The sequence below is a fragment of the Gallinula chloropus genome (genome assembly GCF_964237585.1).
Source record: "Gallinula chloropus genome assembly, chromosome: 9".
NCBI lineage: Eukaryota > Metazoa > Chordata > Aves > Gruiformes > Rallidae > Gallinula > Gallinula chloropus.
This window is the reverse complement of record NC_140094.1, coordinates 22,888,065-22,949,012: the sequence shown is the minus strand read 5'-3', so window position 1 is coordinate 22,949,012 and position 60,948 is coordinate 22,888,065. Positions and strand designations below refer to the sequence as shown.

Genomic DNA, 60,948 nt, shown 5'->3' with positions numbered 1-60,948 from the left:
ACCAGCGGGACGGCAGCTGTTCCACTTTAGCAGGCAAAACCCTCAACTAACCTTTCACAGATAGAGTTACGGGTCGGGTATGGAAGAGAAAGGCTGTGTTGTTCTGCACACAGTGTGACATACAGTACATCCTCCTGATAGTCTTCTCAATTTATTTCTTACAATCAATCATTTGTGCTAAACATAACTACAGTAATGCTCCAAGAAGCCAGGATTTTAGAAGTACTTTTAATAAGCAGCAGCCAGTAGTGTGTTTAAAACCACCCAAGTTAGCCACATGATCAAGACCTCTATTGTCAGCTGAGATGTTTGCTTTTGCCCCCAACAGCTTGCACATGACAAACCTCTACTGGGGCGCCCAGCTGCTTCAGTTCGCTTAGCCAGACCATCTGCTTGTGGGACAGGCGGTCGTTGGGACCTTTCACTTCCACCAGCTAGAAAGAGAAGTGGAGGATTAGTTCAGGGATGAACTGAAAGATCATTAGCACCCCTAGACTAATGCAAGTGTGTTCTTTTAGGGCAGTTATTTGCAACAAAAATAATACAGTGGAATGGAAGGCCCAGTGGGTGCAAAGTTACTAATCTAAAATTTGAAGAGGATGAAATTTTATATATAGAAAATACCCACCAAAACACAAGAGGCGAAAAAATCATCATCTGCAACCTCACCTGTTTGGCAGATACTGACAGCCAGTAACCCGGCGTTCTAGAGGCCCAAGGCTGCTCTTAGCTGTGTTTGATCAATGTGTAACAAGTTGCTCCAGCAGCCGAGAGCTGGCCAGTAACTATTCCATTGCCATGCAAGAACCAAACAGTGGGGTTTTGTTTTTTTTCCCTCAATTTCTGTAAGCTGTGACAGCCATCCCCTGCTGACAGCAGTCAGAATGGCTGTGACTGACCAGTAGCAGTTGCTTTAGAGTCATTTTAACCAAAGCCCAGTTCTACAGCCATACCTAGCCACTGCTTGTGTTCCTTGTTACGCCTGATAAAGTGACAGCAAAATGTCATGAAAAAGCAAATAAACACAGCCCAGGACTTGCTGGGCAGATGAGCAGCAGGTTTAACTCCACCACCACAGGAAGATACATTTTGCATGGGGTGACAGCTGGAGGGTTTTCTAGCTAAAGGTAAGATCAGCTTTGCACTGAGTGTTTCTGTGCTCGCCCAACATACCTTAAAGTCGTTAGTGTGAGCACGCCACACAACCAGGTCGGGAAGGCCCCCTCTGCAGTGGCGCAGATCTTTGGAAAGCCGCCTGAAAACACCGCTCAGAAACATTCCTCCCAGGCACGACACAAGGCTCTGCAAGAGAAGGTTTGGTGGCTGACTTTTTGTTTAAAAAAATTCCCTGTACAGCCACTGCCCGTTCTCACAAGGACACTCTATGGCCCAGCTCTGCTTTTTGTCTTTAGGCACTGTAACAAAAAAAACTAAAGTAGATGTTACTACAGCAATTCCCCTGCAGTGTTCCCAACTACTGCTGCAGGAAAAGTGACATCAGAAGAGAGGAACAGTACTTGGGATTAGGGAGAACTGTGCTGCAGTCTGCGTTAAGGTCCTCACTCCCACCACTTGCTCGGCCCAAACTGTGAGTCTTAACTCAGCCCAAACTGTGAGCACACTCCAGCCGCGCATGACGGAATGCCAAGCCCATTCAGATGGCTCATTCTGGACAGCGGTTACTTACCTGAACTTGCTGGAGGGCAGTAAAACGCCCCCAGCTAACTAATGCGGCTGCTTTCCCCTCCTGAGCGGTCCAGATGTCAGCAACCCACTTTGCCAGTGTCTCTGAGGAAGCTGTATGAAGCTGCTGGAGTCTGGCCTCGATCACATCCCTCCTGTTCTCATAGAAGCTGTCAGTGTATAAATCCAGGGGGGATGTCTGTACACAAAGGTAAATACAGCTCTGAGGAGCTGCCTGCAAAGCAGCAAGTCCAAAGATGACAGTGCCCGCCATACTTCTCTTTCTTATCTCAACTACACATTCAAACACTGAGTCAATTTAACTTGAACATGTTCACCACATAAACCTTTATTAAACAGGAAAAGCATTGCATGCATTTTAGCACTGGATGCCAGTGCAACACATGCTGGCCACAGCCTAGTCTGACTGTTGGCTTTTGACCTCCAGACAGAGGTCAGTACCTGCTCACCTACTGCTCCCAAGCAGTGCGATTCTAGGCAGGATTTGCAATCAGTATCAAGACTGCTCAGTGTGAGGTGGGATGCCCAAAGCAGTGGTAAGACCAGGGAGGGCGTATCACTCAGAGCGCGTTATGCACGGTGCTGAGCGCGTTACTGCCTCATGTCACTGCGGACTTTGACCACATCTGAAAAGGGCAGTAGCCAAGTAAGTGCTTCTCTGGCTTTTCAACAATCCAACACAGACTGCTTAGCCAATGGCACATTTCAGCCCTACACAACCTGCTGCCACAGCTGGTCCCACCAACGTACAGCCTGGCTGTGCCTGAATCAGGTGGGCCTTTTGGTGCCAATGAGCTGTAAATCCCAGACGTGTTACAAACACACATAGTTTTGTGGTGTCTTGGGCTTTTTTTAAAGTGGGTGTCAGCTGCTTATTAGAGAGCAGAAAGTGCATATTCAGACATGTGAGAACTTCATAAAGGGCGGTTTGCACTTGCTAAGCCTATCGGTTTGTTGCCGCTCACACAGTCACGGCCTCTCACATGAAGAGCAGTTATGGCACAGGGAGAGGTACTTGTATGAATTCCATTTATTTGCCGAGCCTCTGGCCCTAGGGCAAGCACCTTCCTGGCCTGTCAATGAGCCTGCAAGTACCTTCATGTCATGTCCCACCTCAGCATCCCAAAGTAAGAGACACCCATAGTGCAGTTCTCTCTGCAAACAGTAAGTGCTCAGACAAGCTCAGGACTCAGGTAGTGAAAGCTGTCTCAAAGACCAGCCTGTACTTTCACCAAGTGGCTTGCCAAGGGCATGACCAAGTGCATGCATAGAAACATTAAGTGCTCATGGGTTAAGCAATTATTTCAAGCCATGGCTGTACAAAGACTCACAATGCCTATCAATCAACATAAAATAAAAAAAACTAGTTAAACTTCAGCTTAGTGGGCAGACCATCACTCGTATTCTTGAGCTTAGTCCTACTGGCCTAATACAGTAACTGTCTGATTCTCTACATTTTTACATTCTTTGATTAAGGGGCTATGTAAGGATTACCTTGAGGGAACATCTCTCCCTCTCTGCCAATTAAAAAGAGGTATTTGTAATGTTCATTAATTAGGGACACAGGCATCTCCAAAACACCAAGTGATATTTAACTCAGCTGCAAGGATTTCTACTTCATAGTAGTTAAAACAACAAAGGGGGCAATGACACAAGAAAATCTGCATGTTTCACCTCTAAAATGAGAAGACATTTCAACCTAAGAGATCTGAAATTGACATAGACCTTTTAATATCTTACAGTACAAATAAACCCAGTTAAGAGGACAGCACTGGCTGATCTAGCTCTTGGTCAGAGTTCCAACTAGAAGCAATGTCTTAAGGTGGAAGAAACAAGACAATTGTCTGGCCTTCTTCAGTTCTTCAGCAGCGGAGATGGCTTTTTAGGGTCTTCTCAGCAAATGTGATAAAAGTTTTCTAATCACAATTATTAAAACTGTTTCTAGCTGTAATGTGTAGGACGCGGGACATTTAGCTAAAAGCCACAAGTTCACCTGAAATCATTTGTCTTGGGGTGTGGCAGGGAGTTGTTGCTGCAGGGGGAGCATAGCATTGTTTGCTTCCTTCTTTGACAGGAAGGAAGGATGATCCCAAAAGCATCAACATGTTGTGGTGGAGGTGGTAAGAAACCTGAGTTTAAAAATGTAACTTCCCTTTAAAGGCTACTGAAAAGAAACAGCCTTTTCTTAATGGAAGGCATCATCTCCCAGTGAGCCGACCAATGTGCTGCTGTCGCAGTGTTCTTCCTATGAAGGACACTTTGACCAGTGAGTTCAACTACAGGCCATGCACATTCAGCCAGGTGAACCCCACCCGAGCTGACAGCGGACACACTACTTACCCAGGAGCCCGTTAGTAGCAAGCCCAATATAACAAATAGTAGAGCAAAGCAAACACCAAGCTCTAGCTGGAAAGCCCCTCCCAAATAAAATCTGACATGGCTACAGAGTCTCAGCAAGGGGTGAGGACCGGAACCAACGCAAGCCTTTGGAACCCACCTGGTAGGAGTTTCTGAACACGTCGGGGATGCCATCCATGAAGATGATGTCCCACATCAGAATGCCATACAGCGTGATGAACGTGGAGCCTTCCCCATGAATACCTACAAGAAAAAATGTAATGAAACCAAACATCAATGTCTCCAGCAATCTCCTATGAAGAGGTACTAACTCATTGCAATCCAATCCAGAAACATGCCATGTTCAGGTTCCTACACAGCTGAGGTGCAGCAGCAGCTGGAAATGCAGTTTATTCCACAGTTTGCTAGTGCTTTGCTTTCCAGGCCCGGTGGCCTTCACTTACAGTGCAGGGGTCAATGACTGTGCCCTGGCACAGATGAGATTTACTGTTCTAACTGTCGCAATGATAAATACGTCACAGTGTTGTCTATTATAAATATTAGATATGCTTTTTATTTTTTTACCAAAAAAGTGAATGTACTAATAACAAACTGTTACATAAAAGGTTTTCTATTATACATACACACATACCTGTATGCATACACACACATACATGGAGCTATAAATATATACATATATATATATATATATATAATGTGTGCTGCAAAAAGCAATCACTCACCACTAGCAGACTAATGCCCCCAGACTAAAGATGTAACACATTAATAACAAAGTGTTTGTGTATATGAAAACTTTTTCTATGACATGTACATCATACATTTGCATATGCACATTCATGTAATAGAAACCAAGGGGGTTTTTACACACACACAAAGAAATAAAAATTCCTTTTGAGTGGCTGTTTTTCCATCCCCTCCCCCAGCCCTGTAACATTAAATTGTCTTTCTAGCAGCCCATGGCAGTTGTTGGGCTTTTATCATAGAAAAGGACAATATGTATGCATACCCCCATATGAGTGCATATGTATATATACACATATAGTCTGCAAACACATATATGCAGATATGCATGCATGTACACATGCATACATCTGTACACAGACCATGTGTATATACATGTGCATACACCCATACACACACATGCATGCACACCTGTCTTTTGGTATATTTAAAATCCAATCCACTCAGTCACTTGCTGACCCCCCCTCCGCTCCTGCCCCAGTGGGCTGCAGGGGACAACTGGAAGGGTAAAATTGAGGAAGAAGAAAGGATCAAACCCACCACCCTCGGGGCATAGATAAAGGCAATTTAATAAGTGATGGGGGGAAAAAGACAAAAACATAAAGGAAGGTGTTGCAGGTGAGCACTGTGCAACCACTCCACAGCATCCATGTGCCAGCAACGCTGCTCTGGTCACTAATCTAAGCCACAGCAGCATACAGGCTACCAGGATGAAAATTAACTCTATCTAGTCAAAACCAGTAGAGGAATGTATGTATCACTAATGCTATATGTACTACAAATACAAATGTATTTACTATATGTCACAGACAGTAATAAGAATAGGTAGTATGTAACATATAGTATAGAATACTATACAGTTTACTGTAATAATACAACTGTTTAAGATTTCATATGTAGCTATAAATATATACTTGTCTATATTTATAGCATATAACAGCATGGTAGTTTATATAAATTTACATATGTCCCATATATATGTGTGTATATATATATGTCCTATATATACATATATAAATTAGTGGGTTATACTCATTATATCTCATATAGCCTGTATATGACACATTATATATTGCCTGCATTGTTATAATCTACATTTGATATATAATATATATTGTTATAATATTATAATTTATAATTGTCAACATTGTGTGCATATATTTATGGTATATAATTACCTCCTGCCTGTGGCATAATGCATACTGTTACACAGACAATGCTGTTGTGTTTTATCTGCCGTGTTTCTTTGTCTGTATTGTGGGAGCACTAATAACAACTGCCTGCATAACAGGTGACATGTTCTGGCCATGTGTACACATGGCATGCATTATGTCACGTACGTGCACGTATGTAGCTGCGCAGGGCAACAGGCGCACAGGGGTGTGTGTGTGCACACGGTTGTACCGCGGTGCCAGCGCTCACTCGGCCAGCCCGGGGGCCGCGCGGCAGACCGGGCTGTGCGGGGAGGGTCCCCACACCCGGGCACCCCGCGCGCGGCTCCTGCGCCCCGCAGGAAGGGGACCAGCCAGATAAAGAGACAGCTGGTAGGGAAATGACTCCTGAGGGTGTGTTCCCTAGGACAAGACCCCTTAAGCATACAATCAAAACAGGCTCTGCTAAAACAAAAAGACAGGTCATTGTTTTAGGTGATTCCCTTTTGGAGGGGACTGAGGGCCCGATCTGTAGGCCGGACCCTCTGCACAAGGAAGTCTGCTGCCTTAAGGGAGCTTCAGTTAGGGACTTAGCAAAGAGACTCCCAACCTTGGTCAGGCACACGGACTATTACCCACTTTTAATTTTCCAAATTGGCAGTAATGAAATATAAAAGAAAACTGAGGACCCTTAAGAAAGATTTAAGGGCCCTGGGAAGCACGGTACGAGGATCTGGAGCACAGGTAGTGTTTTCCTCCATCATTCCTACTACAGGGAATGGGGAGGGATGGAAGGAGAAGAGCCAGGAAGTTAATACCTGGCTCAGAGCATGGTGTGAGAAACAGAACCTTGGGTTCTTTGACAATGGGCTAGCTCAAGACTCACCAGCCTTGCTTTCCGGGGATGGGAAGAACTTATCCCCAAGAGGCAGAAGGATACTGTCAAAGAAGCTAGCGGGGCTCATTAATAGAGCTTTAAGCTAGATAAAAAGGGGGAGGGGGACAGGGCCAGGCTCGATGGAAAAAAATCTGGTTGTGGTGGTCAAGTTATCGGTGAACGGTGTGCTGGTAATGACCTCTGGTCAGCCACCCTAGTTAATCTGGGGGGTAGTGTGATAATTCAGAGTAGAAATGTCACTACTACCAATGGGCTAGGTAACTTAATCAGCTGTCACTTGGGAAACAAGGCTTCCCTGAGGAGCATAATCTCATGGCTGAAAAATTGAGACTTTTCAAAAGATGTTGCTATGGTTATATACTGTTTCCATGTACCAAAAATCAATGAAAGCCTACCTTTTCTTAATGACTCATTAAATGACACTGCTAGCATTTTACCCCTAACAAATAAACCAGTTGTTCACTGATAAGAAAGGCAAAGTAAACAAGAAACATTAGGATTTTTCCTAAAACATTTCAAAGCCCCTTAACGAAGGCAGCAAATAATTAAAAACCAGGAAGCAAGTCAGGTAGAAAATATGTATATGAGCATTTTTGTAAGGAAATTACGTATTAGAGCCAGCTTGGGAAGGAAGCAGAATCATACTAAAAACTCAATCAGCTAAAACTGCTCTATTAACTAGAAGGTTGGTTCTCTACTCTCAGTTATTCTACAGTGCAAAAACAAGCAAACGTTAGTTACCCTGATCAAAACCATTCTGCCTGTAATGAGTTAACGCCAGCTCCTCAACTGAGCACATGACTGTGGATACACTGAGGTCTTCACCACCTTCTTCATCACCAGTATCCTCCATTAGAAATACCGATTTTCCCATTCCCATCTGAGGACACAGCTTTCCTTTGATTGTAACCTGAACATATTAAAAGAACTAGTTAATTTCCAGCATCATATTTAAAAGGCTTTAGCCTAGGTATTTGAGTCTATCCTAAAACACACATTACTCCTTTTCAGTTTTCTTAAAACCAGGACTGATTTCCAAAAATCATCTAAATAAAATTGAACCTGCCATTCTCTTGAAATAATTTTCTTTAGCTTTCATAAACTGGCAATCTTTTCAGGAAAAAGAAAAGAGTCTTGCAAAAATGCTGTGCAAATGGGAATGCAGTCTTTCTATAGGCAGGACCAGGCAGAAAGAATACAGATGACTGAGGAGAGTGATTCTGGACCAAGTAAAAGGAGGACTGTAGGGAGACACACAGTGACAAGGCTGGGAAAGTGAGCCTCTGCTCTGACTCTGCCCAGATACAGTTACCTTTGCAACAGCAGGGAAAAGAACGAGCTAGAAAAAAATAAAATCCATTCCGATCTGATACGGGTGCATCATATTGCATGTCTGGACAGCACGTGTTTAGTATGCATAACTCCCAAAGTTCCTCTAAGAACCTTGCACTGGCTGAGCCGTTACCATAATGCTGCCAACACACGCAGGGTGCCAGTACTTACTCCTGACACAGAACGCTTGGCCTGAAGGCACCGGAGGCAAGGCACTGATCTGATCACACCCTTCAGACAGGAAGGGCCTGAGAGTGCTGCTGGCAAATCAGCAGAGTTAACAGCTGAGCAGGTTCCTAACACGTACTCAGTAACACACACCAAGATAAAACAGCGCATGCTGGCTAAGTCAGCTAAGCAGCTGACCATTCATTAAATAAAAATACACCTTTACAATGGACTTCTGTTTTAGAAACATACTTTTCCTGCAGCACCTCGTGAGTTGTTATTTCTCATGAACTGCGAGCAGCTTTACTCACATGTGTCACATCCTCCACAGTTAGGACTGGCAGATTATGAAAGAGGCATCTGAACTGCTTGCAGCTTGGCGAGTCTCTGATGCGTACGGCCCGCTGGTAGAGAGAGAGACGGTGCCCAGTGCGTACAAAGGGGTCTGCCAGCCCACTTCTAATGCAGTCAATGGCCTAGTGAAGAGCAAGGTAACAAGCAATAATTCAGAAAGACCTATGCACATCTGCCTGTTCTTACTAAGCCCAAAAGACCAACTGATTTAGGGAGCACACAAGTGTGAATGTAAGATAGAGCATGTATGACAGGGACACCTTTCTTACTGAGGTACTGTTGCTCTAACTATTATGTAGTACAGTACTTTGCACTTGTGGGCTTCTGGATTCAAACTTGCACTGGTACAGTAAGAAGGAAGTACTCTCCATTTATACTGATCAATACAGGGTTAAGAAAGCTGTAGATTCTACACAAGTGACCAGAAAAAAGGGCTGGTTCTAGGGTAAATCTGTTTAGTATTTTAAGCCAGTTTCTTACTGCAAGTAATATGGAAACAGGACCAGATCAGCTGTGCAAGAATGTACCTAGAGAACAAGTTTTAGACTGATGTGCTACTGCACTGAAGAACACCCAGGCTTAAATATGAATGGCAAAAATTAATTCGTGGTTCTGCTGTGGTTCTGACACTCTCTTTCCATGACTTGAGGAAGACACTTTGTCCTAATCAAAAAAATAAGGATCTGAGACTAACTCTTCCTTTGTACAATTTCCAATTCCAAATCTGGATAAACATTTATATAGGGTTATAGGATGCGAAAGAGACAACTACAGATGCATGACAGCCTGTGATAGTATTTCCATTTAACAGAGAATTAAAATGCAACAGAAGCACAAGCTTTTTAATCCCAATTCTCAATAGCCTTAGCGAGGCAAGGAAGGAACACAAAGGGGAAAAAAAAAAAAGCAATTCTGCTTATTTTAAATAACTACAACTGCTAATGTTCCTGGACTTTTTGCCCATTTTTCATTGCCAAGTTAGTCAGGTGTCGTAGGTGTCCACCTTCTCTGACTTTTAGTTAAAAGTTGATGTTCACTGACCTAAACAGTCCTACAGAGTCCATTTTCAATGAGTGACAGTGTTTCTCCTTTGTATGGAACAGAAAGGAAAATAGACACAATCTTGTGTACTCAGAAATCCTCAGACCAGCAGCTGATACAACTAGCACCTGCTGCTTCTAGCACTGAAAACTCATGGAACTGCAGCTAAGCCCTAGAATGAGTTAGTGGCTTCTATGCCTTGTAACTCTTGAAAAAAAAGTCTGTCAAACGCTGGTGCTGATTCACAAGGAATTCAAATGCACAGCCTGTACTGCAGCTCGCAGTTTTCTTTGGTTCCTTTATGTTCTGCTGCAGAAATTTTCCAGAGGTGCCAGAAAGTTCTGTAGAGATTTACAATAATCCTTGCAGGCAATCCTTGCCATTCCCATGTGGTTATTTTTCTCTCATTTGGCTACATGCCATCTTATCACTTAGGAAACCCTACAGACTGCTCACCATGTACATGCATTCCTAAAACTGTGAACAGCATCTTTCAGACCTGAGACTGGCAATTTTACCCACTGCACAAGGATGAATATAGCCTGTAATACATGCTATCTAAAACCATTTATGTTATTCTCTACCAGTCTGAGGGTGGTCAGTTATGGTTTCTCCTGTAGGACCACTGGAACAGTTTAAATTTGCAGTTAAAGGTTGACAACCCAGCCCGAACTGTGTACAAGTTACAGATTAGAAATGGGGTTGCCTGCAGCTCACCCCCTTACAGCAGAAACCCCACCCCAAAACTGGTCCAGATATATCAGACAACTTCCTCCTCACTGGCAAGTTACCCAGGGACTTCATTCTCTTAATCTTTTCTTTAAGAACATTCAAAAAAAACCCGATCATGTTTGGTTTTTCTGTTCCAAATATGGCCTCATCACAATTCAGGTTCAGAAACATAAGTGTTCACTACAAGAAATTTCTCTGCTTCTCACACATTAGGAAAACTGATACTGCAGAACAGCAAGGAAACCACTGCCTGATCACTACATACAACCCTGCATGCCACACAGTGTTCTTCTGTGCAACAGAAAAAAGCAGGCCAACTGAGAATGAGGGTACACTCGACAGTGAGTTTCTTAGGAGAAACTGGGTGCCTGACCTTGGGACTCCTACCAATATCTGTATTTTTAGGGCAGCCTACCTCACTGCTCTGTTCAAATGACGTATTTTTTTTAGTGTTGTCAGACAATGACTGCAATGTTTCCAGTTTGCCAGCATGTAGTTGTGAAAATACCTTCGTGGTGTTTTTCAAGTGCTGATGTAAATTCAGAGCTAGGCGATCCCACCATCGCCCTCTGCTGCCAGTGCAATACACATCCTGAGCCAGAAGAGTCTGCAGCTCCTGAACCGCTTCCTGTAGCAAGAGGATTGTATCTTTTATTAATTGAGTTTCATTACATAATTAACTTGTCACTTTCCCCTCTAATTACTGGGTGCTATAAAAGTTTGTCTCTGCACAATTCAAACCACATTTTTATTCCTGCACCTATGTATTCAGGTGCATGGGTATGTCTTAAAACTGCTACACAATAGGTACTTTTATGTAAACTTAAAGGTTACTTGTATTCCTGTATTCCTTACTGTCTATGAAACAGACCTGAATATTACTTGCTGCCTTTCTGCAGAGGTTAAGTCTTTTACAGAGCAGTCTGGTTTGCGTTAACATCTAAGTCGGAGGCTTTTGGAGATGTTCGCTCTGAAGGTGAAGAGGCAGAGATTTTATAGCAGACTATTCCTCTAAGATTTTATGGTTTAAAAGCAATAACTAAATCTAGGGTAACACAGATGTTTTTAAATAACAAAACAACAATGTATCAGCAACAGTTTTATGGCAGATTACATATGCTTAATCTCAAAAATATTACACAGAAATCAAAACAATTTATAGCTTTCTAAAGCAGCAAGGGAAAAAAGGCTTTTTTCCTTAAAATGAATGTGTTAGGAGAACTGCAGGAAGTCCTGGAAAACATTATCACCATTTTCCAGACACATCAGAAACATAAATTGATGTACAATGTTTATTAGACATGCATTCCTATTCACTTCACCACTTTACCTCATACATGTGAAGTCTCTGCAGAATTTCAACACCGTGAGAAAGGATTCGTGTATACACCCAGCCAACTGTGAAACGGCGCAGATACTCGGGTAGGACTTTGTGATAGCTGAAAGGTAAGAGCAGCTCAGATCAATTTAATGAAGACAATTTAAATTCTTATAATTCTCTTAATAAGAATACTTATACCTAAAGCTATTGCAAAAATCAAATGCCTAAAATCTGAACTGAAGTGAGTATGCCTGCTGCAAAGTCAGGAGCCCAAAGGTAAGAAAATAGTTTAGATGAGGCAGCAGGTACCAAGTTGCATTTGCACAGCCTGTTCTGGTTTCAATAGTAGTAGAATTATTAGTCAGTAAGTTTTACATCAGATGCAAACCAATAATTTATTACATCGTGCTTCATTACTGTCAACTTGTTATTTTAAGTCAGAAGGTGACCTTCAGAAACACAGCTGAACAAGGCTAGAAGGGGTATTTCCTGCCATGAAAGAAAGCTAATGTCAGCACCTCTACTTTTCAAGACAGTCTTTTCAATGTCTTATTGAAACCAAAATAGATTTTTCCACTGTCTTCAGTGTGAAATGGAACAGACCTCTAAATGACCCTATATGAGCAGTATTTTAAATCATTCGCCGTGAAAATGAATATAATGCTACACATGAGACTTCTAACTTTTGATGTATCATTAAGCCAGAAAACAAAATAACTGAAAGAAAAACTGATGAAGGATTCCTTCAAAAACAATACACATTATTTCAGTTCTCAGACCTTCACTAACATTTCCTGAACGACTCCCACTTGGCAGTTTGAAGAGATGAATAACCCAGTATGTTTTCCCATAACATCTGCAACATTCCTTTGTTCACAGTGAATTTAAAATGCTGCTTATTGCTATTTGTCTAAAAGCCATAAAACCAAACTATTACAAGAGAAAAATAAGGCTCTTGTTCTCTTGCATTGGCACACAGAACAGAAATGGTTTAGTGCTTTATCCATGCCTACCAATTCATTCCCAAGGTTTTATAAAAAAGGCCTTTTCATATAATCACTTAAAAGCTAAACAAACAACCAGGGAGTTCAAAGCTTTCAAGAACATTAAGGCTTCTAAATTTATCAAGCTTGAATAATATCACTAGTGTATAAGCCTCTCTGAAAAGTATCACAAAAAAGATAACGCACTTAATAGTTCTGTATGAACAGAGTTTACAGCTTCCAGTTTACTACCTCAAAGAGGGGTGATTTTTCACTTCATTCCAGGTTTCTTTAGCACACGTATATAGATGATTAGCTTCTTCCCAGTTCCCATTTACCATCGCAGTGGCTATATCATTTGACAGATGAGCAGCAGTTGCATACCTAAAAGAATAAAACATAATAGGTCTATTAGGTTCAAAAAGCATTTATAGTTAAAAGAAATCAATTCCTCCATGCAATAACTTTTAAATCCCTTCCAGTCTTCAAAGACATCGAGCAATACAGCCAACTTTATTCTTGATCTTGTAGGATCAGCAGAGTTTAAACCACCAAGGTACATTAGGTTTAAAATTACTTTGAACAAAACAAAAAATACATTCTCTGGTTTAGAGTCCATTCTAATAATCATCACAGCAAAGAAACAACTTTCATCAGCAGATGATCACAAAGCAAGTGAATATGCTATTTTGGTTCAAAATGCCAGCCACTGTGAATGACAAGTCCTACCTGGATACAAAAATGCTGTTAAAATCACTGCAGCAGTGTACTTCTACCTGTTTACATCTCAAGTTCTACATGATGAATTATTTGCCTACCAGAGTACTGTCATAAAGCTTTTCAGGACATCAAGAGATTCCCAACCTGCCAAAGCTCCTCCTACCTGATAAGATCATCTCTGTCCTGGAAGACCTGCGTTCTCCTGTTCACAGTGTAACTGGGGAATACCATACGCCCCATGTTTACCATGAGGACTGTGAAGAGCTGGCCTTGACCAGCACTACCAGCTTCATCATCCTCCATGGACTCAGACAGAGAAAACAGCAGCAGAACTCGAGAAAAGACAGCCCGAGGGCCTTTACAGACCCTGACACATTTTCCAGCCAGCTCCTTCACTCTGAAAGGTCAAATAGAATAATTAAAACAAATGGTTTTTACCATCACTTATAAAAAATTAAATACATGGAATGAAGTATGAGAAATTTTTTTTCCAAGCCAATCAATGTGTAAACTTGATTATCCTTGAAAGAAGCACCTTGAGAAACTATATAGTGCATGTAACTCCTAGTGAAAAGCCAAAGAAATGCATTAACTGATAAAAAGTTTAAGGGCAAAACTTCAAGCAAAGTAAAATTGGAACTAACTGTCCTTCGGGTACAGCCACTCCTGTTGCTAGGCCAGGAAGTACCAACAAGCAACAGGATATGGTTTGCTGCTGGGGCAACATTAACAGCCCACAGTATGAGATCCCTTGTTTTCGGGTATCTCCATCAGCACATCTTCATCCAGCTTTGTCATCCAAGACAAGGTTTCTGTTTCTTGCACACAGGAAAGCACAGATTTAAAAAAGGACTTGCTCTGATCTCATGGGGTAACTAGGATTTCAGCTGTCACCTAAAGCAAAGAGCATTATGCTCCCAAAGTTGATGTGGTCGAGCAAGTAACTGTCAGTGACTTTTTCTTGCAGTACAAGCACCAGGGCCTTCTTTGGAATGTCACTTATTTTCCCAGGTTCTTTTCCATTTCCCAAACACATTTTTTTCCCAATATTCTGAAAACAACTTTATTTGTTAGATATTTATACAAATTATAGATCATGCATCACCATGTAGTTCAAATATTTAGTAATGAAATCTCAAGTGATACTGAGTATTTTCATACTGAAGTTTTCTGTACCTGGATTAGAATGAGGAAACAACCACAACTCCTCAACTGAAAACATTCTTTACTTATCACAAAGTCCCAACATCCTCTAACGCAAGAGGCTGTGGCTGTAATTCCCCTCTTTGTGTGGGACCATATGAAGTGCAGTGCTGCTGCAGATGCAGTGTTTAACAGAACGGGCACACCCAGAGGTCCTGCTGTATTTTGCAAAGAAAGATCCTATCGATCTACTTTAAGGAAGCCAACCACACTACGCAAACGTCCTAGCTGTGAAGCTCTACGCTAGCATTAGGCCTCTGTTTTGGCATAAGAACACTTTACTAACTCATAATAATTCTTCATGGAAGGGTGATTTTAAAGTTGTTCATTAATTCACTAAATGCATTCCTCTCTTCAAGAGGCATCTAGATTTAGTCCTTTGAAGTGTAATTCCATTCACCTGCAAAATTAAACTCCAGAGTTACCTTTTTAAAATCACTGTCCTAATACCAGTCTGACTCCTGCTGAAGACTGAACGCTGTTTTGCCAACCTCAGAAGATCATCCACAAGTTGCTGTTTCTGACCATTTGGGTTTGGCAAATGAAAGATCTTTGCCAGTGCTTTTAGCTCAGGGACTGCAAGCAAGTCCAACCCTTCACACAGGTCTTCCAGTTCAGATTCTAAAAGTAAAATAATCCACATATATTCATTATGAACTACATGTATACACTCAAGCAACAGCTCAAAGTATAGTACATTCACATAACCTAGTACTAATCTAATGATTTGATTCCTCAGACATATATTATCAGTGCTAGCTACTTCAGCTTGACATCTGCAGCAAGTGTTGGAGGTCCAGCCAGCCAGGGACAGACAAGGCCATGAACAGGGTGCCTGCAAGCCAGCTCAGGGCAGTACTCACAGGTACTGGACCAATGTGCGGAGGCTGCGCAGGTCAGCGTCCGAGATAAGGCTGGTGAGGACAAGTAAGGCCTACTGTTGCACTTACAGCCCTGACATGTATTTAGCCCTCCCTATTACCTAATTTGCACTAACTGCGTTCATTTTTAATGCAACAGAACGTAACTCATCTACCTTGAAACCTTTATTCTGCTCCTAATTCTCTTCTCAAGGCAGAGGCAAGCATCTAGTGCATTGAACTCCAACACGACCCAACCAAAGCTTTCAGCTGTAATATCTTTAACATCTATTAACAATGGCCATACCTGTTTGCAGAAATCTGGCTCCAGCCAGTTCTTCAATTATTGGTGACAAATCTGTACTTATCTCTCCATACTCAAGTTTGTTGACCTTTAACCAGTTCAGCTTGCGTTGAAAAAGTCTCACATATAACTTCTGCCCACCAACTGCAAATTGCATTTAAAGCAGGAAATGATAAGAAGAAAATTAAACTCTAAAACATAGGACTATACATAATGACAACTTTACCTGGAAAAAAAATCACTTTGATGTGGATATCCTCTAAACCACATCTTAAATCTGCCCATGTTCTGGGAGCAGACTTGGATACCAGAACTTAGCATTCCAAGTAAGCATCGCTAATTAGACTCTTTTAAGGTTTGTACGTAGAAAATCATTACAACGCATTTTGTTGGTAATGAACATTTCTCAAAGGCATTTTGGATGTGCTTACCCTTTGAGAAATAATTTTTTTTTCTAGGAAAAGACAAATTCATTTTTCAAACTCTGCATGTTGTGATGTTACACAGATCTTTTTGCTTTCTTGAACAGTCATTTAATAACCTACTATTTCACACTCGGGAACAAAAGTAGCTGTAGTCTGACAGAATGATTTCACAATCACAGAATGTGTAATGGGTCTCCAGATTCCTATTTTTCAAAGATAAGCTTCATTTTACTAATGTATCTACTGAAAATGAAGGGGAAAACCCTCCTGTTTATTTGATTTTTATCAGGGAAGTGGTCTCCTACAGTATCTTTCACAAATACTTCTAAAATTCTAACAATGCTGAAATTCAACAAAATGGCTTATTAAATGTTATCTGAAAATAGTCTAGCTAGTTCAGCAGCTTTCTGAATATTTAATTCATCCCCCATTAACGTCTTCACCCCTGTTTTTATTCAGTTTTATTAACTATTTTATCCCTATCTGCTGCTGCTGAACTCAAACTGATCATTAATAAAAACAGCCTTATCTCTTAAAGGATTTGAATGACAAATAGAAGAATAAAAATGTATTCTGCAAGTAATCAGTTGCTTTTTAAGCATCCTGTTCTGCAGTACATTACCTTTGAAGGTTTGGGGCTTTTTTTTTACTTTTGCAGGTTTTAAGAAAGTTTCAGGTGTATCACTGAAATATTTTTTTTTCTAAGTACAAATATCAGCAAAAAGATGCAGAAGATCTTAGAAAAAAATCAGCCTCTATGATTCATTAAAATCCAACAGAAAACAATTCCACTATTTTTTTCTTATTCTGTTTTCTGTATTTTAGTTGCACTGATGACTTTAAATCAATGTCTCTTGGAAAGAGAATTTCACAAAGCCTATTAAGGAGTGTCACTAGAACTGTGTGCTTGCATTCAAATTCTCCCACCTGCAACATGCAGCGGAATTGAACAAGGGGAGTACACAGAGTATTTTTGTAATGCTACACCTCAGTTGGGACAGATGACTTTGCACTGCTCACTACTCATTACACCTGCTTTCCCCTACCATGACTTGCTGCTTCCAGTATTTTAAAAATTGACAGCGCTCTAAATCCAATACAAAGGACATCAACTTTTGAGAAAACTGGACTGGAAGGAAGGAAGGACGGCTTCAAATGGAATCCTTTTAAAATATAATTCCTTTTACAATAAGCATTAGAGATAACTCACTGAAGAATGGTAGGTTTTTTAGCATAAAATAATGAAATCCTGGACAATACCTTTGTTCAAGCAACTTTATGGTATTACGTGGGTGTGAGGGTGTTGTTGTGGTACTGTAACTGAAAAACAACACTGGCTTGGGTAGAAACTTCTCATGGGGAGCAGATAACCCATCTACCTGAACTTCTAAAGTGTTCTAAGATTTCTTGGGCAAAAGCATCCATCCGTCACTTGGCCAGAATTCATCTAACGGCTTTGTGCTGTCTGATCGTGCTGGTGTTCCCACCCTGCATGCTTTACTTGTGGCTCCAGCAGTTAGTGCAGACGTGGATTTATCAGCACCACTCTGCAATAATTCTTTCCGCATTGTGAGGTCTGTGAGAGGGCAGTGCTGAAATCACACTACTGAAAGAGAAACAAGCAATTTGTTTATTTAACAGAACAAGTTACTATCACCCAGCAGTGTTGTGGTCTTCCAGAGGAAGGAGAGTGGAAATAAGGAAGCTGTATCCTGAATGTCTCCTTTAATGTTTCTCAAAGTAGCCAAAATCTGTATCCACTAATGACCTAACTGAAAACTTATTCCTACATCTTCTGTGAATGTAGATGACATGCATCCATTTCTTGCCTCAGAAAGCAAATAACAAGAGTTTTGTTGCTTATATTTCATTCTTTCTTTATATATATTCCCTTTTTAACCACCACAACATAAACAAGGCATTTCCAAGGTGTCACTATACATGCATTTAGACAAGAGAAACTTAACTTTTAATATTCTTATGGCCTTGAGTGCACCAACAAGCTCTACAACCTCATCCCAGCCCCCACAGGTTTGTCTGCTTGTGTTCAAGGTCAGCTCTGATGCAGTGCAGCTGTGAAGCTGGGCTCAGGTTGCTGGGAATTGCTGTGGGAGGCTTTGTCAGGGCTTTCCCCCACTTCCTCCAGACCAGTACTTAAGCTCAGGCTGGTAGCTTGCACTCTTGGCTGAGCTCTGCCTTAGTGTGTCTATGCCCAGTCAGATGCCTTCCTGGCATGGCTGTACCTCACACCTGCCTGGTCACTACGGCGTTGCCTGAAGACCTGCCACCACTGCAGCATGGCTGACTGCAGTGCTGGATCCACTCTGCTCTTCTTTGGGCAATGTGGGCTTGTGCCCCTTGTAGGTAAGGTAAGGATGTGGCCCCTGTCTGCCCCCTTTGGCTCCTGGCTCATCTTCTCATGCGGAGTACTCTGCTCTTGCTGCTCCCTGACAAATACAGCCCTATGTTAGGATCTCATCTTACAGTACTTTAATTATGTTAGTATTGTTATTTTGGTTTTAAAATGCTTGGCATTACTGCATAGTTGTAATTACTACACTATAATCTGTAAGAGCTTAACTGTGACCAGGTAACCACTGCAGCAATACCTGTAAATGCAGAGCTCTGTGTCCTTCTCAAGAGTATCTTTACCTTTTCAGAATTTCTTTCTTAGATCAGCTCAGCTGACTTTTCCACTGAGACAAATGAAGAATGATTGTATGGTCCTTGCAAGCTACTAAACTTAGCAAGAAGATCTTCAAAGATGACTTTCTGAGATTGTCCCAACACAGTTTAGGTACTTCCCAGAGAAACAAATAGGTGCTGACACAATTTCAAGGAACTGAGATTGGAGCTCCTTAAGGGCTATATTTCTTCCTAAAAAGCTTAAGCAAACACTTCTTACTTTTTTTACTCAATTATCTTCTGTCCCATGGTGTCAATCCACAGTATCATCTGGAACTTCACAGTAGCAAACATTAGGAGACTAAGTGGTCTGAACAGCTTTGTTCCACTTTGCAATGGCGCAACAGCCTAAAGACTGTTGTACGCTAGTGCAGAAAAAAGGGTATCATCTGCAGAGAGGAAAAGGACTATAACAAGTCTCACACGGTGAAATTCTAATCAGCTTAACTAGCCAGTTAAGCTGACCTCAACACAATGTATTAGTAAGTGCAGCGTGCTTCTGATATGGTTGGGTTTTATTTTTACCAACAGGTATGCATGGAGCTGTCACCCTGTATGCTCAGCTCAGACATGAACAGAGAGCGAGCATGTATCTGAAAACATATTGCCCTGTAGCTTAAAACAATGGAAATGACTATGCCTGCAATGTCTCGAGACACAAATCTTCTGGTGGAAGTTTACAAGCTTATTTCCATTTTGATGCTCCAAGTCTGCAGCTCAAGTGCTGCTAAAACTACTTCTAATTACGGTTTAAGACAAGTTATAAATATACATTAAAAAATTGGAGGGTTCATTTGAATTTGCACTTTTGCCATGTGTTTACCATAAAACTCACGTGAGAATAGGATTCAGACATGTCTGCTCTGAATCTTGTATAATTATGCATGGCTTAAACCTCCAATATTCTGGCTCCCACTGAAGTAACTAGGAGTTAAAAGTGCTGAGGAACCCTCAAGAAAATGACTGTTAATTGGTAACTAGCAGTACAGAGACCGGATAACAATCACACGGATAACCATGGATTCACACTAAGCATGAAAGTCACCTACAAATGTGCTGGATCAAAGCTCACAAACATTGCTTCAGAGAGATTTTTTTCAAGGTCTCTGTATCCAGCATTGGCCTCTTCATAACCCCATTTTGTAGAATTTCCACATACAATAATCATCAAAAGCTTGGTGTTAACTGATACACTTTGCTGTAGGTTTCCTTCTTTGGGAATGTGCTTAAATGCAGCAGGAAGTTGACTTAAGATCCTAAAAGTAGTATTAAAACAGTAAAAAAAATGCATTAAAAAACCCCCCAGAAATATACATAATCAATCTATCCGTATTTCTTACAGGTCTCCACTATTTATTATTACCTTCAATTAAAGCAAAATTAGTAAATCTACCTCCAAGAAGCCACCACAGCTTCTTCCCTTAAGGAATTCATATCAAGTTAAATTGCCCATTGGTATAGCACTCCTCACCTAAAGCTATGTTAACAGTTAAGGAAGAAATGTACCTGATAATGTGCAGAACTTGTTTATGATGTTCATGTCTTGGTCATCAAAGAGTATGACATCATCTTTGTTCTCCAAGACTGCTTGCAGCACCACTAAAAAGTTCCGGAGGTAATATGGGAGATTGGGAGAGCTGGGCACAGAGGTGACCTCGCTTATCTTGTCTAAAATGTCCCCAATGGAATTCTGAAATTCCACCTCTTCCAAAGTTTCTGACCAAGTATGATCAACCTCATCTTTAAAGTCTTCCTGAGCTTCCACAGGAAGCAGCTGTGTATCACCCTTGCTGGAGCAATTTTGTGTACCATGGGTCACTTCTGTCTTGGAAGAAGGAAAAATTGGAGTGTAAGGCTGAGTCTTGACTTCCAAACCACTGGTCAGTTCTGCTGACGTATAAATGGCTAGATGTGTTTGGAGTGTCTCAGGACCGAGTATCACACCTCCGGACCTACTTTCTGTTTTGGTGCTCCCTGTACCAGTTGGTAACCCTTTGCTGTTGATGTTATCAGCTGGTAATAACTGAACAATATCCATGAAGCCATCTCCATTACATTTCATTTCTTCTTGAAAATCAGGTTCTTCCTTTGAAGAGCGTTGTTCCTGGCACACACTCTGAGCAAGCTGATTTTCTTTCTGAGAACTATGCCCAGCGTGAGTATCATCGCTCTCCTGTGCTGCAGCACCTGCGCACATATTGTGAACAGCTGGAGGTGAAGAGTTTATCTCTCTATACACAATCTGTTTTCTTCCCTGAATACATCGTCTTCTGGACAGTTTAGATGACAAGGTTCCCAAGGGGACTATTTTAACTGTTTTAGCCTGTGGTTCGTTGTTAATGCTACATACTGAACTGCTGTTGCTAAAGTAAGGACTGATCTGTTGTGCTGCACTCCCTTCTGTTTTCGGTAAGTGGCTTTTGAAAGGACTTGTTTCTAGACTTAAGGATGTTTTGGAAAAATATGAGCTGGAATTACTCTGCACGTTTGCAGCTGGGGGCGGCTCATTCCTAATAGAGTTGAGTGTTGAGTCGATGCCAAACTCACCATGGTTCCTCTGACATGTTTCATCCATGTGCTTATTTAATCCGTATCTTGGCACCATTTGCCCACAGATGGGACAGGTAATTTTGGCAGGGGGAACATTGTTAAAAAAGGAAATAATAGAGGAGGATGCTGAAGGTATAGATGGAACCCCTTTATCTTCCAATTTTTTTGGTGTTCCTTTTTGTTTCTTCTTTGTGCTGAGCGACAAATTTACTCGTGATCTTTTAATATCTGAACGTTCTGCCATTACAAAACTTCAAAGCATTTACCTGGCACAGGCAATGCCATTCAGGCCATAATTTCTTATTCTGTACTAAAGAGAAAAAAAAAAAACCCTAGAATTGTCTTGTCTTTGCATTTTCTACCTGTAGTCCTCTGACATGCCTCCAAGGGGAAAAAAAGATGCAGAATGAAAAATCTTCTAAGGTACCAAAGGCAACCATGATCAGCAGTGAAGGAGGGAAGAGGAAATACCCGGTGGCAGTGCTGCACCCGGCTTCACGGCTTTTCGAATGCAAGTGCTAGTTCACACTGTAAACGCAGCGGTCGCTGGCCGATGCAAACGAGAACCTGAGAGGACAGGGTTAAGTCCTCCAATTGGCGCGGTCATTTGCTATTTACAGGCTGCTGCTGTCTGGCGCCAGCGACCCGCTTCTGCCGAGCCTCCAGGCCGCGCGCGGGTCGACTGGCGGCCCCAGCCCCTCCTCCGCACGGCGCAGCGGCAGCGGAGCTACCGGCGCCTCCCCGCGCACTCCCGCGGTGCTCCCGACGGGGACGCCGGCGCCTCACGTTTGTGAACCCCCCGCCCCGCCTCTCCCCACGCACCGGGGCCGCAGCCGAGCGTCCCTCGGAGCGCCGCGCTCAATGGCCGCGGCGGGAGGCGGGCACCCGGGCCCGGCCCCGCCTCACGGCACGCAGCGGCCTGCCGCTCGCCCAGCGCCAGGCCAGGGCAGCGCATCGCCGATAGCGAGGCGCAGGCCTGGGGAGCAGAGTGCGGAGCTCGGGACCCGTTTCGGTGAAGCACCCTGCCCGCCTTGAAACGGACGGTTTCCTTTCACGGCAAAGGAGTGGCGAAGCTCTTTCTTCGGAAAAGGAAACTGTAATGCTCTTGGCTTTGGTCAGCCCTTGAGAACTCCCCTTCAGTGTAAGGTAACGGCTTACTGAGTTACTGCAGGCTGAGAGAGCTTCTGTGTCCTCCCTGCTTGGTAATCATGATTACCAAAGATGTTTTCCAATTTACACTGCCAGGCTCCATCTCAATAAAGGCTGTTACTCCTGCAATACACACACAGCTATTACAACAGCACACACTATAGCGTAAAAAGACCATACAGCCACAACCCACACAGTAAGTACTCCATGTGGTTATTTACCCGCCCCTGGCAAGAGGCCTTCTTGGTGGAGTAGTAAGACAACCTCCACAGTAGGGGGGAAAATAAAACAAACCTAAAAGAAAGGGTCTTTATGTCACCTTGGAAGTTTACCAAGCATTTTTAGATTTGACACTAACCAAAACCTACTCAAATTCAGCATTCACATACAAAATGTTTAATACGTACAAGATGTACCATACATACAAGGTAGTTACAGTTTCAGTTTATGAATTGATAGTGTTTTCTGCTGCTTCTGTTTCTTCTTTAGTTTTGTTGCATCTTTGATTTGCATTTTTACTTGATCTTGTAGTTGAGAAAAGAAGGCCTGTGATGATTTCAAGACCTTGTCTTTACCTTCATCCTGTCAATGGACAAAATATTTGTTATAACCCAGAAATGTACCAACACTAACATTATACCAATTACTCATGCAGAAGGGTATCTGGCTTACAAAATAATCTGATTTTCAAAGGCTTTTTTTCACTGCTTATACTACTCCTGCTATCTAAAGAAATAAAGAGTACGCATGCTTGCTAACTCGCAGTGAGGACGGTAAGCAAGAACAGGCATCAAGAATAGATCCTTGCACATCAGAAGGTACAACTACTTATCTGTGCTTTGTGTTCCACTCCCCTTTGGAACTCCTTTCTAAATGCTTTAGAAGTAACCAACTTGTTTTTCCTATTAGTTTCTAATACATCGAAATGTGAGGGATTTATGGCATCAGGTGGTACACAATTCACTGTTTTATAGCACGCAAAACAACATCAATCTGTGGTGATCACAGAGAAGGCTCCACAAAAAGTAGAAAGTTAAACAGGAATATTCTATTTCAAAATAACTTACAGCTTAGAAAGAATTAAATAGGAACCTCATCTTAAATTAGACATGCAAGTAGTCTCATTTAACCAAGGGAACAGTTCAAATGCAGGGAATATAAACCTAAATCTTAGCATTTGCAGGAACACAGCCTTGTGAACTTAGAAATAAACAGTAATACCAATGCAAACAAATTCTGCTTAGTCAATAGAAATTAATTGTATCATACAATTTTTTCATATTTTTCCACATCTAAAGATTAAGCTGCTTGTGAATTCTAATATATTTCATAAGCTTCTAAAGGTACCAACAACCATTTAGGTATGACTTCATAATTAAACAGCAACATCTATGTAAATATGCATCATAAACAGGGGGGTTACTGCAAAGCACAAGCTGAGCTGAATTTTTTTCAGGCCTCTATACTGGTATCATGCCATCAGAATATTCACAAATTCAGGACTAAAAAGGCACTGAACACCACTTTGCATGGGACAGTTACAACTATGGATTAGAACAGTCCTTCCAAAATTGTAGTTCAAAAGAATACAAGGGAAAGCCTGGAGGGGAAGAAAGGAAAAAACAAAAAGAGGGAAAGGAGGAGTATGCAGTATGCATCTGCCCTTTCCATAACTTTTTCTTAAGTCTTTCTTTACAGCAACTACATTTACCTTTTTTATATTTGCTGAGACACAAAATAAGGTAACAAGGTTGGGGTGGTAAGCAGATGTAGTGCTTGTGTACAAAAATTTGGGGCAGGGGGGAGAAAGTTTAGGAGAGGTAGTTGTGGTACGAGGGATGGGAAGGAAACAAACCCTGTACTTTGTAATTCTTTGCAATAAAGTTCCTTTTCCTCCCTCTGGCTAAGTATTATCTATCCTTGGCATTTTAATCCTCCAAGTTAAACAGGAGTACTCAAGTGTGCCTTACCTGGAGTAGAGTTGCTTTGCCTTCTTTTGTAAGCTTTTTCAATTTTGCTGCAGCAGCCTTTTTGTTAATTTTTGTGCCCTGTTCTGGTTTCATCTTTTCGAGAAGCTTCTGGCGCTTCTCCTTTTCCCTCAGCCTCATACGCTTTCGGAGCTTTTTCTTCCTTCGTTCTCGTTTCTTGTCTGTGGAAGTCTTTTCTGCATCTGCTTTTACATCACCAGCTTTGCTCTTTTCCTGAAGAGAACAAGATCTCTAAATCCGTGTGTAAAAGAAAAGACTCATTTCCCAGCACTCAAACCTGTCTCAGGGTTTCCATTCTTTCAAGTGCTTAGCCAGCTCAGAGCAATGCCACATTAAGGAAAAGGCCAAAAACTGGCAAAAGTTGGGAAGTGAGATTCGTACAAATGACATGCCAACTGCTCTTTCCTTCTCTCTTTTAGCTTTTCACTTCCAAATACCCACACATATGCTGGGAAAATAACTACCAACACATAACAGTCAAAAATAAAAATGAGGCATAATATTATGGCCTAGGGTAGCCCAGTAAAATTACTTTTTCATTTATAACAAAACCTCCCAAAAATCCAAACAAACACCCACAAAACACCAAACAAACAACACAGCCCCCTCACCCCCCACCCTGCCAAGAACAAACACTAAAATGCTAGCTAGGCAAGAATGTCACAAGGCGAGGAACTCAGGGTAGGAGGAAGCAGAATTCTCCCACTAACCTGGCAACCAGACACCCTTCTATCAACAACACGGATCCTTTCCGGAAACTTCAGTTATTTTTGGTTATATTTACCTTGATCTCCTCCGGTGCTAACAGAGCAGCATCACTAACAGCAACAGGTGCTACTTCTTCCATACTTATAGCTGGAAGGTTCGAAACTATTTTAACTTCTGGCACAGGCTAGGAATAAGGAAACATATTCAGGATTGAGCACACCATCCGACAGCAGCTTACAGCTAACTGAAGATACTATCTTGTTCTGTTTAGAAGCAGTTTTAGTGCATTTAACACAAAATAACAAGTTCAGTAACATTCAATGTTTACTTTACCTTCTATTTCCCAAATACAATGTAAAGTATTCAATTCCAATGGTGGGGGGAAACACTCCAAGTTTACGAAGCTTAGGTACTTACTGGTTTGGGTGTAAAATGGAAGTTACAAAGTGCATCCAGCTTCAGGAAGAGCGAATCCATCATTTCCTGAATTTCTTTGTGTTCAGGATTTTCTTCCTCTTCAGCTTTTTGCTGCATTAATAACACAACGTTACTGCAACACTGTTCATGAAGTGGTTTTACTTTAGCAAGACTGGTAAGAACACAATATGCAATTCAGAGTCACTACTGAACACTCAGAGAATGACTGAAGTACTTCCACAAAGCTGAAAACAGAGTGAGCAGTGTACTAACGAAGATACCACATTATTTTACATGAACTTAAAAGCGAAAGGGAAGGCATTGCTTGCATTACCTGGTGAAGTTTCATGTATTCTTGCTCATAGATCTCAGCAAGACTCAGTTTACTCTTTTCATGATCCAAAGTGATACGTTTCTTGTACTCAAAAGCCTCCTCTTTTGGTTTTTCTTTTGGTACTACATCATCCCATGCCTGAGAAAAGTAATGAATTAATGGCCAAATGCAACTACAACCAAACATCAGGTGCTACAATTTATTTACAACATTTTCTGTACTATTTTTCTGACACATTAACTAACTTATGCATATGGCATTAAGTTTCATGCCTTCATTTGAAAAATAAAAAAAGCAGTATGACTTATAGCTCTAGTATTGTGTGCTTCTTTTTAGTGGATTGGGGTAAAAATTGTATACGAATAACAAATGTGTAATTTTCTTAAGTTCTTAAATACTCTCCTCCACCTTTTTTTATAGTACTCAACTAACAATAAGCCTCAAGAAGCTCATCAATAAAAATCAAGACTTTAAGAAAAAATGAAGTAAACAATTGAGGTTTGGTTACTATTCATAATGCTGACTACTATGGTTACAGTTTTAGACAAAATTTACAGACTGGCATTATATTCCAAATAAACCCAGGTGTGTAAAATCAGAGCTCCTTAGAAATCTAAAGACACAATCATCAAAGCAAAATAATAGAACAAGCAGTTGCAAAAATCAATTAAGATAACTCTACCCCTAACATTTTAAGAGCTTCAAACTCATCTTTGGAATGTGCCCTGTGAATCGGGTCTATGAACAAAATAGGGAGGAACATGGTAATATTAACCTCATCCAGTATTCTCTGTTTAATGGTATCTTCAAGCTGAAAAGTAGTTTCTTCTGTGATCACAGGTGCTGAGAGAAGAAAAAGAATACTTTTAAGATTAGAGTTTTTCTAGCAAGAAATACTTTTTGTTCTATGAAGAATAAACAGAAAAAGAAAGTGAGGCCTTAAGAAAAATGCAGTAGTTTAAGGCAAAATAAGTAAATAATATTTTCCTCTATCTTAAGAACAATCATGTTATGCAAGGCTTGTAAATTACAAATCTGCTGCCAAATCAATGAACTTTCAGTTAAGTGAAAAATAACAACAAAAAGAAAAGGTTTTCATATCCTGTAGTTTAAAACACAGAACCTGAAAAAAACACCTAAAAGTTTAAAAGTGTTTTGTTACCCTACTCCTGAGTCACATGTATTTTGATCAAGGTCAACGGAAGAATACCCAACATGGTATGAAACACGCTTTCAGGAAAGCCATCTCTCACTACTTACGCATTCGGACTGCATGGTCAAAAAGCACAGTTTCCTCCAAAAGGCTGTTTTCAGGTCGTTTTTGTCCAGTCACTTCTCCTTTAAGCTGCCAAGGTTTCTCCTCTAACAACTCTTCTTCTAAACTTTGTATCTTTTTGCTCATCTTAAAAAACAAACAAACAACCCAACAATTTCTTAAGAAGCTTAAAACAGAGCTCACAAAGTCAAATTAATAGCTGTATCAGGTAGTGCTAATCTTCCTCACATACAGATGAGGAAATACCCCTGATGTAGACAAGCCACTTTTTTTCCTTCTTACTGTGTAAATAGCCTCTTCACATTTGCCAGATTCTAAACAAATTACACTATTGTTTAAAAGAAAACACTGGCCACTGTTTCAAAGTATTAGCTAAATAAATAAATAATCAGTTACCTTTTCCTGTCTCTTCTCAAAAGAAGACTTTATTTCACTGCAATGAATGCCCCTCTCCAATTGCTTATCAGCAACATCTTCTGTTTCACTGTCATCCGGCAAACTAAATGTAACCTTTTTAGAGGTTTCTTTACTTTTCATATTGTCTGCCACCATTTCATTCATATCCTCAGCCCTGTAACATTAAAATTTCATAGAAGATTAATTTTTACATGAAGATATTTCAGCCATTAGATGCTTACCTGCTACAACTAACACACAATAAATACAATAGGCTTTCATTGAAACCTAAGTGCAGGGGACACCAGGGAAAATTCTGTACATTAAAAACATCTATTAAATTATATTATTTTATATATATATTAATTTTTCAAATAAATATCAAGAGGAGATACTCAAAAGAGAAGTAAATAAACTACTTCTTAAATAAGGTGTCAATGCAAGCCATGAACATGAGACAAGTAACACAGATTGGCACAGCATCAAAGTTAGTTTCTTCTTGAGAGTAAAATTACAAGGATGTTTTAACTGCACATAATGCATGTACTTACTCAGACATGCTTTCTTCACTTTCCTCTTCCATAAAACTGCCTGATTCCTCTTCGCGATCATCTTCAGCACCATTAGCTACTAAATCATCGTCATTAACTGGATCAAAGAAATCTTTGTATGTCAGGTCCCTAGAACTTTTCACTCGCTAAAAAATAAACACAAAACCAATGAAAAAAAAGGCAAACAAAACCAAGACCGTTAGACTGACAAAAATCTATGGGCATCCTGGCTTTCTAAGTCTTTAAGACCTGGGTAACAACACTACTTGTGTAACAGTAACACAGTTTACAGCTTAAACCTGTGGTAAGAGATCTTAGTAAAACTAGTTTCTTTTACAACTATTTAATATATTCTACCCCTTAAGCTAATTTCCAATGCCAATGTTTACAGAAGGCAAAGCGCGGCACGTTTTGCCAATTACTTGTTAGAACATATATATGTTCCCTTATATCCTGGGCATACTTCTTACTTGCTAGTGGGACTCTCTGGTAATATTAAGCAAGAAATTACTATTTTTTAAACAAGTAGTCAGCAACCTAAGTTAAATCAGAGTTAGAAAGCCAGGTCTCTGGAGAAGAAGTTGCCCAAAGTCCTTTGCTAGGCATCAGCCACCTTATTTATCTCTAATTGCCAGATTGCCCATGGCAGCCAGGCTGGAACTAGATGATCTTTGAGGCCCCTTCCAACTCAAAGCATTCTACGATTCTATGTGGATGCTGAGCAACACATCTTTTTCACCTATTCTGCAAAGTCAGTTCTTTCTTATGGCATACCATCTCTTCCTTTATTCATGCAAAAACCCAAGACCAATCTAAAGAAAGACTGGAATCGCAGGACAACAGTTCTACACCAAGATGTTTTGTTACCAGATACTCAGGTTAAATATATTATTAAAGTAAAGCTTCAGAAGTAATCATTAGTCATCTAGTAAAATTTAACTTGGTAACTTTTCCTCAGAGTTCAACAATTATTTGTCACCCTAAAAAGTATTAGATCTTCAGTTAAAGGAAGAGAGATCAGAAAATTAATTTACTGATATTCTTACTTTGACTTGAGTTTCTTCAGACTCTTCATCCTCATCACCTGAGACGATGTCTTCAAAATAATTAATATCATCTTCTTCTTCCTCTTCCCTGTGTTCCTTCTCTGCATGTTCTAAAAAAGCTTCCATCTCAGCCAGCTTGAAAAACTTATCATCCACAATAGATTTTTTCCCCATTTTTTTCAATACGGTTTCCTTGGCTGTTTTCGTTTGTTGCTCCAGTGCTTCAATATCAAAGTCAACATCAGAATCCTCATCACTGTGTTTCTGCATCATGCTTTCTCTGAGTTTACTTTGCTTTTCTTTAGCTTTAGCTTTTGTACAAACATTCTTCTCTTCAGTTTCTGCTTCCATTATGTTGTCTTCCAGTTCCTTGTCGCTATTGGCCTCTGCATCAGAGCCATCCCCTTCCTGGTCTGAGAAAAGGCAAAGATCTTCATCCTCAGCATCCCTTGCAACGGATTTCTTGAAGAAGTCAAGAACTGCATTGTTCTGGAGTTCCAGTTGTTGCCAAATCTGTTCTTCATCAAAATTTTCTATCACCAGCTCTTTTAGAGGGCCCCCACGAACCGCATTGCTTCCCAGAACTTTATTCAAATCATAGAGAGTCTTTGTTAATACTCTGAAGTCTGCAGCCAGTCCGTCTTGCACACTAAGAGTATAAAAAAGAAGAGCTTAAAAATGCACTAAACACTTCAAACAGCCAACACACTCCCCCTGATTTTAAGAAAGGTAATTGCCTTCCTCCACTGCCTTACTTCTCAGTTTTATATTTGGGTACTGTCTTCCCGTTCTGTCTCGAACAACCCATGCTTCATCATAGCTGGTTGACACAGAAACCTCCTTTTCGGGACGAGAAAGCCGCTGCCAGCGCGGCAGCAGCCCCAGCCAGATCTCGGCACTGCTCACGGCGGGGCAGCCGAGAGGTGCCGGCCGCCACGAGGCTGCCCGCCCAGCGCACTAGGCCGGCACAAACCGCGGAGCGCTACGCACCCCCCCCCTCACCCCCCCCAGAGTCCGGCATCTGAGGGGCCCGGGACACCCGCAGCCCCACCATACCTGAGGAAGCGCTCCGGGCGCGCCGCGGCGGCACCCGCCACCCTGAGGCACGTCTCCAACCCCTTGACAGCCGCCATCTTCCCGCCAGCCGCTGCGCGCGGAGTAGCCTGGCACCGCCTCCCCGAGGCCGGCGGCTGAGCGGCCCGGCCGGCTCCCGCGGCCGGCACTGAGGTTCCGCACGCAGGAGTTCAGCCTCGCCGTGTCTCGCACCCACAGCGGCCGGAGTCGCCTCGGCCCGGCTCTCAAGCCAAAACCTTTTCTGCCGCCCAGGCCGTGCATCTTCCGCTGAACCGCCTCGTTTATTCATGTCCCACCCGCTTCTTTAGGTAGGCCTGCTCACGTTCGCACTGAACCGCGAGTGGGGTATTGCAGTCACCCGCTGATGGCTGCTGCTTCCTCCCCTTGGAAGAGATAGTATTGCTCTAGATCACTTTCGTCATTTCAGTCCCTTCTTCCCCCAGCATTGTGGCACGGGAAGTGGCAGGGAATGGGGTTTTCAGTCAATTCCTCACGAGATGTTCTCCTTCTCAGCCCCGCTGCAGTGTGGGGTCCTACCCACAGGAGACAGTCTTCCATGAACTTCAATGCTGAGTCCTTTCCCACAGGGCTTCAGCTCTTCATCAGCTGCCCCAGCGCGGGTCACTGCTATGGCGGGCAGTCACAAATCACAGAATGTCTCTCAGCCTCCCAAGCCCAGACTGCTCCAGCCTGATGCTCCACAAGGTCACAAGCTCCCCCAGCAAACCTCCTCTGGTGAGGAGATCTCTCTCACTCATCTCTGTGTCATTCTCTCTCTCCTTGGGCTGCAAGTGCTGGCAGGGGCTTGCTCCAAAGCGCGTCACAGTGTCTTCTGTATGTCTCCACCTGCTGCAGCGTGGGGCCTCTCCACAGGCGGGAGGTGGGTTCTCGTCCTTTTCCATGGGCTGTGGGGGCACACCCACTCCACCACAGGTTTCTCCACAGGCTGCAGGGGCATCTCGCTCTCCAGCACCTGGGGTGCCTCCTCCCCTCCTCTTTCACTGACCTTGGTGCCTGCACAGTTTCTTACATCTCACTCCCTTCTCTGGTGGCAAAAAGTATGTGCTTGCATTTTTTTTCTCCTAAATGTGATTCCCAAAGGCACTGTGACCATCAGGGATTGGCTTGGTCTTGGTCAATGACGACTCTGGCCTTGAGTCTGCTGATTTTCACTCTGTGGGGCCTGCAGAGAGCTTCTGACCACTTCTTGCAGAAGCCACTTCTGCAGCCCCCCTTCTCCACCAGAACCCAGCCATGCAAGACTATGACATAAACCTACAGTCATTTTACATTGCAGATTTTTCTCTCTGACCTAGATACAAGAACTATATTGGAATCACATATCTCCTGAAGCTGTGACCAAATGCCCAATGTTATCTGGTGTCTCCAGAAAGTGGATAAAGTGTCTTTTAAATACCCATTTTGACTGCTGATTTTTATCTACACATTCAACTCCTCAGACACTCAGTTATGAAAGGGCTCACGCTGGTTCTGTACTTAGGCTGTTCAACAGCAATTTTCAATGTCGCATGTTCCCCTGACACGACCGGAAAGGAGCTCCAGAAGCCAGCCTGCTCATCGTCCTGAGTCTCCTGCACAATACTTGAGTAAGAACTTTCCCTACAGGTATCTCTTGCTATAGCTGGCCTCCTTTGTACTCTTTTACGAATAGATACCGTGCCCGGAGCTGCCTGGCCGAGGCCGGCTACGCTGCCGCCTCCCTGCTCAGTCACAGGCGCCTGAGGGTAGCGCCCACAGCGTCCGCTCTTGGAGCGTTCTGGAAGATGCACTGGGCGGCTGCGCCCACTCCGATGACGGATCACCAGCTCCGCGGCGTGACACAGACATTGTCACCGCCGGTGGCTTGTACCAAGAGGGTACAAACACAGCCTACAACCACAGCCCCGGGCTGTCACCGTGCTGAAGAGCTTGGAGTCCGGGCGTGCCTTCGACTCTGAGCGGCCGGGGGACGTCTCGGCTCGTCGGGAACGGGGGCGGCGGCCGCTGCCGCGGTGACAGCGGAGGGCGGCCTCTCCCCTCACACAGGCCCCGCCTGCCTGCGGCCGGGCTCGGTGCGAGCGGCGAGATGGCGGCCTCCCTGGGGCGCGCAGTTGCCGGTAACGCGGGGCCGGGTGGGCCGGCAACGCGGGGCGGGGTGGGCGGCGCGGCCACAGGCTTCGGTCTGGGGTGTCCGCGGGCATTGATGCCCGCTGCGGCCTAGTGCTTTTGCTCCGCGGCGGCGGGCGCTCCCGCTTCGCGCCAGGGCCGAGCGGGCCGGCGGGGAGGGAGCGCGCCCCTGCCCGCCCGGAGGTGCGGGAGCAGGGGTTCTCCGTGAGAGCTTTACAGGCCACAGCAAAACAGAACTGCTTTTATAAATAAAGCAAGGTCTACTGATGCAGATGAACAAGAGATTAACAACTAACATTATCTGGCTTAGAATAAATTTAGGTAGCAAACTCCAAACTTCACACTCAGGCACAAGGAGGAGCTTGTCTTTTTAGGGTACAACTTGGAGGTCAAATGCAAAATCATTTCTTGGTCATGATAATTATCTAAACTGATCACTCTCTTTAAGTATGGGCAGGTTAAATCCGCTGTACCTAAACCATGCTTTTATATTCAGTAGCTACAGACTGTAGGAGAAAAGTGAATGAGAGACTCAGCACTGTCAGTGATCGATCAGTGGGATATTGGGATTAAAACCACCTTTGTAGAGTTGTGCTTTGATGGAAGAAACCGATTTACAGCAAAGTGAGACTCAGTTTCTAGGCATGGTGGAGCACACGTGACTCCCAAAAGCCACCTCCAGAGCAGAGCAGAGCAGCACTATGGATAGCCTAAGCCTTATTGGCTGGCAAAGTTTCCAAGAAACTAACATCATCTTGAAATTGCTGGGATTTAAGAATGGCCAGACTATGCCCTTTTTCCATTTGGTTCAGAGAGCTAATGCACAGCTCCTGTGTGCTGAACGCTGTATGGCGACTGCAACCTCTCCGTGCTTGGTAGTTTGTCTCCACCTGAAACGGTTGACAAATGCCCAGTGACTAGATTTTGACTGTGTCTGACAGTTGTATAACCTCCCTATACAGAACATGACTAAATTCAGTTGGATTCGGATGGGGTTTGATTACTTAGCCATCTAAGTCAATGAACACTGCCACACGTAAGGAGCAACAAGCCTATGAATAAGTATTTGAAGAGTGAGGATCACATTTTATGGGGTACTTTAGACTTGTTACTTGATAATCTGCTGTTACAGAATGTAAACCTCAGTTGGTACAACTGCACGTGTTTAAACTCTGATGTGCACAATACTAGTCCATCAGCCAACCATTAATGGAATAAAGCCCAAATAGATCAGTTAAAAATATTCTTCGAAGGAAGCTGCAGAAGGTGATGTACATTCTGCAGTATCAATCACTCTGGCTAGGAAGCCAACAACCACATGAGAGCAGGATCAGCTGAATCTTCTCTAAAGGACAGAATATCGAGAAAAAATCAGATTTGGCTGACAGCGTTTGAAAAACAAGGTCTTAGAAAAAACAGTGTGCTGTATGCATGAGGAGAAGCAACTGCATGTGTAAATTTGGTCAGCATATGCAAGTTTTTCCAGTGGCAATAATACTTCTATAGATACTGGTTACAGAAACCACTGGCTTCAAAAGAAGCAAAATAATTTTTTTTAACACTGGAGGAAGTTAAGAATTACTTTACTAATTCTGTAAGAAAATTAGTGGGAAAATGCTCTTATGATTGAAGAATTTAGCCACAACAGTTAATAGGTCTATTTTTTTTTAATATATGCATACATACCTAAAAATGTGTTTTCCCTGAAACATGGAAGTGGTGGGGGCTCAGTCTGAAGCTTGCTGAAAAGCTTTCTTTTTCATTGCAGGGTCATCTTTTGATTATTGGGTTAGAAGAAGATTATAATTCTAAGTAAAAACACATGCTTTTTGTTTAATCTCAGTCAATTCATGGTGGTAATTATAGGTTTAGAATTAAAGCTCTATATGTATGAGGATAAATTCACAAGGCTTCATAGATCAGAGTAATAGAAAATTATCCCAAAACTGCTATAGTCTCCTCTACCCCCACATACTCACAGGAAAAATTAATAGGGTTCTAACACCTAGTCAGTTAAGTGAGAAGAGGAAATGGAGAGCTGCATAAGAAATACAGTTGTATGAATGGGCATTCAAGTATCCTTGATTTTACAAGAATCCTAGGAATATACCTCACTTTTTCAATCTATTATCCTTCTAGGAAACCACAAAAATCAAACATTTCTTGGGCAAAATCCAACAGAAAGAGCATTTTCTATTCTTTTTGCTATTGCTTAAGTAATAGATGAGTTAACAGTGTGTGCCACTACTGACAATTTCCTTGAAAACAGACAAAACTTAAATTATAATAATCATGTAGTCTATACCCTGTGTGAAGTATACCGAGAATTACAGATTTGTAAAAAAGAATGGGAAAATTCCTAGCCTTGCTTGAAAAAGATAGCTTGAAAAAATCTGCATTAGTAGTATTTCTACTGACCTGTGGTCTGTTAATATTTTGAAGACGTAATGAAACAATAAAGGAGCCTAGGAAGCATAACAAGTGATACAGTAAGTGTTCGTATCTTCCAAAGGATTTTTCTCTTTTGGAGAATACTGACCCCCTCTAAGTGGAAGAGTATCTTTTCCGTCAGCAAGAATTTAATCAGGTCTTAAGAAATTACTGTAGGGAACGGAGCTACTTAGGTAGAATCTTAGGTGGACAGAAAAGCCTGTATAGCAGGTGTAGAATTAGCTTTCTAATTTTTTTAAAATACATTATTTACTCCGGTGATAAGGTTAAACTCTAGACTAGTTAATTATCCCCACCTATAATTATGCAAACTAGATATTGCCTGTTTCTTATTTTGTAATTAATAAACATTGCACAGTATTGCTTCCCCTAGGCAAGTGCTTTGTTCACGCCAGATACAGATGCATTCAGGTGGCAAGTCTCCCTGCAAAATAGTTTCAGCATCGACATTTGAAACCCAAGTGCTGAAGTTGCTAAGGGATTTTTTTTTACATGTAAAAAGTTGGTAAGTACTTGGAAATACCGAGTTGCTTCACCATGCCAGGATAATAGCCTAAGGTAGCAAGTGAAAAAGAATTGCCCAGAACTTGTGGTTTTTGATGAAGATGACAGAATTTACTGTGTGAAAGGCTGGCAAGAAATACTCCAGGACAGTTATTTTTAGAACTGGGCAAATTTCTGGAATATTTGGTTTAGGATGTTAATCTAGCATTATTATGCAAAGATTCTGAATAGACTTACTTTTGTGATGCTAAGTCTTTTTTAAGTATGCCCATTGCACACTGTAATTTTAAGTCTCAAATACAAAGATTTCTTCTATCACAGCACAATGCTCAGAAAAGCTTAGATTTATGGACTACATCGGTTGTTTTTGTGAAGAAAAATGAACTTTAGAGTCTAGAATTCACATGAAATGGTAGCTCTCAGTTTCATAGTGAAGTTAGCTGATAAAACAGGGCCACTACTAATCTTACAGCTACTACTAACCTTACAGAGTACAGTCTGAGAGTTGAGGATAGCAAGCCATGCTATCCTCAGTGTATTGCAAGTCATCCAGAATCTCCTTGGCAAAATCTCTTTGCAAAACAGCACATTTGTGAATTTAAAGCTAAGAATGCCTCAAAGACTTCCAAATGCTGAGATGCCTCTGAGATGCCTCTAGCTTGGCCTTGAGGCATTGGGAACTCTGACATGGCCTGAAGCAAACTGGCAAGAAATTAAAATGCAGCTTTTATGAATATACGCTTTCATCTAATTCTAATTCTGATGCTAGAAACCACTGGTATAATCACAATTTCTATCCCCCCACCTGCATCCTTTCCAGATTCTAGTATTCTGACAGATTACTGTAGTTAATTTGCAAGTATCCTCGTTTTATCTCTTTCTTTTTTTAATTATTAAAAAAAATACAGCCAAGCAACCCTAGAACCCTTTGTGAGCAACAGAGCAATTTGAAAAAGTTGAGTATTGCCATGTCAGAGTAGTTAGTGAAGACTCTAGGTATGGATACATATTGTGCAGGGTATCTAAGCAGTTTTTCATGACTGAATTTCTCTATGACTTCTCCATCTTTAGTCTGCATGTTAGACCTCACCTTTGTACCTCTTGCTAGTACTCGAGAATAATTCTTTCCTTGGTCTCAGCCTACCTTCAGCTTTGCGCACCGGTGTGCTTATGACATAGGAGTTACATAGGCCTCATTAAAAGGGGAAAGAACAGACACCGATACTTTCTCAGAAGTATTATATTGGTGCTATTCAACTTTTTCAGGCTTTCTTAACAGATTTCAGACTTCAGCTCCCACAGTACAAACTCTACGATCATCAAATTCCTTTTCTCAAAACATTCCAAGCTGTTTGTGGAATTTGGGCCGACTTAATCACGTAGCGATTGCAGTACCTGATTTGGAGGAAGCTCAGTCCTTCTATAAAGATGTGTTAGGAGCACAGGTGAGCGAGACAGTTGCTCTTCCTGAACATGGTGTCTACACTGTTTTTGTGGAGCTGGGAAATACAAAGCTGGAACTTCTACATCCTCTAGGAGAGAAAAGTCCCATTGCAAGCTTTCTGCAAAAAAACAAGACTGGAGGAATGCATCATATCTGCATTGAGGTATTTTAACACAATTTATTATCTAATAAGAGAATTATTGAAGTATATGTTATTTTTTCTTAGGCTTGACTTATATCAAGAACAAGTATGTATTTGTGAGAATTTGTATTATATAATAATAAGCCTTAAATGTGCCTTTATCTGTTTTGGAAATTGCAGTGCAATTTCATGAGCTATGTAATATTTTTTTTCCTCTTTTATTCTACAAAGATTAAATTGGGGAGGGCTAAATATCCAGTATGTAAGGTGGACAAGCCCAAGGGCTTGTGTAGAGTGTCTGACAGGTGTCAACTTCCTGACATCAAAGAGACATACACTGGAAAAAGATGGAGTTGTTAGTTTAAGCTAAGGCATAGTTTAGATTTTCAGAAGTGTCTTCCTGTTTGATATTTAGTTGATAATTGCATAAAGAAGTTAAAAAAAAAAGATAGTCATACTTAGAAACAGCTGTAAAATCTCCGTTTCTTCTGTCCTGTTCTTCCTTGTCCATCAAACAGAGATTGTTCTGAAAGTACCCAAGGTGTAAATGTACTGGGTAAAGTAGTTACCATATTTAGTATGCTCATGTTTTAGTGTATATGTTTGATGCAAAGTTCCATGCTGCTGGCAATGATACATGATTTTAGTATTTTACAGATCTGAGTCTTGCAAACTATATTATTTCATACAACGTGTAATAATAAAAAAACGTAATGGGTTTGCTGATGTGAGTGAAAATTGTTTTCAGAATACAAAAGACTAGTGTTTGCAGTTGCACGTTTTCATTGAGAATTGAGAAATTCTGCATATACACAAGTGTGGCAATTTTTTTCTTACATTACGTTTGCCTATTGCAGATGTTCAAGAATAAGAAAATAATTTCTGTTTAATTTGACCCTAAATTGTATTGCTAGGCAGTTCTGCTATAGGAATGCTAAAGGCTGAACCTTGAAAACGGGGTGCGTAGAAGAAAGAAGTGATTTGCAGTAAGGCAGAAAAAGCCCTCCAGCACCTCTGTAAGATCAGTGGTACTTACTTACAGGTACAAGAGAAAGGAGTAGAAGTTTCTCAGCAAAAAGAGCTCAAAGCTGTCAAATATACATAATCCCTTTTAAGACATTTCAAGAAATATTTGTTACCAGCTGAAACTGTTCTGTGTAGATCTCTGTTTTGTATGGGAGATGATCTTGTTGCAGATAAACCAAAGATGACTGGCAAGAGAAGTCATACTGTTAAATTATGAAAATTGAGAAGAATGGGACATGCTAATAATTATGTCATGTTGGACAATGTGGAGGTGTTGTGTTAAGGAAAATTTATAACTGTATACAGTAGGTCAAGCAAGCCAGGAGTCATAATCTAGGAGCTAATTTCCATTAATCAGGTGAACTAGAGCTATTTGCAGACAGATTTTCCTAAATGAAGTATTGTAACCGTGAAAAAAGAAAATTCCCTGATTTTTGTATCCACATAAAAAAAAAGGAAGATTATTTACATGGGGAAAAAAAAGCAATCCATTGACCTGCTGTTTAAGTGGGACTGAAAACAGATTTGGTCACTACTGTCGTCAATCAAAAAGATACTAGCCTCCCTCCTCCAGTTTTCCATTCTCCTCAGACTGGAAAATCCTACAGTTTCAACATTATGTCATCTTCTGAAGTTGAGCAGAAATAGTTTTCAGAAGTACTCTATTAGAGTCTCAGTGTCAATTACTTGTTAATTTGAAATATATCAAATAATTTGTTCCTTCCATACTGGAGAGGAAGCCTGAAAAAATTATCAATGTGCTTTTTATTTCTTCCTTCTGTCTTACTATTCAAACGAAAATTTTAGACAGTTGTTTTGATACAGAACTTGTTTCAGACAAAATAAGCATTTTACAAAGAAATTTAATTATTCCTGACCAGCTATAACTGAATGTAGTATCTGCAGTGTAAAGCATTCTGGACACTTGGCAGAGTAAGACAGAAACCCAAGCCTAATATTCTCCAAACACAGATGCACCCACAGGCTTTTCTCACTGCTTCCTTGGGGATGCAGTAATTCATTGCAGCTGAGCCAAGGCACAGTTCCTCCTCTGGCCATCTCTGCAGGACAGGAGCAGCAGCTGCAGTGCTTTTCTGCTTGGGGAAACAACCTGGAGGAGGCTGTGGCATACATTACATTTTCTGAAACTGGACCGTGATTTTTTAATTTTTTAAGCAGACTGGTAGTTCTGTAGGAAGAACTGTAGTGAGTTCAACATTTTAATGAACAACACTGCTGCAAATGAGTAAGAATTAACTGATATCTGTTCCTCTGAATTAAAGCTAGGTATTTCCTTCTTCGCTACAAGGGCATCATGCAAGTTTATTCACCAAGTTATGTTCAGACACCTCAGTCCTCAAACCCAGCAATGCTGTAATGATGTTATTTTAATTCTGGGTCTTTATAGATGATGAACTATCATTTTTCCTAAACCAACTGCTATTTTTATTATTTCAAAGAGTTAATGCATTTATGGTTTGGGAAAATTCAAAGTTTGTTTGATGACATGACATCAAACTTAGGATCACATTATACAGCATAAACATGTTTTTGTTAATTACGTATTTCTGTAGGAAACCATATTGAAATATGTTAAAAGCTATTATTGTAATTAAGTTCAATCGGAAAACCAGGCCATATTCTGGGTATGCTTTTGATAATTCCAAGATTTTTCTTAGGAAACTTGATGAAGCTTAATCTACTCAGAAAGAAGATATATAAATCTAAAAGCACTTTCCTTTTACCTTCTGCCCATTGCCTTCCCTTCTCAACAGCATCTAATGAATCAGTGTTCTGACATCAATTAGACAGGGAGGCATGCTTCTTTAGTTATTGACAGGTTGAAAGCAGCATGATCTTAGTAATACTAGTGCAGAATTTGATTATTTATGGAGTCTTTATAAAGTAACAACATTAAAGAATCAGTGGGCTTTGTGCATAAATTATTTTTATTTAAATATAGCTCATATTTCTAAAATCTTCAAATAACAAATGCAAACTTCTGTAGGATTTTTATTTTTAAGACGCAATATTTTAAAACTTTAAAAATGGAATTTCTTTTCAGAACTATACTAGAATTTAGAAATAATATTTTAGGAAGGAATGCTATTATAGCTCCTAAATGTAGAATCTCTACAATACCATGTAAAATGTTAATTTGTGTGAACTGTATTTTTCTTTTATAAGGTTGATGACATAAAAGCGGCTATGACAGAACTGAAGGAAAAAAAGATACGAATATTGAGTGATGAGCCAAAAATAGGTGCACATGGCAAACCCGTGATTTTTCTTCACCCTAAAGATTGCCACGGAGTCCTTGTGGAACTTGAGCAAGCTTGAGCTGTAATATTCATAAATAAAACAATAGATTAGCTGTGAAGTTACTGAGCTGGTGCTGGGAATATTGATGTGGTATTCAGTCTTTACAAGTTCACTGTAGTTCCTGTGGATTACATGCAGCTTTTGGGTACTGAAATAGTGCTACAGATTTAGGGCGCTTTTCTTTATGTTACTGATATGATTTTCAGAATTAATAGTTGAAATTTCTTTTATTCTCTATGATTCCAAAACCAAATATGTGAGCCAAGTTACATATTTAACATAGTAATTTATGTTCTGTTGCTTCATGATTGCAGCATGATTTTATCTCTGTTACCACAGAAACTGTACAGTTTCTAGGTCATCCCACATTATTTTGTTCTACATTTCAGGGCAGAGACCCACTTCTCAGTGACAACAGTATAGCTTAGATATACCCTTTAGAAATAAAGGAAAAAGGCACATTGTATTTTCTGTTTTCATAATTCAACATCTGTGCTTCACACTGATTGATTGGTTTGTGCAATAAAAATGTCCTAATGTTATTGTATGGGTGTCTGCAATCAGTATGTAAGTTTTCCTTGGCATAACAATTACTGCCAGGGAAGTTACTGTGCATAAATCATTATTTAGATGTTCTATGAACTTTGTGGATATGCAGGCAATGAGTGAAAAGTATCTGAAAAGTTACTTCCCTGAAATATATTTCAGACTGTATTGTATTTGTCACATTTTACTTTTTTTCAGGAATTGGATATTTGTTTTTCAAGTTTTATCCATAGGAAGATACCTGACAGAGACCTTAACAAACAGCAACTAATCATTTCACTTAATTTATAAATGTTCTTTTCCTATACAAAAACACTTTAAAAAACCCAATGGAAAACAAGGTGCATAAGTTCTGGTCATGTACATGTCTTTAACATCAGAGAGCATGCCAGCATACTTATGTTTCTGATAGACTGCAGTCACAGTTTGTTGACTTATTCATGGACAGGCTTCACTTTATTGGCTTGCATTAAACAAGCAGTGTTTGTCCTGATAACTTTCTTTTATAGGTTTGTTCTGACATGTCAGCTGTAAAAATTGAAGACTTGCTGTCTCTATAGTTTTCTTAGTCCTTAAAGTCATATTTTTAGCTAAACAGTAACTGAATATTTTTCTGTATCTCTGCATATACAGTGAATAGTTTCATCTTGATATGAAGTAAATTAATTTTCACCTATGAGAATTTTTACTTAATGGAAATGGAATTATTTTTTCTTTGTCATGTTTGCTACAACAAAATACAACTATAATGTTGACTTGAGATTTAAACAGAGCTTTAAAGACATTGATACTTCCTTATGAATTTTACTTCTGAAAAAACCCTGCAAAGCCATGCATGTATTTAAATGAGGTAAGTTTTGTACTCAGATACTCCATTGTATTGTAAGAAAAATAGTGGCTTCTACAGGGCTCTTGCATTTCATTAAATCACTGTTTAGAGGGTAGTTTGTGATCTAATTTCTGAATTCTTTGAATTTAGAAATCCTAAGGTTCATGATGAAAAAGCAGGATGATTTGATATTCCTGAAATATGATTCGCCATTTTAGGAGACATTCTGTTAGCAAAGCTGCTTTTGGCTTTTTGTTCTTTCAAAGACAGGGAGGCATCTTTTCTGCAAAACTAGCATAGGAATGCCAAGACCAGAAGCCTTGCTGATTACATGTCAAGATAATTGAACAGAAGTCTTTGAACCTCATACTTTTAGTTGGGTGCAACAGAAAACAGGGCAGTTATCCCTAAGTTCATACTCTCTTTGGCCTCTCTGAAGGAGATGGAATTTTGTGTATGACATCTATCAATAAACTCAGAGCTTAACAGAGTACTAGGGAATGGAGATTTTGAGTAAACAATGCTTACTCCACTTGTCTTGTGCTCCCTGTCTTGCTAGCAGAAAGGTCCTTGTAACGCTTTTAGTTAGTAACCTGCAATTTTCCTGACTGACTGCAGTGGGGTTGCCTAGCAGTAAGTCAGCTGAGATGTATTATGCTCATCATAACTAAGTCATGCTCTTATCACAGAGTTCATACATTTCATTTGACTCCAAAGGTGGAAGTCAAGATTTTAACAAAAGGAAAAAAGAAAGAGTTTGAGGCTGTAAAATTAGTTGATACTCAAAACTGGGGCATGCTTATTACAAACTCTTACCATTTGGTGGGATCAGACCCCCTTGTCTGAATATGCGCTACAAGATACGAGAATTTCCACCTGTGGAGCACTAGAGTTGGAGGAACAGCCAAGAGGACTGGATGGCTGAAGAACCTGAAGACAGCTAAGATGCACTGAGAGAAGTTTGCTGTTCATGAGCCTACCTCCCATAAACTTCAGTGGAAGTGAAGCCCTTATACTTTTAACAAACTTCTAGTCCTTCACCTTAAGTAAGAGAGCCTTCAGAAGCTATTCTTTGTTCTGACTTTCTAAGGGCTGGTGGTGGAAGTGTAGATACACGGGCCTTACCCTCTATCACTGTCATGATTATGAAAAGGGAATAACATCAAGAAAAACAGTGGAAATTCAGGGATGGAAGCTGGAGCAATAAAGAACTGTGATTTCTTTCTTCCAGTGGAGGGACACCTAATGATACACCCCTGTTGCACCAGTATAGGACGTGTAGAAAGAACAACAGTTATTCAAATAACTGGTGCCTGATGAGCTCAGAATGGAATGAGGCTTTGACAATGCGTGTTTGCTTTTGTTGTGTTTTTGCCAAAAGGTGCAGTGAAACCATCTTTTCTGAGAATACCAAGCTTTTCACAGGATGAAGTGTTAATAATGTGTCAGTAAGTTTTGTCATGCTTGGGTCTTTTTTCAGATGTGGGTTCCCTGTTCCACTCTCTTCATGTGCCTTTTTTCCCCTCTGAGCTCAAGCATTTTCCCATTTTGTGCTGCCTGAGGCTGACATCACATTTTTCTGGACTTCATCAGCGTTACTCAGGCAGCTAAAGGGCTCATAATTAAATGATGCAAAATATATTTTTATACTTCCTGTATGTAACCCTTGAGTTTCTCCTAGGTGGCTGGAGGAGAACAGTCTGCATAATGAATCCCATCCCATATGCACGAGACAAACCTAGAAGCTGTCTCAGAAAGCTGAGAACAACTACTATATGCCTTTTAAAAGCTAATCTTACAGTTTGCAAATCTCCCAAAACTCTGGTCCTATTATGCTTATACTGCAATTAATTCACCTGAATTAAGAAAACCAAGCAAACCACTGGGTATTCCACTCTGAATTCAATTGCTTCCACTATTGCCATATTTACACCATTTATCACATTTTTGGAAAAATGTACTTTCATGACACCACACCTACAGTGCTAAATAGAGTTAACACAACCTGAAAATTTAGAAAGCTGTGAATGAGTTACAGGAGGATCTGAAGATGGAACTTGCTTCTGCAGACCACTCCCTGGGTGTATAATACTTCTGTGTTTAATGCCAAGACTAGAGTTTACTTTCTTAATGCACATGCAGAAGCATTGCCGCCTATTGGTAAGGATAGTCCTTGGATCTGCACTTCATTACTGATGGACAAATGGAAGTTGGTGTGACCAAGGAAGCGTCATAGACCCGGTAACCTGTTAATGGTTACAGTATCAAGTTGAGATACTTAAAATTGATGCTCTGAATAATTGCCTTGGCACTTCCATTTGATTTTCTCCTTAAAAAGAATTATTCTTGTAGTGATCTGACTTGGGTTTGTGGACTCAAGAAGCCTTGATTAAAAGAAAAAAGATATAATTGTCTCAATAAACACTCAGTTCTTTCACCTAAGCAGTTGTCATGTTGGCCAAATGATTAGACTGTGAAACAAAAGAAATCCCTAAAATGGTAACCCTGATGCTTCTCATACAGGTGCTGGGTGGCACCAGACACAGAAATGTAGCTGAAACATTAAAGCATATAAGATTAAACTTGAAACACTGAATCATACAAGATTAATATAGGAATTAAAACTAACAATACATAGATTAATTGGCCCAATGCTGACATTTTAAAATGGAAGACCTCATTCTTAGGAATGCAAAATTCTAAGCATTTTCAAAGCAGTTCAAACATTTTATGATATGCAAATTTATCTTATTGTGAAGGAGGGAAGTTTACCTCCTGGGATAGTATAATCCTTAAGTATGTTTAATATCATGTCATCTTTCTAGTTACATGTTTATTTGCACCATCTTCCCTGTTGTTAACATTGTTAACTGCAAAGTATGGAGCATAGATTCACAAGTTAGGAAGAGTTCTGTCTTAGACAATTTAAATTAATGATACATTTTGAAGGACTTCATCTTCAAAAGAGAACCAAAAGTTGTTAGATAATTAGGCCAGAGAAAGGGGTAGATGAGAAATGTCACCATAAAAAACATGGTAGAAAATAGACTTTTAGTAAATGGCTACTCTGTAGTTCATGAATCTTAACAGAAATCTTAACAACAAGGGAAAAAACCCACAAAATGGTGGTTCCATCTGCATGGAATTTGAATTGGTGCTAAGCAAGTAGCATAGCTACCCCAGGAAAAACAAAAGCACACCAAGTTGGGGACACAGCTACTACAGTGAATGCTGATATTGGAATGCAGTATAATTACATTGAGACAGCTTTTTTACATTTGCCATTACGAGAAAGATAATTTTTTACACTCAAGAGTAACTACAAGTCTCAAATTCTCGTACTTGCAAGCAAGCCCTGTCATAATTGGCCTAAGAATGCTTGATCTCACATGTTCCTTTATATATAACCACCATCACCTTGCTGCAGTAGAAAGATCTAGTAGTTTCTAATAAAAGGCCTGGGGAACCAATTATGTTTATTATTCACCATAAGAAATGCTCTTGGAGAAACCGACTTACTTCATTGAGCTTTTAAATATCACACAACACGTCTTCTATTTTTAATCTTTATAGAGGAATCTATATATTATCTGCACAAGGTCATAAAAATCATGAACTGATCTCATAAATCAGGCTCTACGATGGAATGTGACTAAGACTAAGTCCAGTGCTGTCCCCTGCTGTAATGTTTAAACTTCTAGTGTTTAACCTCCTTTTTGTTGCATGGGAGTACCTCAAGCAACAGAGAAACATGAGGTGATAAACTGGCAAGCTTACATTGCTAGCATTCAGCTATGTGCTTCACAGTAGGACTGACTCACAAAACCCCACCATCTGCTATAGCCTATCACCAAGGCAGGGTCTGTACGTGCACAGATCACCTGGTGTGAGGTGGCCTCACCAAGCATCATGGTAGGACTGGAGACATCCAGAAAACTTACCTGCCTACCACTGTTGCTTGATGTGCTCCTGAAGGATTGAAGGGCTGGTCCATCCTGCAGGCTGGGGGTGCTGAAGCTCGCCTCAGTGTCCAGATTTGGGAAAGCTCCTTCAGCCACACACGTCAAACTGGTACAGAGATAGGCCTCCAGCCTTCAGTATCTGTGGAAGAACATTTGAGAGGTTAGTCCATATTACCAAGCGACACACTTTTCCCGCCATTTTTAAGAATCTCGAGGGTGTTCACAGCATGACCTCACCGGCCCCTGAGGCAGCTCAGGGACCTCTGCCATTACCTCTTTTAACCTCCCTGGAAGCAGGACCCTGCGCGTGGAGAGCGACCCCTGTGCTCCGGGGCATGCAAGCTGGCAGGCATGGCCGGAGGTGATCGAGCAGTGGTGGCAGCGGGCTGCGGTGAGCGGACGGAGGGTATGCTGAGGAGAGGCGGGAGGCTCCGAGCCGCTCCTCCGCGCCCCGCGGGCTTGGCCCCCTGAGGCGCCGCGGCAGCCGGGCTATGCGCCATGCAGGTTCCCGGGCGGCCGGCGGTATTCTCGCACGCAGCTTCCCGGGCCCACCAGCCGTCTCGGTGTGTGGCGCTGAGGCAGGCACACAAAGAGCGGCTGCAGCTGCCCCCGTGTCCCCGCCGCGGTGCGGTGCGGTGCGGGGTGGGGACCGGCCCGGTCGTTGCCAGCAGGGGTAAGGAGCGGGGGCACAGGGCGGAGGGCAGGCGGCCGGTGTTGTCGCGATGATCGGCGGCTCCACCGGGGGTGGGGCGGCAGCATCCCTGCGGGTCCCCACAGGGGAGCGGGGAGCCCGCGGGACCGGACGCTGAGGGGGCGCGCGGCCACCCCTGCGCGAGCGCGGACGTTGCTCTCTTCGAAATGGGGGCTGGGGCCGCCCGCCCCGCGAGCAGCAGCCCCCGCCTCAGCCTCATCCCCTAGCAACCGAGATCTCCAAAAGGGGACGGGGAGCCGGGCTGAAGGGGAGCCCCTGCGGCATGGCGTCTCCGCCGGTGTGGTCGCGGTAGTCGTCGTCGGGCTCCGGCACAGGGGGCTGCCGCATGCCCACATGTCCCCGCTGGCACAGAACCGCTCTTCTGACCGCTGTGGCGGGGAGGCGGCAGCGGAGGACCCGTGCCACCACCGCCTCCTGTCAGCCGTTGGAGAGCTGGCACCGTCTCCCCAGCGCCGGGCTGCCTTTGGGGGCGGCGGGTGCCTCGCGCTGCCGGCTCGCGCTCAGTCCCTCACGGGCGGGCTGCGCGCGCTCGGGCTCAGCCCGCCATCCCGATCGCCTCACCTCAGCCGAGCTCAACGGCCGCTTTCGGTAATGCCGGGACCGACAGTGCAAATATGTGCATAATGCCCGTGTTTTGTGGGAGGGCGGGAGCCTTAAGATTCTATTTGTCTTCATAGTCAAAAGAAATGCGAGAGGAGCAATGCAGCATCGCTAAGAGTTTGCATTTGTTTCTGATTTCATGCCTCCAGTGCTTTAGATCCATTCTTTCCCTGATCCCTTCGTCATGAGTTCTGGAGGGAAGAGGCTGCTCAATTAAGAATACTCGATTTTTGTTTGGATACACAGCATGAGACGTTATAGCATTTTTGAACATTCTTTTAAATACATGTGGTGGATTGTATTGCCATAACAAAAGGGATGGGGGTGGGGGAGATAAAGGGAGTGTGTGTTGTTTGAATCAGTGTCTTGGAGAGGCAAAGACTGGGTTATTTTGCCTTAACTAGCAGCCTGTGCTTTCAGATTTATGTACTTTGCATCCCCAATGACATTTTGATGGTTGTAGAATGCTAGTGAGTCCATACAAGAGAAAAAAATGAAATCAAGACAAGAAATCATGCAATGCTCATAATACAGAGATAAGGTAAATTGCAGTGATGTTCAAGAAAAGTCTTAAATTACTGTGAGTAGTGGGGGTAGAAAAATGCAGGTAGCATTTCAGTTATATTATGTGGTCAAAACCACCTTAGAATCTCCCAGGAGGGGCTGGAAAATCGGTTGGCAGAAGAGGTATTTCATGTATTATGCCAGTTACCTAAGAACCCCTTACCTAATCAGCAGAACTGAAAAACAGAAACAACTGCTATCAAGGTTTTATATGTTTGTGTGTAAGCAAAAGTATTTTAAGCTGGTAGCTTTAAAAGGGAAGAATTTTAGAGTAATTCTTTATTGGCACTTAAGAAGTAAAACCACAGTATGTGATGGCTATCTGTATGTTGAAAAGTGTAGGATTGAAATACATATTCAAGCATAGAATTCTAATTTATCATCGTAAAGTCCAGTTTCTCCTTCATATGGAACAAACAAGGATGAAAAAGCTTTCCCTTTCATGTGCTGTTCTGTGGGAATTGAACTACTAAAGGAGAAGCCACTGTCCTTACTCTAGTTTGGGCTTACAGGATTTAAGGTTTCAGACTTGTCAACCTTGATTGTCAGACTTCCTAAATATAAATTTTCTGATTACTTAGTCCTTACCTGCGCTTTGAAATATCTAAAGCTATTTTAAAAAATGCAGTGTTGCCTTTAATCAGTAGCTGCATTATCGCTTCCCTTGAGCCTCAAAGTAAAGGAGTGTTCTTGAACAGGCCATAGCTGCTCAGCTTTTTTGGGCAAAGTCTTATGATTCTAAGGAAGAATCTCCAAAAGCATTTTTTGTGCAGTTACTTGGTTAATGCCAGTTCAGGTTGGAGACTGGACATGAATTTCAACAAGAGCTAGGTCTTTAAAAAGTGACCTTTGCTTAAGGCTGTGAACATAAGGAACCACTTCAAGAAGTGTAATTTTGCAACCTTTCCAGTTGTTCTGATAAGAATGCTTGCTAAGAAATAATTCATGACAATGCCATGGTTTAAGTGTCTTCCAGTTTATATTCCTGTGCTGAAGGTAGGGATACATATCTAGCAAGAAGTGATATGTTCCAGGCTACCAGCTTACAGAGAGACATATGGAAGATCCTGGTTTTGTCCAGAATAAAATCTTGTTTGTAGCTTCTGAACACATCAGATTTTTAGATGCTTTTGCAGATTTTTTATATCTGTTTCTGTTGTAATCTGTATTTAAATAAACAAGGCAGTGCTTTCATGCTTTAAGCCACTGAAATGATAGAGGCTGGGGAGCAACCCTGCAAGGAAGGCCCAGAGGTCCTGGTGGACAGAAAGCTGCACATGACCATCCATGTAGCCTGGCAACAAAGATAGCCAGGAGCATCCTGATCTGTTTGAACAAGAATGCAGCCAGATAAAGGGAAGTAATTATCTCCCTCTACTCAGCATTCAATAAAATTTGTCTATAATCCTGTGTTCAGTTTTGGTCCCCTCTAGTAAGATACAAATGGAGTGAGTTCTGTGGAGACCACCAAAGTTGTTAGGGCTAGAGGCTGGGGTCTCTTAGGGAGTGGAGCTTGCTCAGCCTGCAAAAGGGAAGGCTTTGTCGGGACATAACAGCAGCCTCCTGATAACTACAAAGAGATGTTCAGGGAAGTGGAGCCAGACTCATCATGATGGTACATGGCAGAGAACGAGACACCATAGGTGTATGCTGAAACGAGAGGTTCAGACTGGATACAAACAAAATCTTTTGCCCCACAAGGAAAATCATACATGGGAACAGGTAGCCTAGAGAGGTTGTGCAGTCTCTGTCCTTGGAGATTTTAAAGACCAGACTGGATAACGCCCTAAGCAACCCAATCAAGCCTCTGGTAGACAAGAGACATCCAACATCCTTTCCAACCTGCATCATTCTATGATCCTATGAACAGTTGTATGTTTATGCCTATCTGTACATGGAAGCAGACATCAACGTTTTTTAAGAAAGAACTAGATCTTCCATGTAAGGCTAATCTGTGGCTCTCAGCAAAGATGGAGTATAATATCAGTATGATACATTGACCTCTATTACCTGTGTAATAGTACAAACTAATATCTTACTATAAGCCTCCCAAGGAAGAGATACTTGTGTTAAATACTTTTCATCTAATGTAGATTTAAAGAAAAGGAAGCATATAATTCTTGCAAACAAGAACATTTCTACATAGTATATTTTGGCACTCCTGTGAGGCAAGTAAAGCCTTGCAACATTAGTGCAAAAGGCATAATGGTAGTTCTTATAGCTGGAGAAAAAAAATAGCACTGATGCAGTCACATGCGCTTCACAAGTTAAGAGGAGGAACTGAAAGCAGAATCAGAATTCACTACTTTTTAGACACTCCACAAAACATGCAGTTTCTGAGTCAAATGTTCATTAAAGTACTTTGGATATTTGCAAATGCTTTTAGTCTACTGGAGAGAGCATTAAAATGTAAGATTTTTTTTTTCCCTTGAGGATCCATTTTCCCTTGAGTTCTGTAAAATGCAGCTTAAGAAAACCACCATGTATTTCCTGAAGTGTTGAGTGCTTGAGGTTTGTGCTGCCTGTGGCACCTGAACATGTATCACGTAGGCTTATCATGGTATCTATGAGAAGAGTGCTTATATTTAAGTTTTCAGTTTTGTCTGAAGTTAAGTCTCACCTTAGCTAATGATACTGTTTTCCAGAAGAGAGGTCTTACACAACTAGTGAACTCACATATAGAATGAAGTGTTTGTTTCTGATGCGATAGTCAGAGTCTAGATAAGGATTTTCAAATAGCAGTACTTCTGCAATGCAGACCTGCAATGGTACCCACCTGGACTGACAGTGGGAGCATCTTTGGATAGTTGTCTGTTTTGAACTATTATGATATGATAAAGTTTCTTTCAGAAAATTAGTCCTTCTAGTTACAGACTTATTAATGAAGATTCACACATACAAGAATAACACTTACAAGGCAGGTTGAATATTTCAATTCTATTAGTTGAGCAATGTAAATTTTGAACTTTGTTTTGTACATTGATGTTAGGAGTATTTGTGAGCACATCACCAACTAGCATTATTTCCAGACTTCTGTCTTTCCTTTTACTTTTGGAGATATCTCCCTCACAGACACACTTGTCATCTACAACCTTTGCAAAAGTTCCTCTCCCCAAGTCAATTGTACCATAACCCTGACCATATTCAGAGAGTGAAATCTGCCAGGTTTATTCCTCAAACAATTCTACAAGAGAAGCCTGACCTTGCAAGGTTTTCTTTTATACATCATCTAACTTTGTGTGTTAAAGGTTCACAGGATCCTGTCCTTGAAGAATGTAGTGAAATTATTTCATTTGAGGTAAGTCTAACCACTGTACTAAAATTTTGTAATGTGGTTGTAAGAAGGCAAGTTACTTCTTACTGTCACAAGTATAGCAACATTTTCTTTAAAAAAACCCAAATCAAACCAAAAACTGAACAGCTCACATCCCAACACAGGTTTTGTAACACTATCCATAAGTGGCAACACTGTTCTAGATGCTTAACCACTTTAATCCAGAATGCCAACCTAACATGGGAACATAGGGCTTTTTCGGTTGATTACCCTTTCCTCCAGTAAGGTATTTTTCTTGCAGTGACTGTAGGAGGGTCATTTCTGCTTTCCAGTTTTTCCACTTTGGATTTGTTGACAGTGACAGCCAACTGATTATTTCAGCATGACACTGCAGGGTTCTCAGGGGAATTTAGTGTGATATTAATTCCAGTAAACTGAACAGAAAACTCATATTTTAGCAGATAAACAGGGATGGAGAATTCATTCTCTTATGTATAGACTTTAATCATTCCATCTTACTGTTTTAAGAGCCTGAGTCCACAGAAAGAGCTTCATCCAGTAGAAGTTTTAGGAATGACATCAGAACGATCCCCTGGGATCACTGTGTGATCTGCTCCTCTCGATAAACTGCTGAAGAAGGAAATGTAGGAATACACTTAGAAGACTGCATATCTTGGTGTTCTAAAAGTTGATGTAAACCTCAATTGCATTGCAAACTAACAACAGACAGCAGTGACAATGTCACCTCAATTTTCCACAAATATACTGTGCCTATCTTTGGGAGTATCACCTCAACAGATCTCTTAAGTGTCTCTGGTAGGAACTTGTTAGGCATCCTGCCATGCAAAAGACCACTCATCTCATGCAAAGTGACCCTGTAGTACCCAGAAATCCTCAATCACAGGGAAGATTAAGTCATTACAACATTTCATATAAGGAGGAAACAAGGTGAATTAAAAGCCATGTGGAATCAACTCTTGTCACAAAGCATTTGTGACAGGGCAAGCACTTTTTAAGTGGTTATGGTAATAAAACATGGAGAAAGCTCATCTAATACATAGAGGTCTATATGCCTCTCCCTTAAGTGCTGACTTTAAGAGTTCTCAAGTGATTAGAGAACATACTGGAAATTAAGGGAAGGAAGGAAAAGGAAAGGGAAAAGGAAAGGAGGAACAAGACAACATTTGTATTGTTGGCTGATAGTGGTATGTCTATATGAAAACCCCTGAGGAGAAAAAGGAAGTGTAAGCCCCAAAAGAGTGAGTGTTTAGGTAGAGAGCCTGGATGAAAGATTATCACAATTCCAAAATCAACGTGATTCCTGCCTCAAATTGTATGAAACACAAGACTGTGAAGTCATCAGTGTGTCGTCTGCATAAAACTGGGATAAACAATTACCAAGAAACAAAAAACTTAGGCCCTGTGTCTGTCTGTCTTTGCTGCTCAATTATTTCAAAACGAATTAGACAAGTATTCGTAAACAGTATTCCCCCCCCCCATACAGGCTATAACATAGGGTGGAGAAGCCCAAGTTCCACAAGTACAGCACCTATCTAAATTGTATTAGAATCTACCAGAAGTAGCCATGTTTGCCATTCAGTGTTCAGGCTCAGTGAAATAAATGATCTTTATGTGAGAGAAAGAATAATAAGGAAAATAAGATTGCCACGCCCCTCCACATATTTACGGCTTCCAAGCACTAGAAAGAAACTTTGTCACCCATTGGGCCCTTCAAAATCAGAAGATTGTTGCTGTACTTCACTGGTTAGCATGTCTTTCTAGAGTCTCAGACATGCTAGTTAACATTCCCTTTTCCTGCTCCAGCAAAATGGTAATATATTCCTGAGCGCTTTCTTACTAAAGCAGTGGAGCAAGTGAAGAGCACGAGTGTTGCATAGACCAGATTCTATTCTGGAATGACATGGATTTTTTCTTTTTTTCCTATCACCAAGAGTGAAATGACATCAAGCAATTGGTGTTACTCTCTAGAATCACTGATATGAGCTACCACAGAAATATCATTTCAGTTCAAGGACTAATGCACCCTTTTTCTTTAGTCAAATCCTGCAATAGGTCTCAAAACTCATACTCTCAAAAGCCAAGATGGATGCCTTTTCAACACAACAGGGAGAGTGCATGGAGATGGGATTGCTTGTTTCTCATTCAGAAGCAAGATTGCATCAGAGCTGCTATATTCTTTTGCTGTGGGTTGTTTATTTCTTCTTTTAATGTTTTCTTCTAATCTGTGGCTTTTCTGATGGCCACCCTAAATGCGACCAGGTTTCACAGGGTTGCTGTGCTGTCTTGAGTTTCAAAGACCACTACAACTACTAATGTAGGAATAGTCATAAATGCCATGACACAAAGAACACAAATATTTCTACTTATAAACTGATACAGTATGTGAAAGAGCAAAGACTTACCTCAGTTCCAAATTCTTACTATGCAGCATAGCATGTTGTTGCCATGCTACCAGTATTGCTTGCCTTGATATTTAAATTTACCCTCAACAGATTTGCATTTAAAAAGAATGAGCTTCAGTAAAATTTGACATAACCTGACAAGATACAAACCTCGTAGGCAATTCATGTATTTTTGACCTCTACAAAATTTTATTTTCTTTCCTAAATAAACCTTACCATAATAACAAATCTCTGAGGTGAATGAACCAATGAAATATAGAAAGGTTCTGTTCGGTTGTGCAATAAAGTTTTATATTATAGTTTCAGTACTTAAGGAAAATGTGCATTTTGTCTACCTCTGTTGCCATCTTTCACAGTCTCTGATTTAGCACTACCCAAGGGAAATCAGAGTATAATGATATTTTCTTGTTATTGCTAAGCTGTGAAGGTGAAAAGAATGTTATTTTTTTACATATATGTACATACATATATATACATATATATAAAATGTCCTTTAGGCAAAAATCTTGTGTTACTGGAAAACAACTCTTGATTAGAGATAAGGTTGCTTTAAAAAGAAACTTATCCCTGTGATATTCTTAGACAGTGAATCAGTGTAGCTTTAATTATGTAGAAGAATTTGACATAGTATGGCCCAGGAGATAAGAGCTGTCACATATTGGATGATAGAGAAAAGGGGAAGGAATTCTGTTGGTGGCTAGATATTCCATTCTCAGTGCTGCATCAGGGGCATAAAATGCATGGTGGAAGAGAACACTTCCTAGTAAATACTGATTTGCATTGCATTTCTGATTCTGGTGTTTTGAAAGTTGTTGTTGGCAGAATTCTTCCTTCCTAGTAAATGACTACCTGCTTTCTTGATGGAAGACTTGCCATGAAAAAATACCTCTGTGATATCAGGAGTGTGCCTTTATGTCAACTGTGGTTTGTGTTTTGGGTTTTGTTTGTGGGTTTTGTTTCTGTTTGTTTGGGTTAGTTTATTTTTTTTAATAATAAAGGAGTTTTCTTTGTGTTGTCAACTGTACACAGAAATACCCCTCTGCTGTTCCCTAAATAACAGGCACAGAAAGTGTCTGTTATGATACTCGCTGTTTTCAGTACTTGGAAAGAGACCAACTTAGGGTTTTTAGCACATCTATTGCACACTTATATGTAGTGATAATAAATTATCCACTCTCCTCCATTTATTTTTCTACTCATAGCAATCATAACCAGACCCACCAATTAGCAGATGATCTAATGAGAAATAATGATTTTGGGGTGGGGGGGGGAAAGTGCTGTTAAGATTATGTTACTCTAGGGACAAATAACCTTGTATCAGTTTTATTGCAGCATTAAGATGTATACATTGATACTGTAAATTTTTTTGTACTCTCATTCTAGGTAGGTTTTAGCAGAAAGTCTCAAAGCAAAGGAAATGAAATTGATCACCCTGTTTTACAGACAGGAGTCACTGAAATGACTTGCAGGGCTCCATCACTTATAACAGTTTCTTGGGAAAACAGATGCCATCACTCCAAATGTCCATCCCTCTGTTCTTCCCCCAGTTTTATATGCTGAGCATGGCATCATATGGTATGGAATATCCCTTTTGTCACTACCAGCATACTCACTGGTGGGGTGAGGAGCAGAAAAAGCCTTGATCAGCAGTAGCCAAAACAACCCTATAGTATCAACACTGTGTTCAGCACAAATCACAACATACTAGCTGCCATGAAGAAAATAAACTCTATGAAAAAAATTAGCTGGATTTAATCAATAACACACAGGCTAAAAGTTTGCTGAAAACTTGAAATAATATGTATGTTTGCAATTGTCAGTTAAAATAACTTAGATATACATACCTGGAAAATTGTAATTTTGCTTTGCCGCTTAGTTACAATTTACTCTTGACCTTCTTGCTGGCATAACCTATAAAGATAAAATTAGTTACCTTTATAAATTAATGTATTAAATTATTTGCCTATGGAAATATGAATAGCATATGGAAAAAAAATTCTTTGCCATTGAGATTATAAAAGGATGGCAGATGGCTTTGCAGTTAGTACACTATTTCCATTGTTGTTGGTCTTAACCAGTGCTATATCAATGTGTGGGTATATCATTTTTTTTAAATGAACTCCCCAAAGTTCACTTCATCTGTCACCTATAGACTTACTTATAGATTTTTAAGCTCTTTGTAGCAGGAATGTCTGCAGAATACTTAATGAAATCTTGGTTAATGGACTTTTCCACGACACACATAATGTAGGATTTATTTGCCCCAGCTGACAGTTGTTGCTATAGCAAATACAACATGAAGAATAACTGGAAAGGAAAATCTCAAAGGGCACAGAAGTTGATTATAGCCTTGCAGTGCTAGGCTACACATGAAGGTACAAAGTTGTATCCTGCAGGGGAGCCCTCTAAGTGCCTGCAAACATCTACTTAGAAAGCCCAGGAAAGGTCTGCACAGTGTTAGCTTGTTGGTAGTTTACAATTGCAGGTAACACCTCTCATTAAGGGACTGGGTTGTATCTTTGCCATTTAAGTGGCTGGAAGCTAACCTTAATTTGAACTGTGTGCAGCTCATCTATATTTCAAGACTTCAGTTTTGCTACAAGCTACAAACTTCCCTGCAGTACTCTGGTCCCCAAGAATGTTTCTGCAGCCCCATCTAGACTATAGCTGTATAACTTGCTGTAACATAGGAAGTTCTAGTTACCACTAGACCCTGCTATGCTGTCAATATTCAGATCATAATAATTAAGCTTAGAAAGCTGTAACTTAGTTGACTTAATGATAGAAAAATAGAAATTTTTCCAATTGTTAGAAGAATTAGTCTGCAATTGTTTTTTTCACTGGGAAAGTCAAATATGTAATATGTAGTATTCTTTAAGGATGATAATTTGCTAGCCATAATACTTTGTGCCTTATCTATATAGATATGCCACTAGATAAGACATTACTTATTCTGAACCTGATACCAAATTTTATACAGTCTCGCGCTTCAGTTGAAGATGAACCAATCTGTAATAAACAAATAATAAACCCACTGAAGAATAGTAAGACTCATATTTCCATTTACATTCCTGCCTGAGTAGCTACTTACTGCATGATTAGTGATACCAGGTGCAGAGTACTCAATTAGAAAATTCATAGGTAAATGCAAAATAGACTGAGCCACAATATACCACTGTAACATGTCAGATAAGATGTTTCAGTGATCTGTCAACTATTTCATTTTGAATGGAAAAACTTTAGTTCTGTAAAGTGTTATCTATCTCCATATCTACACTTACCAAAGGCGTAGAAAATGTTCTATTTATTTAAATGTGCTAATCAAAACAGAAATACGACAAATGAAATAAAATGCAGGAGATATTCTTGGTTTTGTATCAGTCCTCCTTTCCATCCCTCCCCCTGTCCAGCTTCATGTATATTCCCTTAGCCCTTTGGTAGCCAATATGACGCAAGTAAGGTAACAGGCAGATACAGTAGAGTGCAAGGATTCCTTCCCTATTAGTGCACAGCTATAACCTTCCCTTGCACTGTATCTGATAGATGTTACATTATTATATAATGCGGCAGCTAGGTCAGCTGCAGTCTAAGACAAATCTCTTGTTTAGGCAAGCTGTAGATCTAATTAACACTGCTGACACTGCATTTTACTCAGCCACAGGGTACACTTACTAATGAGAATGGCTGAATATTTATTAACACTTTCTGGAATATTGCGGAACAGTGAGTTTTCAGCCTTCTTCCTGTTCTGTGCTGCACTGTTGCCTACTTAACCTGTCAGTTATTGATAGGGATAGTCTGTCTACATGTGCGTGAAGAAAAAAAAAAAAACCAAACAAAAAAACAGGCCTAATGTCTCCAGATAGTTAGGATTTTCACAGATCAGTAGAAGTCCCTTGTTCCTGTGCTCTGTAGCAGAGCACATGATGTTAGAGAAGACAGAGATAACCAGGTATTCTTTCCTGTACTTCCTTGAAGTAATTATTGAACCTGGAGGAATGACATGCATGCAAGTCAAAGGCTATTCAAGAGGTGTAGTCCAAAAAGATACAGAGAGTGTAATATAAACTGCCAAAGTCTCACATCAATCTGGTCTATAATTTCTGCTCCAATGTTTGTGTTTACTTCTAGTTTCATAATGCCAGTATTTCAGCTTTATCACATACCGGTAGAGGGCAGGCTCTAAAGTCTCCAGTGTTTGGAACAGTTGCTTTCTCTTCCTGTAACTATTTGGCAAATGTGAGCTAAATATTCAGCTCCCATCATGAAGGACTAAAGGGATATAAATGCTTTCTCAGACTTTCAGCAGGCTGATGTTACAAGGGTCAACACTGTTCAGAAGTGATAATCTCCCAGGAACAGACTTATTTGATTTTTCCTCGAATCATAAAGATTTCACTGTGTTGCTACAGAAATCACATGCATTTTTCCAAACATGGTCAGAGACTTTGGTAAATATTCAATCCCTTCCTCATCGCAATAGAACCACCTACGATCAGGAGTAAATTGGCACTTTGTTGCACTCCTCTGTCTGAAGAAGGTTAGTTCTTCAATTTTCAACAACTTCTCCACCTAGACAAGATTCACATGCCTGCCTTCTCCTTTAGAAGCCATTAGGATATGATGGGATAAGTCTTGTACATCAGAGCCTAGGCAGGTAATGATGTCTGACTTTGTGGCTTTAAGAGGAGCCTTCTAAATAATAGAGTTAATACCTACAGCTTCAGCACAGAAAAGTATTCAGTCAAGGATTTCACTTGAACCTTGCCTGCAGATTTCTTGAAAAGGATCTCTCCACCTTTACTGAAGTTTTTCAAACTACAAAAGGCAGTTGAGATAGCCAGAGACACATTTTTTTCAAAGAATCCCTTAACTTCAGGCTAATTGCAAACTTTATTTCATGTATGTTTTGAGTTTGAAGGCAATGTTATCTTATATCCCAAAGGACAAAATGCTTTTAAAAATTGTGCTTCACCCTTGATGTTATTTCACGTTCTCCATTTTGAACCATTCATGAAGGTATTTCATTATTTTCCAAACAGCAGAGTGGTCTTTTATACCAGTCACTACTATTTGCAGAGTATTTCAGAGATGACTTGTCTCTCTGAAACCTCAAGACTTTCCTAAAAGTAGTACTTGTAGCTGACTGTCTTCTTACTAAAGATTACTGTCAGAATCTGTAAAGTACCACCAGTTGTCCATCTGCCCTCCACTCAACTTAATTGCTACCCAAAGAGAAACAGGGGCATGTTTTGGAATTAGCAAGGATTTCAAAGTGCATCTTCAATGCCACTAAGCTGCACCAGGGCAGGTTCAGATTAGATGTTAGGAAAAAACTTTTGCACTGAAAGAGTTGTCAGGGCCTGGAAAAGGCTGCCCAGGGATGTGGTTGAGTCACCTTCCCTGGGTGTGTTTAATAAAAGGTTAGATGAGGTACTCAGGGATATAGTTTAGCTTAGGATGGGAACGGTTGGACTTGATGATCTTAAAGGTCCTTTCCAACCTTGTGATTCTGTGATTCACTAAAAGATAAATATTGTTCTTTATGCAGCATCAGAAAAGAAGCTCTGAAATCTTCTGTTTGGAAAATAAAGATATGGGGGGCTAGCGGTAGTAAAACATTGCTCCAGCCTTCAAACTAAGAGATCACAGTCTTTGTTATTGCAATTTCATGGGTAGAAATCTGCATAGAGCAGTCATTTATTTATCTGCTCCAAGTTTTTACATAACTGATGCTTTGTCATCTTCTGCCTGCAAATTATAGGCAGTCACTGGCGAAGTATCTGAGTAACCCAGAGGGTTAACTGTTTTGCATCCTATATACCTAGACCTATGTGAACATGAATGTGTCTTACTCTTCAACTAGACACTTGGAAAAATCACATACATCTGTGATTTCTGGTATAAATCTGAAGCATATTACAGGAACTTACTTGGTTCCTTTAAAACAGAAAGAGAGAGGGAGATTGATCTGAGAGAAAGATGTGAGTACACAAACACAGATAAATCACGAAAATAAAGTTGTTACAAACCACTACAAATGAAATTGGCAAAATAGGTACCAAATTGTGGTCATATTTTTGACTGACTTGGTGAAGAGAAGACTGTTTTCCAAATGTCATTCACTGCATTTATAATACAACAGTAGCGACAGTTTTACATCAGAAAACTCAGTCTGCATTGAACCAATTTACATCATCTCTAACATAATACTACAGTAACATTTGGAAATAGGGTATATTTAGAATTGGAATCGCCTTTCTCTAAATACACACCTTACTAAGTAACTCTTACTGATAGAGTTACAGGATCCCAGACCTTTGATGTGCAGAGCATATAGAGCTGTCATGAAAGATTTAAATATTTGTGTAAGTGCTTGGAACTTTTTTTAAATTAAAAGATCTGTCTGTATGACATACAAACTAAGCTGTGGACAAACAGTTCAAATGGAGGACATCATCCTAAATGTAAAATTCCACCTACCCTAATTTAGGATAAAAGATTATATCTTCCCATAGAACAAAGTGGTTACTGTGGATGATCCATCCATAGCTGATGGTTCTTTTAATGACATTAAATAAATAATGTGCTGAAATTTGCAGTTCAACGTGTAGGATGGCGGGCCGTTTTTCTTTAGAGCTAAACCAAGTCAGTTCAACCAAGGTCCTCTGTATCCAACAACCCAGTATCAAAGAGCATTTTGGCTACCCTGATTTTCATCTTTTGTTTGCTTCAATTATTTTCTACTGAGCGTAAGGAACAGATATTTTTTAAGTTCACTGTTAGTTTTCACAGATGTAGGTTTAAGGAGATTATTTATGCTTTAGCATTTAATATCTACCAACATGCTGTTCATTTGCCTGATATCACTAGGGAATAGTTCTTTCATTTGCAATTTATAAAGCCTCATCTTCAGACAGTCAGGTTTTCTGATAGCTGAATGTTTGAAACATTCTGCAGTTATTAATTTTATGAATTTTAATCTCATAATGTACTAATAGTGTTTATTCAACCAACATAAAATATATGCTTTATATATCATAGGTCCAGGGTTGTTTGTTGGTTTTGTTTTGTTTGTTTAATTGAAATAGAATAGATAACTCTAACCCAGTGGTTTGTTGAGGACTCACCTTGGGGGCTCTCCCTCAGCTTTATGCATGTTTGGTGAGGAATGCTGTTTTCTTTTGCCTTCTGCTGATAAATTTGGTGATTAGCCTTCTGAAAGGACAACAGCTGAACCTCACAAGCAATAGATCCAATGCTTGTTTCTTTCAAAAACCTTACATCTGGAATGAAGAAGTCAGTGTGGGCCTAATGAGACCCCAAGCTTTGGCAAAGGTTATAAGCAAAGATGTGACTCAGTTTTACATCAAAGTCTTGTGATGCCTAAGATAAGTGACTGTAAAGGGATTTCTGTAGCGTATGGGGCCTTACACTCTGTGCAAACAAGTTATTCCTATTTCTGTAGGGGCAGCTCCATATAATACACTTTGATATAGAAATATTTTATTCCCTGTAGTAGTCTAGATGTAAGCTGTCAACTGATGAGATTG

The 60,948-nt window shown here is 40.7% G+C and overlaps 3 protein-coding genes across 3 annotated transcripts; 1 reads left to right on the top strand and 2 right to left on the bottom strand.

Moving 5' to 3' along the window:
- Positions 1–215: 215 nt before the first annotated feature.
- Positions 216–22,053, bottom strand: FAN1 (FANCD2 and FANCI associated nuclease 1). The gene is made up of 13 exons (XM_084267960.1): positions 20,487–22,053; positions 15,874–16,014; positions 15,132–15,327; positions 13,667–13,900; positions 13,036–13,167; positions 11,810–11,918; positions 10,988–11,107; positions 8,664–8,828; positions 7,594–7,762; positions 4,202–4,305; positions 1,688–1,882; positions 1,174–1,302; positions 216–434 (listed from the first exon to the last, which is right to left on the bottom strand). Exons 1-13 carry the CDS (start codon positions 21,772–21,774, stop codon positions 297–299), a joined length of 3,120 nt encoding a protein of 1,039 aa, XP_084124086.1. The 5' UTR covers positions 21,775–22,053; the 3' UTR covers positions 216–296.
- Positions 22,054–23,052: 999 nt separating this feature from the next.
- On the bottom strand, positions 23,053–30,536 carry MPHOSPH10 (M-phase phosphoprotein 10). The gene is made up of 11 exons (XM_084267832.1): positions 30,452–30,536; positions 29,396–30,044; positions 28,350–28,495; positions 27,799–27,973; positions 27,387–27,528; positions 26,902–26,969; positions 26,127–26,264; positions 25,793–25,903; positions 25,452–25,559; positions 24,650–24,880; positions 23,053–23,261 (listed from the first exon to the last, which is right to left on the bottom strand). The coding sequence occupies exons 1-11, from the start codon at positions 30,526–30,528 to the stop codon at positions 23,112–23,114; spliced, it is 1,995 nt and encodes a 664-aa protein (XP_084123958.1). The 5' UTR covers positions 30,529–30,536; the 3' UTR covers positions 23,053–23,111.
- Positions 30,537–32,543: 2,007 nt separating this feature from the next.
- On the top strand, positions 32,544–41,027 carry MCEE (methylmalonyl-CoA epimerase). Its single transcript, XM_084268151.1, has 3 exons — positions 32,544–32,586; positions 36,818–37,158; positions 40,351–41,027. The coding sequence occupies exons 1-3, from the start codon at positions 32,556–32,558 to the stop codon at positions 40,501–40,503; spliced, it is 525 nt and encodes a 174-aa protein (XP_084124277.1). The 5' UTR covers positions 32,544–32,555; the 3' UTR covers positions 40,504–41,027.
- The last annotated feature ends 19,921 nt before the right edge of the window (positions 41,028–60,948 follow it).

Excerpts from the sequence above, each read along its gene's own strand:
- FAN1 (XM_084267960.1), bottom strand. The coding sequence starts at position 21,774 with ATGGCAGAACGTTCAGATATTAAAAGATCACGAGTAAATTTGTCGCTC. Across the intron at positions 15,328-15,873 it reads AGCCAGATTTCTGCAAACAG|AATCTGAACTGGAAGACCTG; the intron begins GTATGGCCATTG and ends TTTTACTTTTAG. Across the intron at positions 1,883-4,201 it reads TGTTCAGAAACTCCTACCAG|ACATCCCCCCTGGATTTATA; the intron begins GTGGGTTCCAAA and ends CTTTGTGTACAG.
- MPHOSPH10 (XM_084267832.1), bottom strand. The coding sequence starts at position 30,528 with ATGGCGGCTGTCAAGGGGTTGGAGACGTGCCTCAGGGTGGCGGGTGCC. Across the intron at positions 28,496-29,395 it reads CTGAAGAAACTCAAGTCAAA|CGAGTGAAAAGTTCTAGGGA; the intron begins GTAAGAATATCA and ends TTTATTTTTTAG. Across the intron at positions 23,262-24,649 it reads GCAAAGCAACTCTACTCCAG|GATGAAGGTAAAGACAAGGT; the intron begins GTAAGGCACACT and ends GTCCATTGACAG.
- MCEE (XM_084268151.1), top strand. The coding sequence starts at position 32,556 with ATGGCGGCCTCCCTGGGGCGCGCAGTTGCCG. Across the intron at positions 32,587-36,817 it reads CCTGGGGCGCGCAGTTGCCG|GCTTTCTTAACAGATTTCAG; the intron begins GTAACGCGGGGC and ends CAACTTTTTCAG. Across the intron at positions 37,159-40,350 it reads TGCATCATATCTGCATTGAG|GTTGATGACATAAAAGCGGC; the intron begins GTATTTTAACAC and ends TTCTTTTATAAG.